Source organism: Netta rufina, assembly GCF_964035555.1.
Source record: "Netta rufina genome assembly, chromosome: 9".
NCBI classification, from domain to species: Eukaryota; Metazoa; Chordata; class Aves; order Anseriformes; family Anatidae; genus Netta; species Netta rufina.
Genome location: NC_140132.1, coordinates 7,858,360 through 7,917,809, shown reverse-complemented (window position 1 = coordinate 7,917,809; position 59,450 = coordinate 7,858,360). Strand labels below are relative to the sequence as shown.

The following is a 59,450-nucleotide window of genomic DNA, read 5'->3' as shown; positions in this document are numbered from 1 at the left end:
AGGGCCGGCTGAGGGCTCAAAACAGGCCAGTTAGGTGGAATCTTGCATTAAGAAGCTGTGGTTAACACCGTTCGTAATAAATGCTGCATCACAACACAGTGCATGCTCTCAGTTAATTTAAACACTGGAACACAGATTCACTTCTTATTTGCCTTTTTCAGCCAAATTTAGTTCCCTAATGTCACTGTTGTGTATGTTGTGTAAGCTGTGTATGCCCATGTTTCCACCCTCCCCCAGTACAGCACTATACTACGTGAGCGGAGTTCTTTATTTCAAAGGGATAACATCCAAACAATTCTAATGCACTAGACCAAAGGTCCTTGCAGTTCCAATCCCTGATTCTGGCAGTGCAAAAGAATAACTCTCCTACATTTTAGTAATTTGTAGAGCAGGAACCTTCCGAGTCAAACGTGTGCTTTTATGTCAAAAAATAATTTGCATGTTAGTGCCACTACAGTAAGTGTCAAATGCTAGCAATCACTCAGTGACAAGACGTAACGGTAATTTGCTTTCAGACAAGCCAGTAGCTAGTTTTCAACATAAAGTCCGTTGCAGTAGTGCGTATTCTACTACACCATGGTTTTATGCAGATCTGTTTAAGAAGTAAAAAAGGAACTACACCTTTCTAAAGCCTCAAGTCAGGTTTTTGGCTGTTTTCCTTCCTCTTCCTTGAGTACAGGAAAATCAAAGATACCGCAGTGCTTTTATAGCAACCTTCACATGCTCGTTGTTGCTCACAGAATAGCTATCCCCCTGATATTCTTTGAAGGTCTCTTCTGTTAAAAGTGAGCTAGATTGGATCAGAAAAATAGGCAATCAACATAAAAAGAATAGATTTGTCAAGCTAGCCTTAGTGCTCAAATACTGAGAAAGCCTCTTAGCTATTTTAATACATTTTCCCTCATGTCTTTTCAAATGGTACAGTTTAAACTCCATGCTGTTATCATCACAGTACTTCTCTATTTTGGCACAAAACCAGTATCTTTTCCATTTTATTTGTTCATCAATACAGAGGACTATGCTGAATTAATGGTTTTCTTTACAAACAGATGCACCTAGTCTAAGTAACAGTTCTGAAAAGAACAACTTATTGAAACTTTAGTGTGTTATATTCAAACTGCAATGAAGAGTGTTTGTTTTTTTTTCCTTCCTTGCTTATATGATACCACCTTTTCCTATCACTTACAAGTAAATACACCTGTAAAAAAAAAAGACAACATAACTTACATTTTTTATACAACAAAAATTTGAGCTCAACTCTCTGGCCTAGTAAAGATTGGACATGTTTTAGTATTACTCATGAAAAAAGTTTTTTTTTAGGGTTCTCTGAAAAACAAAAATACATTTTTTTCCTTTTACATTGCTACCATGACAAAGGAACAAGAAAATACAAGATTAATTAAGAAAATAAATTCACCCATGGAGAATATCAACTACATTTTGATTCGCTTTATGATATGACTGACAACATTAACTCACTTTTTCAACAGCAAAAAAGCTGCTAATGACCCAGTTCTTTTGGATATGTTATCTATTCCACAGCTTGGGCAATTACTTACTCTTGGAATTACTTATTCTGGATCACAGAGGCAAAGAAACACTTTACATTTGATGATAAGGACTGTCTTTCATTTGTAAATCAGGAGATTTACAACTGACATGAATTGTGCATGCATTTTTAAGCACTTGCATTAAAAAAGGCTCTACTCTATCTCTTGTCCTAACTGCCAAAACACCACTTGTACCCATCAGAAGCAAAAATTATTCAGGGGTCCAGAAAGTCATAAGCTTAGGAGTGTTTTTTTATATATATACACAAACATTTTACTATATATACACATCTTTATATGTAAAAAGATATATATATAAGTAAGAAAAAGTAATGGCTCATTTAGTTTTGCTGTGTCAGAAATGTAAGGCATCTTCATTCTAAACTGCCTGTAGGATTAAAGAATTACAGTTCAGAAAAGTACAATATTTGACCTTTAAGTATTACTGGAGATTATTATTTATTGCTAAGATTTTATTTCTTCTATTTTTAATGTATTCAACCGAGTGTGCTGATTGGATAAAGCACTGCCACAAATGAAAACATCAATTTAAAACACCACATGAATTCAAGAAAGTTTGGGCTGATGTATTTTCCCCTTATTAGGGGAAACATCTTTCCAAAACTTCACATGGAAAAAAAAAAAGCAATGTCTGTCCTCTCCACACACTACCGGCATCAGTCATTTAGTGGGCTTACTGTTGTGTTATGCAACCGAAGAGGCTGAAGCAAGTCACCTTCATTCTTCCGCTCACTTTCTTCTGTGTAGATATTATGGTGTGCAATGTAGGATATGACAGAATCTGGGACGAGATATTTTACACTTAATCCTCTGCACAAAGCATAACGTATCTGTGTTGCACTTATTTCATTCTGAATCCATTCTTTCACCAGAAAGATATTGTGCTGAAATTTAGTTAAAAGTTCTGATTCACTGATATACCGAGCAGGATCAGAGCCAGCACGGCTTATACAGACCAACCCAAACTTCTCCACGATTTCTTTGACATGCTCTTTCTTCCACAGATTGGGTGTCTGAAACGTCTGTAGAAAATCAGCCCCACAAAGCAGCTTTAATTCTGGTAGAACTGTAAAGAGAAAAATAAATGAGAGATTCATTAAAAAAATCCATCTCCACACATCCCCAGATCTGCGCCAATAAGATGCATGTGTCTTTGGCCCTTCAAGGACACTTTGCTAAGTAGTGATCTGCAGCTTCCACTAACTGTAATGGTATAATATCCAAATAATTAAAATAATCCAAACGTTACAGTGCTCCATTTTCTGATAAGTGCAATAACCCTTATTTCAGGCTATGGCATGTCTGAAGCAGGGAAATTGTTGCTTGTTTCTGATCAGCATAGCTCAATCAATAATCGGGCAAACAAATTCTAGTTTTTTGCAGTGTTGTGCAGAGAGAAAGGAGAGGGTAAGCTAAGGAGAAGTAATACAAAGGAAGTAGCTGGATTTAAGAATTAGCAAGGCCTACTGAAGGATGGCTGTTGTTGGATTACTCCAGGAAAAAAACACATTTTAAAGGTGACAGCAAAGCCGTTTGCGTAAGGCAACTAAGAGACCTGAAGTGCAGGGAATTCAATTCAAAGCGAAATGAAGACAATCAACTATCACTTGTAAGCAGGAAAAGAAACAGTGCATGTGAAGCCATACTTGGTGAATAACGGAAGGGACAGTAAATCCTAGCAGAACAGTATATGAGGGACTGAGAGGAGCTTTTAAGAAACATTAGATGTTAATGATTCTGGAAGTCCTTTCAAAGCCATCTGTAATACACTAGTTTTATCTGACTTGCTCTATTTTACACTGATCAGGATGCTACTTTTGAATAAAAATGTTGAACTCAGGTGTTAGGGCAGCTCCAGATTTTCATCTAACTTTTTCAATAAGACTACCTACAATTTATGCTACCATAATGACAAAATTTTCAGAACACAGGCAAAGAAGTATGAGCTATCCTGAGACTTTTCCAAGGTATTGTAAGCATTACAAGCTACCAAGTACAGAAAAATAACGAGTCTCCGAGAATAAGCTTGTTTTAGCTGTTTCTGATGCTTACAGTTTGAACACTAAAAACCAAATAAAAGGACCCACTAGTCTTTTCTTTTACATCCTAAATGGATAGCACAAATAAGTTATTCTAAGTTTAATAAAACCACAATCATTTGTCAATACCTTTCCTTAATGAACCTTATGAACCTTTTTATTTGCAATGCATACTACAATGACCTGATTTTCGTATTTGAAACAACTTTATGACAGTCAGCAACAAAGCAATCTTACAGTTTAGTAGACATACATCTAATAGAAAAATAGTATGGAATTTTGTACCATTAAATCCAACTCGAACTTTGTGAAAGTTTCCATTATATGGAAGAGCCTTCCTTTAAACTTCACAGAAAATCCTGACTCAATAGTTTTAATCGGTTTCTCATTGGTTTTGTTGAAAGGCTGATGTGTTGGGAGGGAAAACTAAGTGTCAGTTGCCTCCTGTTAGAGAGTTTGTACTGACCAACACGAATTTTTCAGAGAGGGAAGGAACTATATTCTGATCTGGCGTTCTCAGTGGCACTCGATCTTTTCCCTGTGCTCCATTCCATTGCATACTAGCGAACAAATGAAGGGGAAAAGCTGTTCAGTTCCTTCCTGGTGGGCCATGTGCATATTTTTGCCCTGTCTGACAAAGTGCTCAAGGCTGAAAAAGTAAGTAGCAACAGGTTGCTAGACTTCTTCCTGTCCACACCAACAGGAAGTTCTTTGGGATTAGCTGTCCAATAGAATATGAATAGTAAAAATGCAGCCACCATGTCCTAGACAAGGAGTTCTGTTTCTTGCCAGTCCTTCTTTTCACCCACTTTTTGCTGTAGTTTGTTTTTGATTTTAGGGGAAACCTGTGCTGGTGACTGATTGATTCTATACTAAGAAACTTTAACAGGAAAGAAAGACTAGATCAAAAATTTGCTTTTTTTTTTTTTTTTTTTTTTTTTTAAAGAAAATGCCATAAAGCTTGAAAAAGCTAAAGAAAATAATACCCAAAGGAGAAATTTTACATCAAGGAAAGCTGAAATAGTCTCACCTGCTTTTCCACTCATTTTCCTCAATGTGGTAATGAGAAAAACGTGACTTCTCACTTGTCAACAATGATAAACCCCATCAGACAAGATTCAACTGCAGTCCAAATACCAGATAATTTTATTCCTTTAGCTTATTCCTCTACCATTTCTAATGATAGAACAGCCCATACTTCGGAAGTCTTTGTGTAGCTATGAATAACTTACATGGATCGTTCATGTCCAAGCAGTGCTGCAACACCATAGGAAAAATGTAAAGTATCAGAAATCCACCAGTACCCTAGCAAAACACAGAGCTAGAGAATATGATAAAATAGGAAACCAAAAGCTGACAGTGTTTCCAGAATCTGTCATACTTCTAATGCCAGTAGAGACTTTTCTATCCAGAAATGCAGTGAAACAAACCAACAGAACAATGCCTTAGCATTGTTTTAGTATATGGATTTGCCATCCATATACTTTGTTCATTGTATAACATAAGAATTACAATTATAGATAATCTCCATATTTATTGATATTCTTTCATAATATACTTTATACTTAGCAGAACCAGCAAGGCCACAGCATACATCTCTGACACAGCTAAACCGATGCTTATAAAACCAAAAATTAATACAATCCCGGAATAAGTCTCCTTATTGTAGAAGAGTTGTGGAAATCTCCTTATTGCGTGGAAATTACTACAAAGTAACTGCACCAGTAGTCACGCTGGCATTTGGCATGGCTTGTTTTTGGCAGGTAGCTCCAACCTGCAAAACTTAGCAGCTACTGTGTTCAACTTCATCAATTTGTTCAATCTGGTGAAGTTGTATGGTTTTTAATGCTGTTTTTATTGTTTTAATGAACAAAGTCACGCTGAGAGTTACGAACCAACCTGTGTAGTGGGAAGAAAGGGAATTCTCTGTAGATCCTTCTAAGGGCTGTTTGTTCTTTATGAATTCCTTCTTGTACTGCAGCAGTCTGAGCGATTCATTGTAATGGTGCCTGCATTTAAAAAATAAAGGCTTCTGTGTGAGATAATCCTCTCAGAGATGCACAAAGCGATTACCCGGTGCTTTCAGATTCAGGAACACAGTCTACTTTTATGCACTTTGGATTTGAATATAATTTGTTAAAAAAAAAAAAAAACAAAAAACAAAAAACAAAAACAAACAAACAAAAAAACCCACTATATTCCTTCTACCCCAAAATTAGCAGAAATGTAGTTAAATTTTGCACAACTGCAAGCAATCCGTGTAATGACATTTTGTTTTTCAATTCCTTTTTGAAATTCTACTATTAGGGAGAATTTTGTAGCAACATTAAATTTAAAACTTTATGGAGGTTTTTGCTAGGAAAAAAAAAAAAAGCACACTTCAATCACACTTCAATCAGTATATTTAATTTCTTCATTAAATAGAATCCCTCAGACACAACGATGTTTCTATAATGCCTGCTTTTTAAAAGTTTTCACGAGCTTCCTCTCATCCTGTTCTCCACAAAAGCATGTTCCCTGAGCATTCACCTTGTGCTTTTCATTTTAATTAAACTGATCACAATCCCAAGAAATTCAAGATACACATTTCTCGTATGATTTTGCACACCTGCTATGCCTCTAACTTTACTGATTTCAGATCCATGAGGACATGCAAGAATTATTTTGTCATTTTCTGGATTTTCAATTACTTTATTCTTTTGCTGCTCTGCATCACTGGTGCCCCACTGCACGCTGGTACTGCCTCCTCATGGTGGTGGCTCCTTCTTTGACTCTGAGGGCAAGTGGCAACATTAGATCCATACACCTCAGCTTTCTTCCTTCAAGCACAGCCTTGCCTGTTTCGAACAGCCCCAGTCTTGCACCACCCTGAGCCATGATTATGCAATGCTTGTATTAATTGGCACAAGCCAACATCACGTCAGGAAGCAAGCATATTGCTAAACAGTGCGGTCACAGCTGAATACGAAAGCCAGCACCTTATGTCTGTCCAGCAAATATATAAGCAAAATGACTGCGGGGTCTTATACAACTGTGTCAGAACAAAGATTATGGGTTACAAGGTAGTTTTACCCTTAAGTCTGTCCAAATTCAGAATTTATACAAAGCCATAGATAACCTTTTGAACATCTGCCTAAGGAATGAATTTATAGTTTAGTGACTTAAATATACACTTTTCAAATCACGCTCAGTACTTCAAGCCACAGTAATAAGTTGCACAAGTGCCAAGAATATACACCTAGCCGGGCTGCATAATTATCTCCAGTCATTTTTGGTGCTCAGCCACTGTCTAAAGGAACTGTATAGACAAGGGGTGCGGGACATATGGCAGGAGAGAGTAGGTAGCAATAGCTTGGCCTGTGCCTTCCTACATTTCTATTTTTGATCCTGCCTTCTTGTAAACAGGCTGATGCTATGTATAGTCAAGTACACTAACTTCACATCATGGATTGACATTCTTGGGCCTCGATTCAAAAATAAGCTCTTTTGGCAAAGAACTCACTGCAGGACTAACAGCACAAGTAATGCAAAGTCTTAGCTGCCAAAAGGTCTGTTCAGCAGACGTTTCAGATGCTGGGGTAGGGAGGATTATGTTACTTTAAAGAGACACCAAAAAGGACAGATTGGCTTGTCAGTTTATCAAGCATTTTCTGAACTCTGTATGAAGCTTCAAGTATCTATATAATTAAAATCACAAGCAGAATTCAGAAAATCTTGTTGGGTAAGACATAACGTGATTTAATTTAGAATTGGTAAATTTCTACCTGCACTACAATTAAATCTACATTACAAGAGGAATGATGTAGTTCGTTGATTAGTAGTTCTTCTGACAATATTGTAAGAAAATAAACCACTCCAGCAAGCACTGGGACAGTCTTCAAAACTTCCATGCTCAATGTAAGAGGCAACTAATGGCATCACCACAAGTGGGATATCACCTCTGCTGCTCGAAGTTCTTTTATGCCGTAACTATTTGGAATCCTCTGCAAAATCCACAGCTTCTGATAAAATATAACAACATCAGCACACACAGGTAAAAGAAATACTGGAGGACAAGGCCATTCACGCCTCCCCTTCAAGGCACAATGTCCTATTACAGTTAAGCTTACAACTCAAAACACAGGAAGGAAGAGGTACATCTAGGTACAACAGGTTTTGTCTTTGCCTTGCAGTAACAAAATCTCTTCCTACTGCTACTAACATTTCCTGCCTGAGGGGGCTTACACTGCAGGTGGCAACGAGTTTAAGTTCTAACTAGGGGAGAACCTTAGTAAGGATCTAGCCCTAAAACCACCTCTTCTTTTTAAGACAGTTACTTTTTTAGACAGTGACAGTTACTGTGTAAAAACCAAAGCACTAACCTGTGCCATTTCATGAAGATGCTGCTTCCCCTTTCAAGGGACAGGGTTCAGCATTAAGTTATGGCATTGGTTCAAATCATTAATATAGGTCATTGTTTGGAAAAAAAACGCTTCAAAGTAATTTCTCTCCTTCATAGGCATACATTTCAACATTTTGTCAATTTTTTTATGAAGCTAGTGGCTTACTTTCTAGGCAGAAAGGCAATTTGGCTGCTCATGCCACGTCGATACTTATATTTCCTAAGGAAAACGTTATGCATAGAGGTTTTATTTACAGTACCTCTTATCCTAATTTTTATATGCAGTACATTTTATCCTAACTTTACAATCTACAAACCCAATCTTGCAAGTAGTATTCAATTCAGTTGGAGCTGTGCAAGATCAAAGTCTTTGTAAGTAGGATCACCTGATCAGTAGGATTTGTGGCTCCTTCTCTGCAAGGATTTAGTTTTACAAAGCTAAAGTTTGGAGGAGAAATCCCATACCCAGCTAACGTTGCAGGACAGAACTGTTGGTGATTTCCTTCACTGGTGCATACCATTTACCAATGTGATTAGACAAAACAGCATAAGACATGCTAGCAGGGTGTCCTGAGTCCCCTCACCACACTTTACTCCTATTCTGCTGGCTAGAGGGAAGGGAAAGAAGCAACTGGATGTTTATGTCCACCCAGTGAACCAAGAAAAAGCTGAACTAAAAGGCTGCACTAGCTGTTTTGTGCACTGCATGTGTTTTGCAAGTACACAAGGTGTTCTTATGCATGCTTCTGTGAAATAACACGTCTTTTTTTTTTTTTTTTTAAATAATGGCTTTCACCTAAAGCCGTAAGAGCTTTCTGGGCAGTTGTTGGAAGGCACATGCTAAAGCCTTCAGCTATACAAACAACTGCTTTCAGTTAGAAAGTTAGAAAATCTGAGCAGGAATAAGAAATAATTAATACTTCTTACAGCACACTTTCTTTTTTGAAAGACATCCAAAAAGTCTTTCACTTTAACGGTGCCTGTAGACTTTTGTAGTCCCTATGTTTCCAGAAGGTGCTCAGCACAAGAAGTTTGTGTTTTTATACCTTGCACTGTACTGCATTTGTTATCAACGGCAAGCATATGAGGAAAAGTTGCATTTCTAGGCAGGCTTTAGACATTGTTTTATTTTTCCTTCTAGCACAATAACAGCAAACTCGGTGATTTTGTGGAGAACCTCAGCAATTATAGGCTTGGGTTTAACTTGCCATTAGAGTTAATACAAAAAAAGCTTTTCAAGGAAGTGCGAATAGATAAACCTGCAGGTATAATACTGCCAACATAGCTGATCTAGAATAAGTGTGCTCCTGACAAATAGAGCTGTTTTGAACTCTGTTAGTTTCTGATTGAGATCTATTACCTGCTTAGTGACTTAAAAACTAGAGAAATAACAAGAGAGCCAAGACCTTTGCTGCCCAACTCTTTCAATGACTATGGCTTTCCAGGGCGCATTGTTGTCAAAGAGGCTTTCCACATGGCACCTAGTGACTTACATGGCACAAGCACATCACTATGCAGCGCGGTACCAATACACAGGTTTGGGGGAAGCCTTTCTGCTTTGCACTGGGAAATGAAAGACTCCAGATATGGAAATGCTGATTACATAACATTTCTCAGAGGACAGCGACATGAATTTCTATCGTCACAGATATAATACTTTATCTCGTAGGAGAAGATGCCATAAACAGACATGCTTTGCTTGGGTGTTTTACCAGAGTGAGTTCTGCGCACTGATCCATCAGCCTAACAAATTTCTGGCAGTCAGTAACTTCATAAAGAAAGAAAAAGCAATGTAATTACCTTAACACTTTTACTGTCTCTGTCCACGTCTCCTGCTCGCTCTCCCATGGATCAACTCGAATCCAGTCAGATGTCTCCAGTGCTAGTTTTGCCATTGCTACCCGGTGCCTTGCTGGAACCAAGCCTTTCTTTCTGTAGTCATCATTGACAGGAGACATTATGCCTTCTATCACTTGGTATCTTCCTTTCAGAAGGAAAAAGAAAATAGTCATATTCATAGGATCTTCAAAATTTAAGGTAGATAGAATACTGGGAGCTATCTAGTCCAGCCTCCTGCTAAAAGTACAGTAAACTTCAAAGTTATGGAAAGCCACAATCCACTTAGTAACACTTTCATCTAGGTAATATTTTTAACAATAATAATTTAAAAGAATTGAAAAGCAACCTTCCTGTTACTCTGAACCACTCATGAATACTATCAATATGTTTGTATCATTAGATGATTCAAAAAACAAGATCTGGATAAACATGCAATTTTCAAGATATTTATAATTTATGACGCAAGCTATCAAAATTGCTAGATATAATGAAATTTTATATTCCAATAATTGTATCAGTACAGCTTTTAGACAGCCAGAATAATGGATGACTTAACTGACCACTGGGTTGTTCTCAAGTGTCTCATGCTTGTTATTTATCAGAATCAGTGTGCTTCTTATTGTGCTAAAGCAAGAAATATAGCATGTTATTGTGGCTGTGATTAATGCAAGTCTGACAAATTAAGATGATTCAAGAACAAAGATGGGTAATGGAGTCTAAAATTAGACTTACGAAACTATGGTCAAAACATCAGCTGAGCTGCCATTAAGCACCCCTTCTATCTGCCTGATCACGTTAATTAAATTTGAAAAATATGCCCATATCTTTCTACTCTTGTAATGTTGACATTACATATGAGCTATTTTTGTTAGAATTAGCAGTTTTGGTTTCATATCAGGAAACAGAACTAGATAAAAATGTAATACTCATTTTAATAAGTCTGAGAAATAAAGCACTGATATGAGTTGCATCCCTCAAACTGAGTGCAAAGGTGTTTCAAATAAACAAAAATGAAAAAAAAAATCTAGTCTAACACATGCATTTTAAATAACTATGATAAATATGATACTGATGACTAAAAAAAATATATATTTTTTTAAATTCAATTGTTTCAACAAAAAAACTCACAGAATGCAGCAAGTTCCCTCCAGAGCTTTGTAATGAAAATTGAACTTGGACTCATAATTTCATAATTGGACAACTGGCCTTGGACTCATAATTTCTGATATTAGCACATGACAGTTTAATAATTTAAAATAGCAATTTAGTAATGTAACAATTATTTTGATATAACAGAAGTAAATTTTCAAAATTATGTCAGGGAGGTGAAGTTTAAAAAAACAGCATTAAATTTCAATGCTATTTACAGGCCTATCTCCCGTGCAAATGTCAACCCAACCTATCCTCTGTTTTTAAAACATTCTCAGCATAGGCAAAATGGTCAATAGCGCAAGATATGATTTCCCAGGAACATGCAAAGACGTGTATATAATTAAATCCATCTGTTGACCTGGAATTGGAAATATTTCCTCTTGACATATGAACAACCACCATTCTCTGACACTTTGATAAGATACAATGATATTGTAAATTCTCAGTTGACGGGGAAAGCAATTACACTATGAATTCATTAGTTACCCTCATTAATGTTTTTTTCTTATACAACAACTTTCTCTTCTACATTTCAGTTCCTTACTGGTCAGTTTGTACATAGAAAAATTGTTCCCTTGTATTTCAAACAGATGTATTAAACGTAAAAACTAAAATTGCATCATCATGCTAGCTAAGAATGAGTAAGTTCTGCCATATTCTTGAGAGCTGTAAACATTTCAGTCTCAAGTTTGGCCTACAGCTGAATAAATTGGATGAGATGAGAGCCTCCAATGTCGTATCTTCCTGTTCTAAAGTAGAAATGAAATCAACTGAAAGAATCATTGCTAACACTGAAGATACGGAAAATCAAATGCCGTAACAGTTTGAGGTGATTCACAACCACTGGGCAACCTAGCACTACACAACCATAATGCACATAAGAAGCTACAACCTAAAAATATGAGTTTATAGCTCAAAATACAAGAGAATATTTTATTACTGGCTCTAAACAACTTCTGTCCTCTTCTGTAATTCAGAAGTTCACATGCTCAAATACATCCTTCAATCCTGGTAGGAAAGCAAAGAGGAAATCATTAAACTCCTTTTTCTTTTTAAATTATTGTTATTATTTAAAATTTATTTTAGATTTCCTCTGGTATTTTCTTTCTTACTCCATAAATTATAGGTAGTTTCAAGCCTTTCTTGCTTCAGAATTGCCTTCCCATTCTGCTTCTTTGGAATGCTGTTTGTTGTCATCATGAAATCTGTTGTTGCTTGTCCTGTTGGGTAATAACTCTAAACTATTTTTGAATTGTATTTTGTTTAAAATGTTGTTTTAACTACAAAAAACAAGCTAGACAAGAAGAATTTGTTTCTTATTCTAGGGTTCAATAACCTTAGTTCTTTGGGCTCTATATATCACTAGATTTTTTCCCCTTTTTTGTTCTTTCAAGGATGAGCTTGTAAAGACTTCAGATATTTTTGTTGTATATGTTTGTATTTCTTCTAATCCTTAAAGTACTTTTGGTCCTTTTTATCCTATTATCAGAGTTGAGCACATTTGTTATTTGCTTCCCATACATTTTTATTTGTTATTCTCTTTTTCAGAAGAGGTCATTTATGGATGTTTCTTTGCTAAATGGATATAGGTAAACATTTTTTTGAGGATGGACTACAAAACTGTATCATTATCCATCTTTCAGTGTCACAGGAAAATCCATGACAGACAGGGAATCTCTGCAGATGTAGCGTTATCCTACTCAGTGAGCAGGAATGACCCCAACACTGTTCTCCCTTCTGTCATCTCCAGAGCAGGTTGCAATAGGACTTCGTGCTTGAGTATTGTTTTAATTTATTCCTTCTTCCAGAATCCTATTTAATAAGTACTATGAGGCAGTACTATTTTAACAGTTTCCAGAAACTTTTACTCCCTGCTGAATACTGACTGAAAAACATTAGGCCTCTTTTGCATAAGCATTAGACCAATTTATTTATCTGCCTGATTTGTTACACCAAATTAACTACCCCAAGTTTTCTAGTTAAGAGTTTAGATTTACAGTATGACACTATAAACAGGCAGTACCAACATGTAACAATTGTAAGGAACAACACCAACAAAAGATGCATGTTCCATGCAAAGTTTATTACACGTTAAGACTTTATGCTTCCACATGAGTGAAAAGAACAGATGAACCAACACTCTTATTTTAATGTTCTTGTTAAAACTATAAAGCTTTAGAAGTTTTGCTGATGTAGGCTTACATAAAATTATTTCAACTAATGCCAATCTCATCTGTAGGTTACAATTAAATTCCTTATCGTTCAGTATTTGCCCCTCCCAGTTTACACTTTATAGTAAGTTGGTTTTTTTGTTTGTTTTTTAAAAAAAGACTTGCTGGTAGCTTCTATGACACTTTTAAAACACAATCACAAATTAAAGCCTAGAAACACATGCATTTTCCCTTCCTGTAAATAACAGATATTAAGGACCATATAGCTCTAAGTACAGGAAGAAAAAATAGTCTTAAGATAACAGCTTTTAATTCAGCTATCCAAGGCTTCTGTCCTGTATTCAAAGTCTGCAAGCATAAGCCAAACCAAATTCCCTGGGCTTTAACTTTTTATTTTCTTACCCCCACATTCCTTGGAAACTGCCCCAGTTTTCTCTTCAACACTGAAGAGACTGATCTGACTGGTGTTGTCCACCGGTGCAAAGGGCAGGACTCAGCCTGGGTGGGTGACAGAACCAATGCTCCTTGGTCACAGATCGTTACAGATACATCTGGAAAGGTGAGCAGCTGCATGGAGCTGACAAGCTCAGAAGAACCTGAGCATTCCCAGGCTCTACCAATTTCAAAATGCCTTGCCTGATGGAACAATGCAGTATTCTCTACCTCCTACCATTATTTAACAGCACATGTCGTGAAAGATGGTTTAGAACTGCCTGTATAAGGTTAGTAATGTGATTATTTGTACTGTAAATTCCCTTGGAATGAGGCCAACCATTCCCAGTTTTCACTAGAAAGTGGGTTTAGCCAATTCACTATGGAATCAATGGAGACTGATATTCAGAGAGATTGTGAACAATTGCAGGACACAGGGTTGCAAATCTTTGGACTGGGTTTTAGAAGGTTTGTCCAGGAACAAGCATTTTATCTGCTTCATTAATCCTATTCTAAGGGCTTAAGGTTACCCACGTATCTAAGAACAAAATGAGTCTGATAAGCAGTTCGAATTTTACTGCACAGTACATACACAACATTAAATACATAAACAAAGAAAATCACTGATTACTAAATCAGTCCTGCTTTGTGACAAGAAGTGGCAGCTATTTCAAAACATTGTAAAAGGATGTAAAACTTGCTATCAGAAGTGAAGCATTGAAAATATTTACAGTAGTCTCACATTTTAACTTTCCAAGATGCACCAATAGTTTACATTAAAATAAGCTTACATTTCTTTAATGAAAAAAAAAAACAAAAACTCTCACACTTGTATTTCAAAATATGGTCCATTGGATTATTTCTTTAATCTGCCCTCTGTGACTACACATAAATTAAAATCACATAAAAAAATCTGAATGAAAGTAACAGGAATGGTTTCCCCTGAACCCACAAGAGATCAGCAGTTATCCTCCCAGAACTCTCAGCCTGTTAATGTTAGGAAAACAGATACAAGACTTTTTTATTGTTCCATTTAAATCAAGATATTAACTTTATTTATAGATAACTGTTTTGAAGCCGTGAAGGGTAGGAAAACAAAAAGAAAGCACCATATGCCTAGATACAAGAAATCCCAAATACCTGAATTGTTCAAAACTGCTTACAAATAAGACATGGAAAGGATACCATCCTATGCTTACCTTCCCATGATATGTATGCAGAGATTGTCAAGCATGAAAAAAGAAAAGAAAATGGGCAAGACTTTTTACTTTATGTTCAGTCACCTCCTGTGAGGATTCAGCAGAAGGAAAACCAAAGGGTAAACAATTTAGCTGCCATTGCATTGAAAGTCAAAGCAAACAACAAATATATCAGAACAGTAATGGACAATCTTTTGCAATAGCTCTTCATAGGATGGATGGCTTTACCTTCACCACTTCAGAGTACTTGAAAGATGCATTCACTGAAATAGATGAGGTGTGCAAAGATTGTAGTGACAGATGCCATATAAGTACCTAGACAAACATAAATCATATCCACCTGGCTGAGCAAACTACAGGGCCTGAAGATGCAGATTTACCTCTGCAGTCAGACAGCCACCAGCCACTCTCAAATAAGTTGTGGCTTCAGTTACTCCTCTGCTGGAGAAGAGGTCCTGGGGATGCACAACGATCAGTCCTCAAACACTGTATGATCTCCACATATCACATCTAGAATAAACATTTCTTACTAAGACCTCAAAATATCACTTCTCTTAGAGTTCATTGGATTTGTCAAAAAAAAAAAAACAACAACAAAAAAAAACACCGACCCTATCTTGACAGCTATGCAAATGAGCATTTCCTACAGAAGGGAAGAAGAAAGCCAGCATCGTGAGAGTAACAGGATGAATATTAACATGTTACAGTACTCTGCTCACAGGACACCCTATCCTGAATTTCCTAAACTCAGTAAAAGATTAGGAGCTAACTGTGTTCACTAATAAGGACTGAGAAAATTGAGTTTTATGTAATGGAAGCTTCTTACGTAGAGATGCAGTTTATCTTGAGATGTCTTAAGATTTATACTTTGATTTGCATCTCTGCAAAGTAGTTTTAATTCCTTCTGGATGCTAAGCCACGCGCACATCTCCCCATGTATCTTTCAAGGATACAGCCTAGTATAATTAAAGTACTGCTCTATTTAAGCAAGTACTGCTGTAAGCCTTTAAATGAAAACACAGAAAATTAAAGATTTGTTTCCTTTAATTCACATTCAGTTAATCCTAACTAATGTCTGCATGTACAATAAATATTGACAATGGGTAACTATTGCAGATCTGATCCTAGACCAATCATAACTGTGTTGCTATACACACTACACAAGCAGCAGAATCAAAGCCTTCTTTTGTGTTGCGTTAAAATTCTGGTTATCAGAATTGTTGCAAGAAAATAGCATGAACACATTGACTTCCAGTTGACATGCTGCAGTTATAATCTGATCTCATTCTTTTTTTGACAGTATCGGGTTGAACATAAGCTTCTGAATTCCCAGGACTTGCTGGTGACTCCTTGGATTTCTCAGTTGCATTGCCCAGAACTGCATCTGACAACCAATGTCTCACATTTTTTCCCCACCTTCTCATAAGATAGTAACTGATTTTCTTTCTCCTCCTCCTTGAATCTGTTTTGTCACAGCCAGAAACATCTTGTCTTTCACACCCTCTCCCTTACCCTGCATCCCTTCTGGTCTTATCTTGGTGATGTAAGCATCCTCCGCTGGCAATATTTGGCAAACAACATTCTGAACATCTTACACAGGCTGATTCTATCACTTTGGACTTAATGGTCACATTTAAGAAACACCACCAAAGAAAAAAACCATCTGACATTAGGTATCATGAATGAAAAGGTATTTGGCAAAATCATTTCAAATTTCAAGAATATCTTAGAACAAGGAATCAAATCTGAGGAAGTTCTAGTTACGTGTGAGGACTCAAATTGATAGGACTTGAAACAAAATTCAGATAAACTAAGTTGTTCTGTCACGTGTAGACATGTCTGTTGTATTTAGAAGGTGGCATTACAAGATTTGGTGACTGATATTAACAAAAGAAGGTTGAATTACTTGACTTGTGGCAATGAAACTGCAGATGGTGCTTGAAGTATCAAACTCCATAAAAGAAGATTAGACAGCATTTGAAAATGAAATGATGGGCAAAAAGCTGGCAGAGAGAATGACTGGAGTTGTCAGTCAGGATGCACACTGGGGCAGTCATGTCATTTGTAACAGTAAAACTTGACTGGGAAGTCAAGTCCAGCCAAGCTATTGAAAAACTCATCAATTCTGCCTGATTAACAGTGCGATAGAAACACGGAACTAGGACCAGCAGGAAGTAATTTCTCCAGCCTTGGCAACATTGCTTCTCATGCTAGATTATTTTGCACTCATGCTAGCTACTTTTTCAAGCATTCAGTATTTGTTGTGACTGAAGGGAGTCAACACAAACATGGCAGACCACTGCCTCACTTCTACAAGCAAGCTCTAGAGGTATATAACCACTGCCTCCCAGCCCCACTATCAGCTTCCAGCCTGCAACTAGGGCTCCTTCTGAGCAAAAGCCTCCAGTTTCTTCTCTTCTTCCCTGGGTCACTACTGGCACAGAAACAAGACAGGAACCATGAGAGAATGATCAATGAAGTTTCTGGGCAGAAATGGTTCTACCATAACACAGGTATTTTTATAACACGTTGCAAACCTTTTCTGTTTGAAAAATTGCCCTCACCATAGCTAGCAAGACCACATGCATACACATATACCCACGTTTATAGTTACTTTATATGAAGTTACCTCTGCTTGAGATAACTAAAGCTCCCACAAGCTAATTGAGGATTCTTACTTTGCATACCTACTGGGTTAAACATTCAAAAGGTGCAAGGATTACACTGTAGGCAACCCAGATGTAATTAAATTTCACTTTCTTCACTGTAAGAAGTACTTATACCAGGAAATCCCTGTACATTGAACTAAGAAGTCAAAATGCAAGTCGTACCCTATCCAGAACAAAGGACTGACGTTAGTCACGATGTAAGGCACAAATTTCATTTCAGCCATTCAAAATTTTATTTTTAATATGATTTTCACTAGACCTGTTTAAATAAATTGCTCTGAGTAAAGGTTGGAGCCTTGTTACAGAGACCCTGGCACAGATCAGGGCATAATTGCAATTTAGGCAGAATCATAATTCATTTCCCAAATCAACCCTTCTTTCAAGGTAAAGAAATAAGTTACTTGATCGTAACACATGATGTAAGAAAATTACCAGTTGGTCTCACATTGCCTTTCTACTCTTTGTACACCTGGGAACCCAAAGGAGTTAAAAATTACAATAAGAAAAGCTCATGCAAGTCCCTTAACCCTTTATTTCTAGTCCTCCAGGAGAAACAGTATCATTTTACTATGTCAGCAAAACACAAAACCATAAAAGCAGCTCTCAGAGCCAGTTGTACAATTCTTCTCATGAAAAAGCAAACAACTCTCACACTATATGGTGAGTACGTAGCTGCAGCTCTTACCGCACAGCTATACCAGACGGTTTACCAGATTCCCTCCTGCACCCACCCCATCCACATTTAAGAACCAAATAAATTTTTATGCTTGTTCCTATTGCACAACCCCCCTAGCAACATCCCCGTCAAGTTCCAGTAAGCTGTGATTCCCTTCCAACCTCTTCCAGAGGTATGTGTACATTTTAGCAGCCAGAAGGAAGATAAAAGCCTCAGCAACTAAGCAGTTATCAAGCTTAGAGCACAATGCTCCTCCAAAGCTTTTCTCAGTCTTGCTTAAGTTTTTGGTATTACCCAGCTTTCTCCTTTGTTGCTGAAACTTTCTAGCCTGCTGACATCTAGCTTTTATGATCACTTTTCTGAAGAAGTTATTTTGCTGGGGGAGATAAGTTGTACCTCTTACTGAAGATGGATAATGAATAATTAACATTTCATCTTTTCTCCAGTTGTCAAAGCTGCTAGCTGTAACACTTCTTCATATTAAAATACAACATATCATAAAGAATGAAATCTGAACATAAATGTTTCTTTTCAGTTTGAAAACTATTGAAGGTCTCTCACAAGATTCAGTCTATTCCGTGCATAGGATTCTAAAACTGCTGATAAAGTTCTCAGTTCAGTTGCACAGACACTCGTGATACCTTTTTTAATGCAGTAAGTCAAAGGAAGAGGTAATGCTAGAATTTCTATATTGAACATTCCACAAAAGCTTCATATCAAGTCATCAAATAAAAAATAATAAAGTTAAGCCAACTGTGAAGTGACAGCTTAGCTATAACAAGTGTTAGAAGTGTCTTCCTTTTCCCAGGAAAACACCACGTATGTGTGGTCCTAACAAACCCTTACTGACCTGTTTGGTGCAGATGATCTCTAGCCAGCTCAAATAAACGCATATGCATATTTGTGATGGGGTTAAAGGAGCCACAAGCTAGAAGAATGAGAGGTATCCTGCTCTTCATTGACATCAAAACTACAATTCCAGCCTAAAGGAAAAAAAAAAAAAAAAAAAAGATGAAAAAAGACAAACTTGACAAAAGAGCAGTCTTCCCATTGTCCCTCAAAATGAAAGCGGTGCTGTTCTCAGAACCATGTATTCTTGAGGCATTGGGAAAGTATCAAAAGTTCAGGTTTGCTGCATCATTACAACACACAAAGTATTAGCTCGGAAGCACACATTCTTTTATACTAGTTAGGAGATCATCAACAGGTTTTTTCCCTATATACATAAATAGCTAGAAACCGTTTCTAGAAATTCATGTAGTCATTTATACAAAACTGTCAGAGTTTTGAGTTTTTATTTTTAATCTGCTCTTACCAGAAAACATCTTCATGCTGTCTTTCTGTCAGCCCCCTATTAATAACTTTAGAACCTGCAGGCCTGTCAAAAGCACTTTTTTTTTTCCTTTAATTAAGTTCTTAAATGGGACCTGTGCAGCATATGGCGAAAACCCACATGTAACACCAAAACCTACAGGTCTGGCTTCCTCAGAGGCAGGCAGGCAGTGGCTGGTGGCCAGGCAGCCAGTCTGCACATACTTTGAACACTGTCAGCAACTGCCTCCTCAGTTTCTTCATTGGATGGCAGAGCAAGTGATGGTGGATAGGGAACAGCAGGGAAGAGAAACTATGGCTGTTACAAGAAAACACAGGGGACATTAAAAAGCTATGGATATAGGAATAACAGGTGGGGAGCGATGCTGTTAGGAGCCTTGCTGCAGTAGGAACTGGGTTGAGTTAGTTACTGTGCTTGGTGCTCCTTATTGGCATAACTCTTTTACCATTGGTCCAAAATATACCAGGCATGATTCAAACAGTTGTGTCCTACATATGTCTGTGATCAGGGTTTTTAGATGGGCTGTCTTCTTGGCACTTGAAATTATCCCGACAATGCTCACACCCATGTACAGCACAGAAAACTACTGCATGCCAAACATCAGAACCCAGCCCTGGCCCGAAACAGACCAAACCTGGTACGGACTCTGTGCCCTGCGCAGCACAGTTCTGTTCCAGAGCTGCAGCCTACCAAAGCACCGGAGCTCAGAGCCCACCACTCACTGGTCTGAGTCCTTATGTTCCCCCCTACGTATTTTTTCCCTTTACTTCCTTAGAACAATTTCACAATAATGGTTAAAATAAAGCCCAGTTTATGTTTCATATTTGCAAATTCCATCAGTTCATTTATAGAATTTACTGTAGGATTTAACTGTGAAGACTTGGACTGCACCATTCAACAGCATTTGGTGCACCCAGCAACAAGTTCTAATATTTCCACTTTTGAAATGTTGGCAGTTTGCAAACTTTTAATAGATAAAATTATTTGAAGCATACGTACTATGAGTTTGTTGTCTAGCATTGAATACACATAGTAAGATCCCCCCTCTAGCCTAAGGGAAATATACAGGGGTGTGAGAAGACTCACTGGCTGGAGATAACAATCGAAGTCAGCAGCAATTTTATGGTCTACAATTGCAGTAGCTGTGGAAAGCGCATTTCACAGCAATCTGTCCCTCCGTTTTGGTTCACTAACCCTGCAGAGACACTAACAAGCTCATACATGAGGGCTGTATACAAGCTTTACAGCTGCTTTATTCAGAACAAAAGCAAACTCAAGAATTTTCTTCAGTATCACGAAATCTGTAAGCAGATCTTCATTTTATTAGGAAACATCCTTCTGCCTTGAAAAAGGTAAAAAAAATTGCTATCTGATGAACTGAAACCCAGGTTGTTACCATACTATTTAAGTGTTCTCCTACAGTTCCAGCTTTTTGCTGGGTGAATTCTGTTGCCTCAGATTAGTCAATGTTGAACTCTCACTAAGAAATTAATTAGTTCTAGACTAAATTTCCTGGAAGTAGAAACTTTTTACAGTAATAACTATAATGATGTTGCTCAGCATCCAGCCCTGCAGGTAGGCTTGGACAGTATTACATGAGAAGTTAAAATCTGTAGTATTCATACAGCTCCATCCAGATTGTAGGCAGCACTCCTCTTACTCTCTTGTTCAGGGGGCCAATACATACTCAGTCTTCCCAGTTACATCTATCAACAGCAGCTCCAGCAAGGCCTCTGGCATCCTCTCTTCTGTTCTATTGAAATGTAGCTTATGCTTCCTTTGCTGTGCTTTCCTTTGCCATGTTGAAAGTTATAATTTATTTATTTTTTAAAGAAACTTTTAACTCTATACACGTTTAATTCTTCTTTATTTCTCACCTGAAAAAGATGCCTTGGATGGTTTGATTGCAGTTCTGACTCACTTATACCTCTAGGGAAGGACTTCAACCTGTAATTCCCAATGATAAGCAGAGCATACAGCTAATGGAAATTAAAAATAAGAAAAAAAAAGGAAAAAGAAAGATCAAATAAAAATACACTAATGGCAAACAGGTAGTAAAGAGGCATTCTAGAATATATTTATTTATATGTACACATCATATATATAAATATATAAAGAAAAATCAAAACAGCAGTACTTTTATTCCTCGTATCCCTATGTACTGTAACCTAAAGTTACTCAGCAGGTACAGTAAAGCTTTCAAGGTTCCAAAGAAAGCTTTCAAGAGAGAGTGCTCTCTCTTTCCTATTCAAAATAGGTAAATCTTTCTCTGCCACTTGGAAGTCCATCAGTTTGGGACCACCTTAAGCTGGGAAGGGTGGAAAGCTGCATCCCCAGGGAAGTGTTTTGTGTGTGCCTCTCTTTTGGATTGAGAAGGAAGACTTCCGGTAAAGGACTCCAGCTGGAGTGAATGCTATTTAGATTCTGCATACTCCCTGAGTATATTTTAAGATACCAATTCCCCAAGCAAAATTAAGTATAGCATATTGTTAAAGAAGTGAAGAAAAGTTATTTCATTTCACACTTCCTCCATTTATTCTATTAGTATCTATTAGTATTAGAGGATTCTATTAGTAGAATCCTCAGTACGTTTTCTGGCTTCCTTATAGCTAGCAATGAGTGCTTCACACCAACTGATTTTTCAGCTAAGCTCCCTTGAGAAATCAATCAGAGAAGAAAACTCCAAACACCATAACGTTCTCCTGACCTGTTCATCTCATGAGATGTAGTGGCAGTTGCACTAAGTGCTGCAGCACCACTGTGCTCCTACAGTTACAAATGCCTCCAACCATTCAAATCAAAGTCACATGCATTTTACCTACACATGAAGCAACATGCCCTTAACTAATTTCACCATCTGAATACAAGCAACTACCAAGGAAGTAGGTGACTGTGCTGTTAACAGGCATTTAAGGAGTGTGCACATCGTGCTAGGGGAATATATTTGTTCCATGTGTTCCATAAAAGTAAGCCATTAAACCAGCCCCGAATACTTTGATAAGTTGTCTTCCCTTGCCAAATGGCCTTCAGACCAAGAAAGCAGTAGTTAGTAAAAGCCTGCATCAATTTCAATATGCTAATCCCAATTTGCACCTATTAGTTGCTATATGTGTTTGCACAAAGTCACCCAGGTGTAACATCAATAACGTACTTAGTTAAATAAATAATCTCGGATGAATTTGTTCCCTAGCAATTGTCCCTGCATAATGCATCTTCCATTAATGGTGCCCCATAAAATTGAAGTGTTTCCTCCTGTTGCTGCTCCCAAGTCTAGCTGAAATACAAAGTACTTTTGAGGAAGGTGTATATGGGTAAATCAACTGCTTCATTTTCACGGCAAGGCTGTAAAAAGAAATTCCAATTAAGTCAAAATATGTACCTTGACCTCAAAAGGAGTAGGAGAATTATGGAAAACGCACAACACCCTTAGATTGGGAGGGGAAGAAAGGACAGAGCACACCATCTGAAACAGGGCTGCAACATAGAAAGTAAGCTCTCTAGTACCTCCTAGGTAACCAAATTTTAGGAGTGCTGCAACATAGCAATGATATTAATCATTATTAAGCATGTTTTAGAAGTCAGGTCCTTATCTCTGTGCTTCCACTTCCACAACTGTGAAACAGGAAATAACATTCAACTATTTCTGTGGCTGGACTTGGCTTCATATATACCGAAACTGAAGTGACCTGATTTGTAGAGATCTACTGCACATCTTCTCCCTCATAGAGATTACTACTTCTGTGACAAACTACTGCTTTTGTTTACAAGCTACATACAGTTAAACATCTTCCACAAATCCGCATTTTAGAATTCTAAAAGAAAGTACTTAAAGTGCATTAGGAGATAAAGAGAAAAAAAAAAAAAAAAAGCTTTTACATCTCAGCCTTTCATCTGTATCTCTTGCTTTAACAAACTTTTCATTTTTTTTTTTCTTTTTGCTGATATGCCATTTTTTTATTGCCTATGCCATTCCTACAGTAAGACCTCACCTATTTTCAAATCATTTTGAAGCATTCGATAGAAACCTTGGGGGCAAGTCATTTAACATTTCTGCCTCGTCACTCTTATCAGTTAGTATACTAATTTGTATATTTGAGTTTAGTAATTCACTTCTTTTTAAAGCTTTTTTTTAGAAGAAACAACCACATTTGATTTTTGCATAAAATCAGTACATTTTATCAATACATCTTGTGACAATGCATGTTCCCTCCTGACATGAGGGCAAAATATAACACCTTTTCTCATCTTTGCTGTCTGTCCTCAAAATTCACAAATAACGACAACAAGTAAAAGCACACCTCTGAGCAGAGAGCATGAAGATACGCCACCTCAGAGCATTACAGCTTTTGTTTTTGATGACGAAATGGATGAGTTAAAGACTAGGGCTCGCAGGAGATAAATTGTAGCAGCAGGTTCACGTTTCATGCAACAAGTGCGCATGGCTCCCTCTGGTGAGCACTTCTGCACAAGGGCTGGGCACGCTCGCTCCTGACAAGGTGCACCGGTAGCCTTGGCCAAGCAGCTGTCTTCTGGCTCAAAGCCAGTTACCTGATGTGCTTGGGGTACTGCCTGCAGCTCAGAAAGGCTCCATGCAGCCATACTTAAAAGGACAGATACCTTTAAATGAGGAAGCCATACTTAAGCAATATGATACAGGTTATGATGATGGAAAAAAAAACACACATAGTTTTCATTAGAAAATTAATGCAAGTTCTTTTCCTGCTGCTTACGTTCCTACAATACATCAATAATAGATGACATTACAGATGACCACAGTTAAGTTCTGCTGAAAGTCAGTAATTAGAGCCATATCTGATTAATTATCAGGAGCACAACGGAGTGCTGAGCAGTGCAGTCTGATTCATGAGCTGTTAAATTAGTAAACTGGAGGACAAGACACTCATACGTGCACACTGCGATGCAGACTCACCCTTGAGTACGATTTCTGAAAAGCGCAGAAAGAAATCAAATTCTAGCACAGGATAAAAATGTTATCTCCTCCCACGAGGGTAAATCTAGACTAGTTTATATGAAATTTAGATTCAAACAAGTTAAAGCTGCACAAATCCATTCTTTCACTAGGCCACCTCATTGCCTCATAGAAATTTATTTAGCTGAGCCCAGTGAGTTCCACGAGGTGATGTCAAGGGTATTATGGTTGTAAGACACATTCTCAAGGTCAGAAAATAACAGCATATTTTACTAGCTGACCCAAATCATAGCAAACCACAGCACACAAATATCCCTTAAAAATATGACCAGATACCAGAGATTCTCATGCTGTTACTAAAAGAAGCTGTTGCTCTAACAGAAGTTACTCCAGTCACTACATTCCCAATGTGTGCTTTTACTAAAAGCAATCCTCCACAGCAGTGACATATTTATGTTACGTTCATTATTCAAGTGGGAGGTGGGGATATACAGGTAAATATCTGGGTAAAAGAAAAGATGAAAAATGCACAACATAGGGTGATATTTTATTTACTTATCAAAAAGTTACTCACTCAAGCCATGAAGAATTTCATAAGGTGGCTATAAATATTCTGCATAGCCTAATATGACACTCTAATCCTCTAAAATGGCTTTTTCAGGGCCACATGATGGATCATATTATTGTTATTTCCAATGACTCAGGTGCACTTGGTTTCTTCCTTCATTTCATGAAATCTTTCATAACTTGCATTGTAGAGCCATTAACAAAGTACATGATAGAACACATGATTTTCTATCATATTCAGCACATCAGAAGGATGAAGGTGCCTCTGTTTTTTTTTTTTTTTTTTAAAGCCCGACTTTCAGTTAGAAAATGCAAGTCTCACCACAGTTTCTAAATCAGATTAAAAAAATAAGCAACCCTAACCAACTTCAAGCCTGTTGCAGGCTCCACCAAAGCAACAGATTATACAGCCACATAGAAATCAGCTTTTTCCCCTACACATACCTGTGAAAAGTGGCCCTAAGCATTTCAAATACTGTCTTTAGTAGTGCATTGAGCTCTTTTGCTTTAGATAGGCTTAATTTTGGGGTACTCGCCATTTTTCCTTCTGTTTTGTCCATGCAGTAATTTCTCCAGCAAATGGTAGTGACCAAAAAGCTATCCATGCACAGGAAACCTCACAGAAAACTGCAGGGAGTCCGTGTCCTGAATCCCAAATGCCTGGGGGGCTAATAGAGAAAGCAGCCACTGCCAAATTGTCTCTTCCTTTCCTGAGATTAGAATCCTCCACATCACAGTATGAGGCCTTCTTCTTGCAATCGCTTTATTTCAGGCTGTATCAGTGGGGAAATGCCCATTCACAGAAAAGCCAACAAAACTTTTTAATACTGCCTTTTCTTTTTCTTTTTAAAACAAGTTTCTAAGTATAGATCTATACCTTTCTTAGCTCAGATTTTAGCTAGTAGCTCAGTTTGAAAGAGCAAATCATTAGGTTTTTTTGGTGCAGTTACATCTCTGAAATCACCTTAAATATGATTTACCCTCATTCTGCCCTTTTAATATTTTTTTCCAAAGAAAAAATTAGTTCTGTATTTAACTTCCATTCCCAATTTCCACTCCACTGATAAGAAGAAACTGGAACTGAATGGCACTAAAATTCAGTGAAAAGCACACGTGGACAAAACATGAAAAATAATCAAATGATCACAGGAATCACCCAGTTTAAAATATGTGCTAAAATTGAATCTGGTGACTGCTTAAATGGCTTTGAAGTGCAAAGAACTGGGGCAGCAGAATTCCTTAGTATAGCCTTAAGAAAACAAACATTAATCTCAACACCCACAAGATGGTGCCAGGGAATTCAAATCAACCACAACATTAAAAAGTAAATACGCTTATCCAGGCAGTAATTTCCCCAGCAAATGGTAGTAACCCAAGAGCTAACCATGGACAAAAAAATAAAAGAAAACTGCAGTGTGTCTGTGACCCAAATTTAGAGAATAGAGAATAACTGAGAAGTTGTCCTTTTTTTTTTTTTTTTTTTTTCCTAAAAAAACAAAAAGGCCTGTGAATTCTTGCAGGTTTATAACCATGAATACACTCAGGGATATGCAGCATTTGGTCCTCAGAATTTAGCCATTAAGATGTCTGTAAACGTGCTCCCACAATAGGATTCTGTAGGACACTTTCTTCTCTGTATTCTTAATTCAGACCCTCATACTGCACAGTTCATATTCATAGGTGCCCTATTTCCCAAACAGGAATATGGCCATAAAAAAGACCACTCACACACATCAACAGCAAGCTCATGTATTGTTACAAGGCACATACAGTGCATTTTACCAAGTATTTTTTCGTAGTTAGATTTATCTACTCTTCTTTAAGCAGAAGAAAAAAAAAGTTTGTAAGGACAAACCACTGCATATTGCTATTACACTCTTTCTCTATATTCTCAGGGAACACTGCCCATTTGTTAAAGTTTGTTTTTTTTAAAAAAAGCATTTAATTGTAACTGCCCATACAATACACAACAATGCTTACACACGTAGCTCTGCAGTTGTTGCACCTGGTTGTACAATCACTTGACAAACCCGGTAGTACTACGCTAGCCCAGAACTACACAGAACAGAAGTAAAAAGAGAGCAGCTTTACCCACGACATCCACTCAGCCCTTGCTGGGTACTGCAGGATGCACTCATCTCAGCATGCACTGCACAGCAGCAGCACATCCTTTAAGCAGTGTTTCAACAAGCTCAAGAGACTGTGACTGAATCCAGGTGTCTTCCTGTACTCAGTACAGTGTGGGCTTTATAGTTACTTATCCAACAATCCCTAATGATCTCTCAACACCTAACATTCAACTGCTTTTCCATTCCTTGTCCTTACCACATTAGCCTATAAGTTTTGATTTTCCTCTTCTACAGCTGTTTTATGCAACCAACAGTCACCCTTCCATTTACATGTATGATTCAATTATCCACAAGAAACAATATATTAATTTCCAAAAAAGAGAATATATGCAGAACTGTGACCTGGAATGACTAATTTTAAGTGCATAAATTGCTGATTTAGATGAAGCACTGGCTTGTTTGTCACAACAAACTCTTATACGACTTCAACAATTCCCTTTGCAAAGCCAATGATTTCTTTCCTATCAACTCATTCTGGAGTTCTCTTACAGTTAGCAAAATACATTCATCAGGACCTAAGGCAAATTTAGTAACAAAAATACAAGCTGCACACAAATGGTAGACATTTAAGTGGCAAAGAAAGCATGTTCAATCACCAAAAGTGGGCTTTAAAAGGCAGGAAATAAATGGAGCCCCTAAATCCACTACTGTAAAACACTCAGCCATGAAATAATTGCTTATTGCGATTACAAGGTAATGCAGGATTTCCAGAACATCCAGCAAGACCAAAATTAAAACAACATCTATAATTGCACTGCTCACTTTCTTGTTCCAAAAAGGGATAACTATTTGCTGTCTAGTACATCAGAAGAAAGTAACTCACAGCACAGTTTGGGGAGTTATGAAAGAGCATTTCAGTGGCTCTACAGTTACGTGGAAGATATCTTCTATCAAAGTAAAGAATTAGAATAAAATGAAGAACTAAACTGAAGGCTCTCTACCTATACTTCGAAGTTTACCTTACCACCTGCGGGCAGCAAGAAGGAATCTTCCTGCACCACACAGAACTACTCGCTTTGTTAACAGCATGATACATTTTCTCATTTTGCAGTTAATACCAAGTACAGAAAGCTGCTGTTTGAAATGAAACGCTCCCATCCCACCCCACCTCCAATTCAGTAGCATTCAGGTGTCCCTAAGTGGAGCACAGCTGACAGTATGAAGGCGATCTGCAATCAACACTTAAGCCATCAAAATGAAACGCATTCCATGCATTTCTTATGCTACCTTAGGAATTTGACTAGTAACATTGAGGATTTTGCATAGCAATAAGGCTGCTTAAGTAAATGGTTTCTAGGCACAGGAGATCACATAGCTTGTTGTCTTTGTATTAGGTAATCAACTTAGAATTTCTACTTGTTCTATCCTATACAATCAAAAATTCAAACAAATTAAACAAATATGTATGTGGCTTGCCTATTATCCAAAATGCTTTGCTTGCCCTTAAGAATATTTCATCTATACAGGGATTTCTATCTAGACAAAGAACAAAGTAAGATTCTGAAACAGCTTTATAGAAATGAGTTACCTACTTACTACTGATTTTCAAAATCCCCTTGCATAATAGCAATTATCACCCTATGTGTAAATTTTTAGAATCATTGAAGTCAGCGTTAATAACCATGCAGTTATATCCTCCTGAAAACATCCTGACCACATCTCTGTTTTTTAGTGGCAGCCAAAAAGCCAACAAATGCTGGGCATCATGAGGAAAGGTACTGAGACCATCACAGGGCATTGTTTTAGCACTAGGAAAACCTGGCCAGGCCCACATCTTGATTGCTAGGAGTGTTCTGGTCTCAGCTCACGAAGGGCAATTCAGATCAAGTGAGCGCGGCTACAGCTGCTCCAGGGAGGCAAACTGATGCCTGCAGCTGCTTGGCTTGGAGAGGAGCTTGAGGGAGGACACAGTTGAGCATTACAAAGTTGAAAGCAGAACTTTTTCCTGCAATACTAGATCTAGGAAGCAGTCGGTGAAAGCAACAAAAAACTTTAAGCCAGACAAAAGCACAGAGGATACCTGCATGTATGGCTTCCCTCATGAAATGGGGCTGGCAGCTGAGAACACAAGTGGAAACAAGCAGCTGGGCCAGTTTCCCTAAATAGTCTCTGCTCTCTGACATCCAAGACAAACCACAGGCTGGACAGACAGTCTGACACTGCTTATGGTTTTTGAGCTCTCCATAATATTTGTAAGCTTAAAGGCTAATTTCTTAGTTTATTTCTTTGAAAAACCTGGAATGTTTGATGAACAGAGAGACTTCTACAGCGTTTTGCAGAGTGGTGCACTATACTAAACAACAGCATTAAAAAGGCAGAGCCTGCTATAGTTCAAACTCCCCTTTGACAGGACCCACCTCTTGTGTCCCCAGCACCCCTCGCACACCCCTGTGCCTTTCACAAACACTCACAGATGAGCTGAGCGCTAACGAGTTTACTGAACCTAAGCTCAATTCTACAGCCTGCATTTCTGCAGTTACAGGCATACAGCTAATCCACTGCCAGAGTGGAGCTCTGTAACTAGGCTTAAACAGCAAACTAACGCCTGAGGAATGAGCAAAGCACGGCCTGCACTGCTACTGCGCGTAAAGGAACAAACACAGCTGGGACACAGCCCTGCGCCTGCAGAAACCCCGGAATAACCCTGCACCAGGGATCATTATAAAACCAAACACCAGCTGCTGCACGAGAGGGGAAAACGACCTCTGAAACTGACGTGGAGGAGACAGATGAGCGGTTACACAGCAAAGCCAAAGCCTAAATATACACACACACATATATGGCACCACGGCCGGCCTCTTGTCCTAACGCTGACATTCTAGCAAGTGTTAAAAAAAAAAAAAAAAAAAAAAGGAAAAGAAAAGAAAGAGAAAAGCCCAAACTCCCTGATTAGCTTGAAATAGCTCTATACATACAGAAACACAGACACGTGCGGTCCCGGTCCCGGGTACCTGCTTCCCCCGCAGCACCCGCGGGCAGCGCGCCCGCCTTCCCGGCCCCGCCTGCGGGGCCCCACAGCGGCGGCGTCCGGAGACTGCCCCCACCCGGCCCCGGACACAGCCCCAGCCCCAGCCCCAGCCCCTGCCCCTGCCCCAGTCCCAGCCCCAGCCCCTGCCCCTGCCCCCTTAGCGCAGCGCGGCCAGGCGGGCTGGCGGAGGGGCGCGGGGCGCCCCGGGGGTGCCCCTGCTCCTCAGGCCGGGCCGGGCCGGGCTTCGGAGCTGTGGCGGCTTCTGAGTAACCGGGCTCGGCTTTCTCGGGTCGGGGGGGGGGCACCATACGGCCTCCTTCCTCGGCAGCGCCTGCTGAATGACTGCAAAGTGCCCCGGCGGTGTAAAGCAGGCATTAACGGGATCCTAGAGGAGAGGGGAGTCCGGAGAGTTTCAGGTCATTTGGATATTACATTTAATTCTCAGCAATGTGAAATCCAGCACCTCAAAGTGTCAGAATTACACCGGTCAGTTCTGTCATCTACCCCAAATCTCCTAGTTATCATAATGTTGAAACACAAGTATTCCTCTTACTTGACATTATACTCAATATATATATAGAGAGAGAATAGGATTGTGAATTTTAAGCTTTGCTGTGCGAAATGCACGTGTAAAAGATGCTGTTCGCTGTTGCAGCGAGGACAGGAGCTGTCCTTCAGACCTTTGGTTGGCCAAGGGATGGTTTCAGCATTTGGATCTTTGGCTTGTGACGGGAAGCAGGGTGTATTCGCTAGGCACAACTTGAGGAAGTCTGAAATCATAAATTAAATTCCCCAGGCAAGGCACAAGTTTAAAAAATGCAGATAAGTGCATAAAGTGTTTTGTCTTTTGCTTTAGAGCGTATATAAATATTAGTGTTTCCAGGCCTTTCTTCCTAATGCTAAATCTACAACGTTATAGGAACATTAATTCTCCCAACTTCCTTTGAGGGAGAAAAGACCATTTTTAAAAACTTCATAAAGCTGACATCCCAGACCAAAATGGATCATTTATTTTGTGCTGAGCAGGCTTACTAAGCATATAAAGCTTATTCTAAATAGCTAGAATTAAAACCTCTGCTTTATATATTTTAAATTACTGTCATGTGTTTTGGGAATAAATAAAATTTCCTATAAAAGGAAATATTGTGCTTTGTTTACAAAAGAAATAGAAAGAAAATAAATGGGGAAAAAAAAAAAAAAGAAAAGAGAAAGGAATAAAGATTAAATCCTGTGCATTAAGCTTGAACACTAAGGGCAAGCACCAGAGCTGACACAGTGCAGTTCCAGTGACTGCAGGGGGAACTACACTAGCTGAGGATCTGGCCTTCACCAGTTATGTTGTAAGCTGAATCATAACTGTTGAAATACACATTTCTTGATTGTGGCCTTTAAATATAAGCTTTCCATTTCTAATTAAAATTTTAGAGACTGTTTAATAAATAAATGCTTTCAGAACTGAGTTGTATCTAGAATAATTTGCTGATGGTAAACACACTGAGCAGTAGATCTGATCCAAATCGTGTTCTCCATTCCCCTCTCCTGAAGTCAATGGAATCACAAGTTGTGCTGAAGCTCAGCCATGTAAAAGAGTTGATATGGGAAGGGGTGAGTATCAGGCAGAAAATGTGCATGACTGGAAGCGTTAAGATGCCACGTTGTAAGGGATGTACAAATGACCACAGAAAGTTCCAAGTCAATTATGAAAGATGAACCAATTACAACCTGTCTTCCAGCAATTAAATGAAGACAAAGTTACCAGTACGGAATCACGTAGTGTTCTTACAATTGCTCAAAGAGAATGGTATTCACCAGACCAGGTCCTGCTCTTTATTTTGCTGGTGTGTTTCCATGGGTTTCAACTCTGGGCCAGTTCCAGTGGGAGCTTGGAGCAACAATACCATTCTGTTACTATTCTGTGACTTTAAGTGAAACACAATTTAGAATACCCACATCAGGGTATAAAACTGCAAGTATGAAATCCCAAGCCAAAGGTGCCCCAGATGCTCTGAATCAGCGGCTGTACCAAAATTCGTCATTAGCTGCAGCTCTTGAAATGCAAAGCTCCCAGGGTCTTACATGAGTTGTGCACGCATCAAGGCTGTAGGATTGGGCCTTGTAATTGTAAAATCTGCCAAAAGAACCACACGACAAGTCAGCATAATCTGTTAGTTCTTGGCACCTGACCTTTACGGTTGCATATTTCAGGTCTGAAAAAAAAAATCAGTTGGGAAAAGATAGAGAAGAGAAACATGAGAGAAATGTTCATTAACCTTTGCCCTCCATAACAGAATTGGAAAGCATTAGCTTGTATTCTTGGCTCGGGCAACAAGGCAATCATTCACTCAGCTTAGTCTATGAAGTAAATACTCGAGCTTTTATTTTTAAATTACTTAAATGCTGCAGTTACAGCTAGCTTGACCATTACATCAAATATTACAAACTGGGTGGATAAGAAAATGTTAACTTCCTCTAAATGAAAATCATTCAGTTACTTGATTGCTATTAGAATTAAAGGCAAACATTAGCAAATCCATTATTACTGAGGCAAACAGTAGAAATCAAAAGGCTAAAATGCAGTATAGAAACAAAGCAATGCAAACTCCCATGTACTATATTCCTCTGAAGCTGCAGAAGATAAATGAGCTGCAGTAGAGAACAGCACACAGTGCTTTATTTGAAAGCTAAGAAAAAAAAAAAAAAAAAAAAAAGGAAAAAAAACACTTAAAAGGGCTTGAAGAACAATCGTAAAATTTTTACTTGGTTGCATGGAAGACTTATCTGAAAGACAAAATACAAATGCTGAAAAGCAGATAAATAAAAATTTCTCACTTGTTTTAGGCTCTATGACCATCAAAGTGTTCTTTTTTGTCACAGGTGAACTGAACAGAAAATTAATGTTTCGGTAATTTATTTCTTTCTTTTATTAGAGAATGCCATGCATTTTTTAATTGTTTTTCTCTCTCCCCCTAATCCTTCACTGTTTGTAAAATTCTGTCAGTATTCATCAGTATATCTTGATAGGGCATTGTCTTCCATTCGCTCTGTCTTTTGCTTTTGATCATTGATTTTGCATCCTTGTATTTTGAATTCTAGGGAAGTTGTAATAGCTCTTTGTGTTTTCATAATGCTTCAGATATCACTCCGAATTATCTTTCCAGCACACTGGTATTATTTGTTGATATAATCTCAGCATTGGGATTATGTTTGATAATATAATGACTCTTAAAAAAACCTGTGCAGGATCATGTGTGGAAATAACACCATATATGCAGTCCAAGAGAATTAGTGTCAGTTTTTCAATGTAAGTAACCTAGTGTTTCTTTGAAGTGGATTTTATAAAGGTACTGGGGACCTTTGCTTTAATTTTACACATTGAAATATTGATGCTGAGCATTAACATGCTACTGTTTACTTCCTCTGTAATCTACAGAGTTTTTCCAGCAGGTATTTTTAATTATTGTATTGGAAACCACAGCATCATTTTGTCAAATGTTGGCTTTTCAGTACATAAAGTTTCTGCATCATTGGAAGTTTGATATGTAATAGCTGTAATGTATCCACTGTGGTACAAGGGCAAACCAGCAGAGGAAAAGCTTCTCACCATGAAGTGGCCCATCTCTGGGACGTGGTGCATGCATCTCTGCGTGCTGGTGTGGCCCGGCAGATGGCCCTGTGCTGAGAGGCGGCAGCCTCCGAGAAAGAGGAGGTGGGAGACTGCTGTGAGAATAACAGTAAATGGGGAGGTCTAAGTCATCCCAGTAGAGCGGGAACTCCAATAGTAAAAAAAGGTTGTAAGGAGAATACAGCACAAACTTTAGGTCTGTTTATCAAGAATGAAATTGGATCCAAAAGAAGCATTCATTTCTATACTCATCAATGAGAGTAACTTGCATCTTTGCCTTCTTGAGCAGAACCCTTCTAACTTTACACTGGTATATCTGGGAGGAATTACCAGGCTTTGGACATTAAGATTGTTTAAAGTGCAGGGAACAGTCCTGTAATGAATGGAGTAATTTTAATTTAGTTACTCTAAGTTAAAATACATCATCAGTCAAAATGGAATTCTATCATGGTGGCATATTTGTTCTGATAAAGTTTTGACTGTACAGTGCTCACTTGCACAGATAGGGCAGGGAGAAAAGAAAACAAGTCTATTACTAGAAAGCATGGGTTTTTATAAAATTGGAACTCTGATGCAATTCCCTTTTACAATGATACCAAGAGGACTTTGTGTTCTTTCAATGCGGAACAAAGAATAATTTCAAAACCTGAAGATTTGTTGTGAGACAGAGCTGTCATCTTTTTGGGAGCTCTGTAATTTTTAGAATAGCTTTTCCATAACGCAGAGTCTTGTAACACAGAAAAATGGGTATAATATGTGGGTTTCACTATGGCTTATCTGAGAGGACTTGCTATGAAGGCTCATCATTTTCCCATTCTAAGTAATGGAGGTAATGCAGACTTTGGTTCCTGCTGCCATAGCCACACAGGTTTGCTGAAGCGCTCAAGTTCATTGCCATTTTCTGGGAGAAAACTCTAGAAAGTTTTTTTTTTTTTTCCCCAGGTGACCTCCCTTTGTTCTTCTCTCCTGTTCGTTACTGAACTTACAGTTAGTACTCCGGGATTTTTGTGGACAAACAAGGGGGAAACTTACAAAAGTGATCAGCAGTGTGTTTTTTTGTTTTGTTTTGTTTTTGTTTTGCATTTTGAGTATGCGTTACAGTATCATTCTTCTTGCAAGAACATCCTCTCTGTGCCTGCAGTGATGGCACCCATGCTGTTACAAAGTCATACGGTTTCATCAGAAGCAGAAATCAGAAGCAGAAAGTGTTATGCAGGTGTTGGTCAGCTGCAACACCTTAATGCCAAACAGATGCCTTTCCTCTGTAGCTAATATTGCCATCCCTCTCATAGTCCCAATAGTCAGTGATACATAATATTGCTTAAATTAAAAAAAAAAAATAATAAAAAAAATTTTATACTTTTTAAAAACACAGTGATGTGCCTTAAAGCATAAACATTAAATGCAATACGAACATCACATTTTACCCATTTTTAAGCAAAGTTCTTTCTTTGTTTCTATTATCATTTTGCCAGCTAAGGGATTTCTCTCTCAGCCCTCACCAGTCTAGTTTTTAATGACTTGGCTAGAGGATTATTTAATCTGTTTTATACAAACTTAAAAATGATATGATGAGGCATAAATATAATGCTCAAAATCTTGATTTCAGAATAATTTAATATAAAAGATCTTCTAAAAAGCAGCACTGTGCAGTGCAAAGCATCAAGGCTTTCATCTATCTTTATTGTTTCTCATTTAAGCCCAGATCCACACTTATATGCCAGATGGCAACTGCAGAGGAGTTTCAAGTTATAGCTGCAATAGACGAGAAGATAACTGCCTCTTGAGAAAGGGAAAGCCAGATTGCATATTCCTTTCAATTGCACCTGATGACTTATTGCTAGTCACTAATTGGCTTGTCCATACACAAGCAATTAAAAATCTGATGGCAGTGCCTAACTTCATCTGTAGCTCTGTTCTTCCTGCAGAGATCACTGGTGAAATAAACCCTTACAGTGAAGAATATTTTATATGAAGCTATGCAAAAAGGAGACCTAATGTTTTTTTGTTTTGTTTTGTTTTGTTTTGTTTTGTTTTTTCCTTTTCAGTACTGCCATGTCCATATTTTTTTCTTCAGGAGAGACATAAAATTTTGTGTTACTGTCATTGTTAGTTATTACTGCAAAATAGAGTAGCTGCCTGTGATCTGCTAACATTGAATTGACAATATATGAATGCTAAGAAAGAGACAAAACTACAATCAATAGATCTTGGTCTAATTTTCTTTAAATATAGGAATGTTTTAATAGCTGCATTCCTTTCCAACAGATTTTATGGGTGTATTTTCATTTTAGTCCTGGGTGGGACATTTGACAAATTATTTAGACTACAGACAAAGAACCAAGAGAGCCAAAAATGAAAAGCATAAAATTATTCAGGAATGAGAAACTGCTGTTTTATTTTCACTACTTAGAAGCCATCAGCAGCTGAAATGTCTCTAGAGCTTTAGAACAGTATTGTTGCTTTTCATTGTTGTTGATGACAGACAAAATCTGGGTAATGGTAGAGTGTATAGCCAACATTGTAATGAGCCCTTTAAAAGGTGAAGTATCCACTTAAAAAACAGCATCCCTCATACAATGAAGTGTCAGTAATTTTCTAGCTAATGCAGAGCCTGCATTATCTCCCAAAGTCTTCAATTCAAAGCATTTTCCCTTGATACATTTGGCTAAATGCAGTGACAGTTATTTGCAAACAGAAGAAAAACAGCTTTCTGTTTTATAAATGACTAACAATTGTTCAGGAGGGAGGGACAAAAAAGAAATCAGACCATGTAGTTAATATCTTAATGTGCAGTATCTTTGTTTCTTATACATATGTAGTCATAGTCCCAACAGCAATGCGAGTACAGGTGTGAAAGAGTGCAACATGTTAGGGCTGTAGTGTCATAGGAGTAGGTAATGAACATCAAGTTTATTGTTAAATAAAGATAAACCACTTGGAATCAATGGTACTTCTTAAAGGTACTCTCATCAAAGGTGGGAAAGAACACAAATATTCTTAAGTACAACTGGACCATATTAAACATTTAGAAAGATGAGTGGAGAGATTCCTGACGCTTTAACTGGAACATGAATCAAGACATGTAACTAACTGTTTGCCAAATCATCTTTCCCTGTTGAAGGCTCCACCAGTAACAGATGGGGCACAATCACAAATAATCAAGAAAGAAGCTGTTTAATGCTGGGATAACTGCATAATCAAACCAGTAGTCCTTAAGGAAATGAAATTTAGGCACCTCAAGTGTATTATAAGTCAGTGAAAGTAGATTCCTAAAAATGCTGACTCAGATCATTCTTCTATATGGGATCCACACTCAAAACATAACATAGAGTACCCCAAGAGTACCCCTAGAGTTAGAGTTAGCCACAGCTAACGTAGCATTTTGGCAGCTGGTAAGACTTTAAATCCTTTGCCCATCAGCAGCCACATGTGGGTGAAATACAACACTGCCACTTTACATTGGTGGCTTAATGGCAGAGTTGAGAAGTCATTGTTCCAACTGAGCAAGTGGGACATCTGTAGGTAGCCCCAAAATGGACTTAAAAAAAAATGCATGAAAGTGTGTATGCCTTAAATTTGTAAGTGTGGACTGTTGCCAGAATAGTGTGCTCCTCTGAGTGTGGTTTCTGAAGAGGTGATCCAGTTGCTCACTCAAGGGCTTTAGAGAGTAGCTACGATAGTGATTTCTGTAATAACCTTGGCAAAACTTTGATCCACCTTAATACAATGCCTCTCAAGATACATCTATAGATTAGTGGATAAAAATGTTCACAACATCCTTTTCATCTTTCAAAAAATCTTTCATCTTCCTAGTCTGTAGCATTCCATAAACCCTCAGAGGGAAAGCAAATAACTGCAGAGTAAGGGAAGAAAGTCTGTTATGTTTTAAGCAAACACCTCACAAGGCTAAAAGTAAAGCATCGGGATGAATGCATGGAGAAACAGCAAGAATTATGGAAAGCTCACCAAGAGGTGTTTGAAATGGTAGTATGCTTTGCAGTTATCCAAGAGTAAATAGCTGCTAATAATAATGATAAAGCAATAGCACATTCTGTAACTGACATTGCATTAAACGTTTTTTTTTTTCTAAATTAACTATTACCATTTGTGTAGTATATAGGATGATATATGTCAGTCTGAATATATTATAAGATAGTGTTCGTGTAACAGATACAATTATTAGATATAAACAGGCTGATGGAATACTGATATACTAATGGAATGAAAACAACAAAGTGTTCACTGATTACTTCTTCATCTTTCTCTACCTAGGGACCAGAGGTGACCCAAGATGAAACTCAAGATGACCAAATGTGAAATAAGTAAGTGAAAGTAGTAAGACTTCCTATAGTCCGCAGTCATCCATAGTATATCACTGGCCTATCACTGTGTTTGAGGGGAGACAGGAAGGTTCTTTTAAGAACTGGGTAATGGGCTGATAGATGTAACATTAGTGATTTTACAGGCCAGGATAAAAGTAACTGTCTTACTTCAGGATGTAATTTCAGTTTGGCCAAGGAATAGTATGAAACTTACTTCCCATTAATTCTGCCCAAGGTTTTACTTTTGAAGCATTTGGTATTGGTTATAGTTGGAGGAAATTCAAAGGCAACAAAGGACCAATAGGTCAGTTATGACAACAAAGTGACGTGAATGGTTTTTATATGAATTTATTGCTTTTAAAGGTGCTGGCTTGACTGACATACTATGGACTAACTTACTTTTAGAAATACAGCTTCCAGAGATGAAAGGGCAGCTTGGTTATGGTATAGCTAAGAGAGAATTTTTCCCAATAGAGAAAAATTACTGTTTTTTCTCCTTAAGATTAAATGTCACTCATTGGAAATTGTAGAGGTTGTTTTATTCAGTCTTATTTTCCTTTCTCATATAACTCTATGACTGAATTCAGTGGGGGTTGTGTGACCTAGATCAGTAACTTTGTGCTGATAACTACCAAGGCTGATTGACCTTGATTGGCAATGGTCAGGGAGAACAGAGGTGATGAAGGATGCTTACTTTTCAGTGAGACAGAACATCCTATATTTGTAAGTAAGCACTTTGTTACAAACCATTTTTTTTTTTTTTGAGTTTGTACCGGTGGGATAACAGGTCTGCAAAGAACAGCGGGGACTTGCTTAATGCTTCCTCTTTCGCAGAGATATTCATATGTATGAGTAATAGCAATTTCCTCTGCACTTTTTTTTTTTAAACTTGATGTTTTGAATACTGTAACTACTGTTTTTATTTGTTGATATGTCATGGCTTACATATCTCAGCAAATACAGCAAAGTGTAATTCCATTTTTCGAGGTCAGGCCTGTTACACGAGGTGCTGTTTTCCAGATAAAGGTTCAAGGTGCTTTTCAATGAATCACTGCTCTAATAAATCATTTTGTATCTATACTAGCATATACAAGCTAGGATATTAATTTCCAAGTGTTGCCTGTCATGAATATGCAGTTTAAAAAACCTGAGATGAATAAAGCATATGGCCTTTATGACATTTCAAGACCATATCTGTAATTCAGTGTACATTCCTGCTGATACACAGACAAAGGTGAATTAGTTCCAGACAAAAACACATCAATGCTCTATTGAATAGTCAATTATTAAACACATAGTGGAATCTGAGGTTATCAAGGCATGCTCAGAATGTACATAGGATGCATAATTTGCACCAGAATGGGACAGAATCAGACTATTAGTTAAAAAAACAGGCAAAATTATACTAATATGGGTTTAGAATGGGTTATTGCTACTGCGTTATAATGGATGGGCTCCCTTTCCTTCATTTACCCTCCCAAGGAGCTAATTTCAGAGTCTTATTATATGTACAAACCTAGAAAAATAGCAGTAAGCAACATTATTTTCTTTCCCTTCAAGAAATAATCTGATTTCCAATGTTCCATTCTGTGGAGAAATAATGTTTTTGAGAACTGCACATGAAGGGAAATGTTACAACATAAGTGTCCTGGCAACTGCTCTGGTAGCAATTTGGTTGAATAAAATTAAGAAATAAGTGAATAAATTCTTGCTGAATGATGAGAAAAATATCTCAAGAATGTCACCTGCGTGAGATTTTAAGTGTTGTTCGTTCACCTAAATCTATAGTAAAGATTTTATTCAGGGAAAGAAAAGTGTATTTAACAGCTGACTGGAAAAGCATTGTCAACAAACTATAAAAATTATTCAAGCTGTGGCTGTTTATTATTTTACTGCAATTATATACCATGTTTAATGCTTTGGATCATTGGTCTAGTGCTTATTTTTGATTAACATTAGGCAAGTTGCAGATTTATTGCTGTATGCTGAAAGGCACTATTTAAATCAACACAGAGATATGTCAGGCTCTCTGTATCACTTCAAGTGGGTTATAATAGAACTTTATTCTCAGTTGCATTACATGTAATTTTATGTATAGTTAATTGAGATGTTACTGTATGTATTTTCAGGGTTTATAAAAAAAATTGCATTTCATTTCCTTATCCATGACTTTCAAAACCACTTCTTACTTCTTAGAACTTAACATTTTTGCAGCATAACTAATTATACTTATTTGCATGTTCCAATAAAAATTGCAAAATCTATCCAACATGATTCCACAGGTTGCTGTTAGTTCATTTTCCTAAAAAGACCTGGGCAGTATGTGAGCCAATATTCACTATTACTGACCTTTTGTGTACATTAAACAGAAAATTTGTGTGATATTAAACAAAAACATGTGTGATGGGGGGCGTTATACGTGTAAATTGGTATATCCAACAGAAACACAAAGTAGAAATTGCTTAACTGTTTGTATGACATTGCAAGAATTTCCTGGCCAATGAGATTACAAATGCTAATTTATGTTTATGAGCATAGATAAATTCAGAGACAGAAGCTCAGAAGTGGAAACTATCTATATATTGCTTTCCTAGATACTTTTTCTTCCAGACATTTCTGCTAGAAATTGAACACAAAAATTTTTGCTTGATTCTGCAATCTGTAATTCATTGGGATATTTTCATAAAGATACCGACTCTCACTGCATGATTGTTGTTCTGTTCAATATGTTTAAAACCACAGTGATTTACACAGTTATGTGCAAAAAAAATGATCTTAGCTGAGTTACTTGAGATGTAAGAATAGAAGCAAAGCTTACAAAAAATGTAGGATAACTTTCCTCCATTTCTGCATAAGGTGTTTAAATGCATCTCCAAGCGAACAGTGCAAGTGTGAGCTTTTACTGCAGTAAAGTACACAGACAACACACCGTAGCCATATAGCAAACTGATATATCATGTTTCTCTGTGCTATAAAATCTCCCACAGTCATCATAATGGATTAAAACTATCTGAAATACCAAATCTTGTGATAACTTCTTGAAGTTAACTCCCGTGGTATAGATTTTAACAAAAGATTTTAACAAAAACTCAGCAAATGAGCATAGTTAAAATTACCAGTCCAAATCCTCAACATATAATGCAGCATTAAATCCTAACCCTCAAAGCATCAATGTTGTGACGAAGCTCTGAGAAGAAATATTTTTGTCACCAACCATTCGTTCCACTGGGGATCCTTTAACTGAGGCCACCAGGCAGGACCCTGCCATTACTATTAATGAACTTCAAGCACCTTTAGTCAAGGCATTTGCTCTAGCTGTCAGTCAGCTTGGCCTTCACTGAGAAACTCATTTATCCTTCTGCTCCAGTCATTGATCAAGCAACTTCTGATGCCATTTTTTGAGTACCTTCTTGATACCACAGCAGATATAATTGCCTGCTATTATTATTCATGCTGTTATTTCTATTGAACTTTCATTATTGTTTTGTTCTTCCCAAAGAGGAGGCTATTTTGTTGGCCATGGGGCCTTTATGATTAATGATGTGATCAGAGTATGGTGAGAACTGTATGGAATAGAAAACTATCCTGGTGTGAGGGTAGGGTTCCTTTATGTGAATGGGATTTTTGCTCATAATTTTGTAGCTGCTGGTGTAAACCTCAGAATGTGTCTGTATCTACCTAGCAGAACTTCAGGCAGTAATTATATCTTGTATTAAAAGACATTCAGAAGGGGAATACTGTTCCAAAAGCTTTCTCAACAGATAATTCTATCATGTCCTCTGAAAGAAAAGATTCATTTTCACTCAGAAATACCTGAAGTCCTGGAGATAGGTCAGATGTTTGGAGGCAGTGTGTCCTCATGTTAGCTATAGCTCCGTCACCCCTATTTAGAGAGGAGAGGAAGAAGTAATGAGCTACTTCCCTCCACCTTCACGTGAACTCTGTGTGTTTGATGATGACTGATTTGAGTCTTGGGGAAGTTTGATATTTGAGATACAACAGTTCTGCCCCTCAGCAAAATTTTGTTCCAGGGGAACAAGAGAGTCTAAAAAGATACTGCGGTATCTCCTGCTTAAGCAGCACAATATTGCACGTGGTGGCTCCAGTTACTAAGTACTACTCTTATTCCTCAGCTTGACAGTCATTTTGTTTGCAACTTGACCAAGTGTGTTCGCTTAGCTTTATACTTTTGCCTGTCTACTTTAGAATCATTACCTTACCTACATACCTGTTCTTTGCAGGTTCACTTTCTTCCTTCTTTACTGAGGAACGTTTCCTCAGGTGACTGCTTGTGCTAATCTATAAGGTGTTTGTAAGAACAGTCCTTCAACCGTAAAATCTTAATGATGTGATTTGTTTAATGTATCAAAAGAGACAAAAAAATAAAAATCAGGGTTTGCATACTTTGTCAAAATTCTAAGCCAAGCCCTGTGTACTCTAGTAACTGTTTCAGCAGTAAGGGAAGGAAATTCAGCCCATTTCAAAGGATATTTCCCCCGTGCTGTTTAGATTAGAAAAGGAGAGGAGGGTGAAGGAAAACAATCCTGCTGAAAATATTCTTAATGATGTGCAGAACAGACTAGTTAACTTGCTTGATTTCGCCCCTCTGGACATCAGGAATACAAACAAAGAAACAAAAATCCCAGACCAGTAATTCTATTTGGGCCAGCATCCCTTCAGCTTTTTTAGGCTGCAGTATCTTTACCTTAGCAGAGCTTAAATCCTGTTGCTGGTCCCATGTGGTCCCTTTTACAAATGCAAGGGCCACATGTGTCTCTGGGTTGCCTGCATGGTCAAAGATTAATACTATAAAATGTAGAGCAATGTAACATTACCAGAGTGGCATTTAATGGCCTTTTCTTCATGCTGCCTGTGTTATGGAAAAAGAGGAGAAAATAATGTATTAAAATAGTTCCCCTCATGTATCACCAAAATTTGGCATTTCAGTCTTTCCTGTGTTCAGTTTCTCTGCATGCATCCCAGAACAGTATTTGTTGGTAGCAGAATATGATGCCAGCCCAGAGCCCTAACAATTGTGTAAGTGACCAACTTCAATGCCGGCTGCAGGACTATTGGTCTTTTGGAATCTAGTACTTTAAACCCCAGTGGAAACAAGGACAGATTTCTACGTAGGATAGAAGTTATGAAGCTTCAAGATAAAGTATGACATTGAATAAAGAACTAGTTAAAAATAGATCTGTGATTATGCATGAGATGAGCAGCGTCTCTTTAGAGGAAATATTATTTGCATACGCAAAAAGGTTAAAAACATTTGTGTCTTTACACTCTAATTTTTGTTTATGCGTATTATATAGACAGCCAAACAACTACAGCAGTGGCAGGCCTCCACAGAAGAAAATAACAGTAAAGAGAAGGGAAAAGAAACCCCTGAACTTTAATGTATGTCAAAATCGAAATGCAGTGAGTTGAGGAGTGCTATATTTAGAACACCATTTCTTTGCAATTTGCAAGGAATGGCACAGTGAGGTGAACTGCATTAAAGAAGAAAAGGTATGCCTGATGTTCTTACAAAAATAGTGGAATTTCCTTAAGAGAAGTCTAAAATTCCAACAAAACTCCTAGAAAAAATAAATAAAGAATGGATGTCTAGGGAATGTAATACGTGATTTAAATCATTTCACATCTAAAATAAAGCATCATAACCCGAGAACAGTTCAGCCATCCACAGATATGATATCCCTAGAAGCTGGTATATTAAAGGAGAGTTAGTTTAAAGGGAACACAATTAATGTTTAATTTATTCCCCTCCGGAGTTTCTTGAGCCCATACATAGTAACTCTGAATTGTAAGCTAGGCAATAAAGGGCTCCTCTTATAAAAATCTTCTGCAGTGAGGATGCAGGTGCTCATTATCTCTGAAGTTGCTTTATGGGACTGAATTCACATTTCCTACTAATTTGGCTTTCTTTAAATATGAATAATTTGAATTAAAGCAGTAGTAGGAAAGGTGTTTTCTTGCCAGGACTTGCAGTTCAGTGAGGTTAATAACAGTGGTACTGCTTTATTCAAGAAATGAATTTGCCCTTAAGTTAGAATAAGAATTCTTCAAATGAGGTGCTTAAAAAACCTAGGTAACTTTTCCTCCTATCAATCATTGGGACTTTTTACAGAGGAACTGATGATCCTTAAAACATTTATTATCTTAACAGCCATATCTGGCAAGGGTGTATGCTGTCTACATTTTAAAGGTAAAACATGGCTACACATTCCTAAAACTGCTTAGGTAGATAACCCCAAATTTATCTATAGGATCTAGATAACCTTTGAAGGCTTGGGTTTGTGTGACTTGGCCAAAGTTAAAATAGAAGATCTGTGAGATAGTGGAAATCCAAATCTGAGTCTCTGGCCAACACTGAGCAATGGACTTTGGGCATCCTTGCACTGCAGAACTCAACTCCTACAGCTATCCAGTAACAGATGTCTCTGAGACTCACTAAGAAATATTTTTTTTTCACACTTTGCTCTGAAGTATTTATTTAGTAAACAATGTGAATATAGCCAGAATTTCTTACCGTAGTTGTGATTTTTAATTCCATCTGTATAAGAAGCTGTGTTGGTATGGGCTTAGAAACAAGAATGAATCTAAGAAAATCTAATGTAAATATTTTAAACCATGGCTGCAGCCTGGCATGCCAAAGGAAGGGTTAAAATAGTTCTTGACTAACAGATACAGAGGCTAAGTATGTAACACAGTAAAGAAGAACCTAGTCACTCAGTACTTTTTAGCAGTAGTAACAGGCAACAAAATCTTGATCTATACCATTCGGTGTTTATCCCTGAGCTCTGGAGTGTGCAACACCTAAAATTAATACCAAAAAAGAAGATAAGCTCTGACAGGTTAAAACAATTGGTATAAAAATTGGTAGGAAATTGTACCAAACAGTTGCAGGATGAAGTTTGTAAGTAGTCACTTTCTACAAAGGTACCCCCTCGGCTTTATGTACTGCCTACCAGACTGAATTGTTGAAACAAACATAATTTGGTTCATGCATCTGAAAGGGAGAATGAAAACCACCCAAAAAATCAGAATATTACGAACGTCTCTTTTTAGAGTCTGAAATGAAATGCATGTCTAATTTTGTTAAAATTACATAAAAAGCAATATATTTTTCTGCATTGAAATGGCACTAGCAGCACAGCTTCCACAGAAGGTACCATGAGTGACCATTTCCTCCTCAGATACACTTACTGGATTGGCATGGAAAGTGCTGTATCATTTGATTTTGATACATCTAGAGTAAAATTCTCTTTAGCAATATTTCAAATGAAACATTGGCACCACTGATAGGAAATAGATACGATTATTACAAAACCAAAACAAAACAAACAAAAAAACACACATAACTTAAAGAAAATATGAGGTGTGGAAAAGCTAGATTTCACGCACTGGTGGACAGAACAATAATAAGCTGCTTCAGAGAGAAGACTGAATTAATGAGAAAACCAGCTCTGAAAATTGCCTTTACTTTGTCTGGAGGTGATTTCTGCAGATAATATTTAGCCTCCAGTTCAGCACAAATTGTGAAAGCACACAGCTAACTTCCCCGTTGTGGGCAGTTGTGTTAGCTGGTGTGGATGTTATGGATGTGCTTTGTATTCCAGAATGAAGTCCCACGTGGGACATTTGTGCACTGTTCCCTGATACAGTTATAGTGCATGCACGTGGAAGAATATAATATTAAAGGATGGGTAAAACTATTGCTGCCTAAATAAGTAGGACAAACATAGTCGTCCCATTTTTCTATTTGTCATAGGTTTGCATTTCACGTAGAACTGGTGGAGTTGGCAGTGGCAGAGGTGACCTCATTGGATATCCAATGGTAGCGGCACGAAAAAATAAAGTGAGAGGACTTTAATCTGCAACTTTAATCTACACTAAAGATACAGAAAGTTCCTAGACACCACCAAGTTTATACTGTATGTTTTCTTTGTTTTATAGTCTTTCACCTTTTCTCCCCAGCTGTGCAGTTACCAGCAGTGTTTTCCTTCACTACAGGGGTCAATGTCCTTCTCACATATCCATTAATTCCAACAGGCAAATGGCACCTTGTGTTTCCTACTAATAAACATCCCTGAATGTTCTTCATATTTCAGACACATTTGACACTGAAAAGTCGGTATTCGCAACCAAAGAGTTGGCATGAGTGGCATGGTCCCATCTTAAAGTATGTAGGATAGGTTTGTCTCTTCCCTTTTGACCTCATTAACCCCTTCTTCCTGTCTGAGCCTGGTGAGCTAGAACATGCTCATTGTGTCATTGTCTGCTTTATTCATTCAGATTCTCGCTGACATTTGCAAATACAGATATCCAAAGCAGTTTAACAAGCATTATTATTTAGTGAGGACAAATAGTTTCCACCTCTTTCCCATCTGTCCAGTCATTTTGTCTGGAAATACTCTCCCTTTACCACTTGTGCTTTACCATTGCATTTTGCTGGATGCTTGGCTCTTAGGAAAACTGCATGAAAATAACAAGCGCAACAAGCTGGGATCAGCTGGTGAATTAAGGAAAACATGCACAGCAGAGTTCCTTGTGCTGTACTGGCATTTTGTCTGACCTTAGATCCAACTGGAGATCTTGTGCTTTAGTCTTAAAGCTTCTGGAACTTTTCAAAGCTTAAAGCTTCTGGAATTTTTCAAAGGTATATAGAGCTGCTGCAACAGCTGTGATAAACACTGACAAGGAGCACTGACATTTGAGCAAATTTGCCGACGACACCAAACTTGGAGGAGTTGTGGACTCTGATGAGGGTGGAAAGGCCTTGCAGAGAGATCTGGACAGATTGGAGAGCTGGGCGATCACCAACCACATGAAGTTTAACGAAAGCAACTGCTGGGTCCTGCACCTGGAATTGGGCAACGCTGGCTGCACGTACAGACTGGGCGATGAGACACTAGAGAGCAGCCCCACAGAAAGGGATCTGGGGGTTGTGGTTGACAGCAAGTTGAATATGAGCCAGCAGTGTGCCCTTGCAGCCAGGAAGGCCAACCATACCCTGGGGTGCATCAAGCACGGCATCGCTAGTAGGTCAAGGGAGGTGATTGTCCCGCTCTGCTCTGCGCTGGTGCAGTACTTGAGTACTTGCAGTACCTCAAGTACTGTGTGCAGTTCTGGGCACCACAGTACAAAAAGGACGTGAAACTGTTGTAGAGTGTCCAGAGGAGGGCGACGAAGGTGGTGAAGGTCCTAGAGGGGAAGACGTATGAGGAGCGGCTGAGGTCACTGGGCCTGGAGAAGATGAGACTGAGGGGGGACCTCATCATGGTCTACAACTTCCTCGCAAGGGGGAGTGGAGAGGCAGGTGACCTATTCACTGTAAACACCAGTGACAGGACCCGTGGGAGTGGTGTTAAGCTGAAGCAGGGGAAGTTTAGGCTGGACATCAGGCAGAGGTTCTTCACTGAGAGGGTGGTCGCACACTGGAACAGGCTCCCCAGGGATGTAGTCACTGCACCGAGCCTGTCTGAATTTAAGAAGCGATTGGACTGTGCTCTTAGTCATATGGTCTAAACTTTTGGGCAGACCTGTGTAGTGCCTGGAGTTGGTCTTCATGATCCTTATGAGTCCCTTCCAACTCGGGATATTCTATGGTTCTCAGGACCTTGTCTGTAAGAAGTACTATGAAAGATGGAGAGGCAAAGTCCATCTATGGACTATGCTAAAAAAGCCCTATGCTTAAAGTATTGCAGGATTTTTAAGTCAGAATTTCTTCACAGCATAATGGTTTTTATTCCCAGGTTATTTCTTACTGAAAACATTGAGACTAATCCTAACTGAGAAATTACCCAAAATATAGGGAAGGCTTAGGCTCTATATGATGACCTGTGCTTTTTAATATTATCTTTGTGAAATAAAATACTGAGAATATCTAAAGCTATTAGATTCCTACAAAAATAGGTATTTTTACATGCAAAAATCTCTTTTCTAGTTCTGGGAAAATTACCAGATCTGGTTACATTTACCTATTCTAAATATCTGATATACTATTAGAACCAGTTCATTTTCTGAAGTGGGAAGTTGTCTCTGTTCTGATCCATAGAAATGGATATTACTGCTCATTGTACATAAGAAGGAAGGACGTCACGTCTATGAAGCGTTAAATCCTCTGCGCATAGGAGTTTAAGATTAATCTTGGCTTTTGGGACTTCTGTTAAGATATTTCCCATGCTCATATTTTGAAAATCTGTATTTTTCTCAATTTCTCTCATATATCACTGTGCCTACCTGAGAGTTGTGCACTGAGACTAAATTCCTCCTGACACAGAAGAAATACAGAAGAAGCAAACAAAACAATTGCACATAATGAGACAACCTACAAGAGTAAACAGCCCAAACTGGAAAATAGAAGAAATGTTCCAGCTATACTCCAAATAAATAAATAAATAAATAAAATGGTGGTTAGAAAAGGTCTCACTGCACCTTGTGTTCACTTCCGTAATATAGCTGAGGAAATTCATTATCTCAGAGGCAGCAGTACCTGCTTGCAGCTTTTCTCCTCTTTGAAATGGAGGAGCCAGAATCCTTGCTACTCAGCGGGTCGGGGCTTGTGGCAGCTCTGTGTTGCCAGAGGCTCAGACCGTTGCAATATGTGAGCAGATCCAGTCCTCTGTGTCTCTTCTGTTAGAAGGAAGCTGGCATAAACACACCTGTATTGAGTTATCCTGGTACAACTGAAGTGAGAAGCAGTTGTTTGGATATTGATTGGATTTTGTTGGCATTGCTGTACAGAACTATCTGTACAGTTTCTGCTTTTATAGGGGAATAATGAATATTAAAAGTAACAATAAGCTCTACACATGTACACATCACAGATATTAAAATAATGCTGATAAACAAAAAACTACAGCATTTAGATTTTAAAAGATTAAATGAATTTCAAACAGGTTACATTTGCAGCAGTGAAACTTGCTTCTGAATTGGAGCCTGGGTGCTGTTTACTGCCTGCATTGCTGCTGCAGCACATCCTGCTGCACACACGTGCTCTGTGGCCCATCCCTTGTCTCTTCTCCCATCCCATCCCATCCCAACCCATCCCTCATGTGTACAGGTCCGGTGCACAGATCACTAGGCCAGCACAATGACTCTGTCTTCCACCCGTGCTGCGTGGAAACCCCAGCTTTAATTTGCACTTTGTATGTGCCACCTGTGCCATGCCAGGAAGAATTCTTCCCTCTGAGCAGCTGGTGGTAGAGAACAGAATTCTGCTTAATGTGAAATCGGGCATTCGTTTGCTGCTCCTCACTGTGTTGTGTCAAAATGCTTTGAATGAAACAGGTCCCTAGAAATAGGGTATTATTGAAACAGGCCTTCTGGTTAGCTTGGATGACTAAATGCTGGAAGAGGGAAATGCTACATGCAGAAACAAGAGCTGGATAAAATCCTGGCAGGTCGAATGAGAGATTTTTAATTTTCTTTTCCTGTGATGGAAGATTGGTGTTCAGATTCATATCTGCTTTTAGGTTTTGTTAGGGAATTATCTTTGCATCCTATATTTCACCTACATTACGATATCCTGCACTGCTCGCTATCTTTCCTTCAAGCCATCATTTATGCAAGTCTTTCTCTTGCTACTATGTTTCTCTTTAATTCTAACATTAAAACTTGATTTTTATGTGATATCATTCATTATTCAATGCTATTACATAATGATGAGATAGGAAACATCTTTCCAGAGAGATTGGGATGCTGAGCTCTAACAGTTGCTCATATAATTAACCTAGGGCTGGGTGGGATGGCAGAGGGCTTGAGAGCTTCAGCCCAGGGAGGCTGCAGTCAGCTATTGGAGTCTTCCTGCCCACTAGATCTGAGGGACTGCAGTGGATTTGACTATGAAATTCTCATTTCTTATGTCAGGGAAATGGATCCCTGTTGCTGATTCTACAGGAGCCAAAACACCTACAGAACACGATGGAAATTTCCTGCCTTTGAGAACTGGGGCAGAAAAATTCTTATGCTCTGAGTCGATGCAAAAGTTAAGTTTGACACAGAAAACATACACAAGTTAGAAATGGAAATGAAGGTCCTTAGCCATGAAATAGTGTCTGGAGCTATAACAAACCCAGAAATAGATATCTTTATTTTTATATCACTAAGTAACTCATGCCTCATGTTCCTTTTGATAATTGTCGAGGATTTCTGTAACTCTTGGTTCCTCTGACAGAAAAAGTTGAAGACCAGATGGGACTGATGGATGCCATCCTCCAACTTGCACAGGATGATTTAGCGATAGGAGCTAAGTAATGATAGCCCATAAGTAGGTGGTTTATGTCAGATGGAAATCAGCAATTTCACAATACCCAGCTTTACTGGACAGCACTTGAAAATTAATCCATTTACACTCTCGATTTTTTGTTTTTATTTTGAAAGTGAAGGAAGTTAATATAAAAAGATGGCAGAACAGACCACTGAATTTCATACAGCTACATTTAATATCTGAGTGAGAGGTGCTTTGAGTCACCATTCTGATTACTGCTGTCACCTCTGTTCCCTGCATGTGGGATACAGCAGGTTCAGTCCTGCCCCAAGTCCTGGTGCCTCTAAGGATCCTAAGAGGATGCTTCCACCATGCAGCAGTATATATTTCAGTCTTTCATGCTGGCCTGACCTGTGTTCTCCCTGCACTGAGTACAGAATTTCAGCTCAGTTTTGCCACACTGGCCTTTCCCTTTACATCTGTGGAACTCCCAGTTCTTTCCTATGTGAAGAAATCTTTAAAAAGGCACAAACTGAACACAGCTAGACATCCACGATGATAAAGATGTCTGGAAGAAACTCTCCCACAAACACCATCTTTTGAGTAATAAATCATTTATTAATTAAAAAAAGGAGAAAATATTTTATGACTATGCTTAAATTTATCTGACTTATGACATAAGGTGATTTCAGAGTGAAGGAATTTGGATTTCACGTGAAGGAGGGAATGAAAGAGTTGCAGAAATGCAGCTTGAAGTCAACTTCCTTATGAAGTGTTGAAACTACCTTGTATCCGCCAGGAGAGGGAGCCTGGCAAGAAGAGCCGAAGCTAACCTGTCTCACATCAGGTGTTAGATGTTACAGCGGTAGAAATTCGAATTTCCACCCGTCTCAGTAGTTTTATGGCATGAAACAGGTAGCAAAATATTTCTTTTTGAAGATCTATAAGAATTTACGTTGGTAAACTGATCATAAAGTTGTTTTTTGTTGTTGTTGTTGTTGTTTTTTTCTTTAATCCTATGTAGACCTGAGACAGGAGTTAATGAAAAGGCAACTCGTTTTAACACTATGGAGGCTTTACAAAAGAAGGGCTCTCTCTGCCTGGAAGTGTGGGCATTCCCCTGGCACAGCAACGTTAGGTGGGTTTGATCAAGTCTCCACAAGTTACATGCTTTTCTAAGTAGAAGTATGGCAGGCAGGACTAAAGAATCTGTGATTGGTGTGTTCATAAATGTCAAATTGCTCTCATTAGAGTGCAGATGAGAATGTTCAAAACTTCTCATTATCTTGCTGGAACGGTTTGCTTATTTCCTTTGCTGCTGGAGCAGCCCTGGTCCCAGCTGATGGATACAAATATGCTTCCTAGGAGGAATACTGGCTTCTGCCCACTCTGCTCCATACAATCAATCAATTAAGTTTGAATTTGGAAATGTTCTTAGATTTAAAATTTTGCCAGTTTTGTACTAGAGGAATTTATCTAAACCAATATGGAAAATGCAGGATACACTGGAAAAACCTTCACAGGTTTTTTGATATTTCCATATATATAATTTAATTATATATATATTTTAAATAGGACACAGCAGCATGAAAGCATGTCTTGTGCTCATAAGGTACTCTCTCAAATTCTTAAATTGCTGGTGGATTCATGTTATTAACTTCCAGATAAATAAATAAATAAATAAAATGGGCCAGCACTTGCACCATAAATCATTAGGTTTGTAGAAGGCTTTCTTTAAAGTTTCTTCTGTTTGAGCCCGTGAGACAGATAGCTTCTGTTAGGTTCAGATGCAGCCATAGAAAAGGTTTGTTCCTATAATAACAACAGCCTGAATAGATTATTGCTATGGAGTAAGCCTTATTATTTAGGCACTGAATAGTGAGTGGAAGGGCTGCAAAATTTATGGTGAAGACAAAACCACTGCAAAATCTTTGAAATGATGCAGCATATTTAACATTATCTGTTTGTGTGCATCATTTATTTGAGGTGTTTAATTTATAAAGGAACTAGTGTCCTTGTGCCTTATAGCTGTGTTTGTGTTGTATAGCTATACTTTGTGTTGTCTCATACGACATGTGCTAAGGGCACATGAGCGTCACATGAATGTCTGTGTTAGTTGAGGCTGTTTGTTAAATCTATCAGCATCCAGGTAGTTTTTTATATGGGAACAATGGAGTAACTGCAAACTAGATCTAATTTTTATCTTCCTTTTGGACAACTACTATTTTAAGGAAAGTAATTTGTTTGGAGGCAGAACAAAAAGCATTGGATGTTAATATAGGGAATTGAAAATGAGGAGGTATGAAGGTCACCACGTACAGTCTCACATTATGCTTCAAATGGCTATTGAAGGGGGGGAGGTCTGTTCCCCCTCGGGTCTAGTGATTGCATGGTCACTCAGTGAGGCGGATCACTTAGTTGTTCCTAAGGAAAAACAGCCTAGGAAAAAGAGTGAAGTGATTTCCATCAGATCAATGACATGACCTCACTGACCAAACACCAACTGCCCACTTGTGAGACCAGTGCAAGGAAGGAAATGGGAAGCTGCATGCATATGTCCGTGGAAGGATTGGGGGGTGGAAAGGGACAGACCTCTTGGCAACTGGCTGGCAACATGAAGCTATGCCTTCAGTGGATGAATTCTCAAAGGAAAGGAAGCTGTGGGATTTGGGTTCTTTGAATTCAGATGAGGTAGAAAAAAATGGTTGGAGAAGAGAGAGAGAAAATACAGGGATTCTGTGGTTTTCTTTTTTTCTTTTTTTTTTTTTTTTTTTTTTTTTTTTTTTGAAGAATCCTTATATAGAACAGTAGGTGATTTTTTTTTCTAGAAGATAAGGCTTTTGTAGAAGAAGTGGTAATCAGGTTGCTGCCCCTGTGTTTGCTCTGCCTAGATGACTGATACATTTCCAGTCACATGATGCAGCTGCAACTGCCCAGTATCTGCATCTAGAGTGCAAGCATATTTGGTCTAAACCCAATTGAGAGTATTGAGAAAACTGAGGTTAAGCAATGTGTATAGTTCTGGTGCTTTTCTGGCATGTGCATACCCCTCTTTAATGAAGATGGGATCAGCTGTTGACCTCATAAAAGAAAAGTCTGTTTCTACTATTTCATGTCTCAAAAACGCGAATACAAAGAATGTGGGACTGGTAGGTGCAAGCCTCAGGAATGGGAGTGCCTGTGTCCTCCCTGAGGCTAGCCTATGAGGGCTTTTTTCTGTGACAGTGTAACTGAAAAAAGCTTATGCCAAGAAAACGTTAGAGAGGATAGCAAAAGAAACAAATCTGTAGTCAATCCGATCTAAATTAAGCTGACAATCTAAGAATCCACCTTGTAATTCTTGTAACATGAGAATTTTGCAGGTCCAGCAGGAGGGAGCTTAATCGGTCTTGTGACCATATCCCATACCTTATCAAACCTTTGATAAGCACAGACAGGGGGATAGATAGGGGAAGGACTGATCTCACCTTAGCACTGTTTTTCTAAGAGTTTTTCTTTGCTACTCATCTGACTGTGGCATCAATAGGATACCACTGTGTCAATCTGTATTTCCTCCATTCCCTCCTCCTGGGGTCAATTCATCTACAAACACTGGGACAAGGATATACTAGGTACAAAGAAAGGAACATCTTTGCAGGTTTTTAGTTGTCCATCTTGTATCTGCTGTGCAAGGATATGAAATAACGTCACAAGGTTATTCAGAGAGGATTTTACCACCTTGTTTTGTAGTACTCAAAAAGTTCAGATACTCAAAGCAAGTTTATGACATGCTCTTGGCTAAGTCTCAGTGACTGTTCCCTGTGTCCGTCTTTGACTTGAGTCATATCTTACTGCAAACAAATCATGTCAGTGTCAAAAATTTTAGGCAGAGATTGCATTTGAATAGATGGGGAGAACTAGACAGTATGATGACACAACTAGACAAGGCTGATGCAGCATTGAAAGGTGCATCATGGAGACAAAGGAGATATTTGTTCCTGAATGGACTTGAATGAAAAGCAAAAATAATATGTTTTGGATGGGACTAGAATAGTAACTGATATCCACCTCTGACTTGCCTGTGGCAGGGGCTTTCTGCTGGGATGAACAGATCCTACGCTAACTCTAGTTCTGTACACTGGGTGCTCAGCAGTAGTTCATTTAGCATTCATGGGCCCCACTGCACTGCTCTGAGGTTCAAGAATCAGGGATTTTGTACCTTTCCTGTCAAAACAGGTATCTTCCTTTTCCTTCATTGTGCAATATATCGTCACCACCTCTGGCCTGAGTTTTTTGATGTCTGACAGTGGCTAAATTCTATTCCTAAAGAGTATTCTCTTGTATTTTCATTGTATACAATAATTGAAAGTTAAGGTTTCCTTTGAAATTAAAATATTAGTTGTATTCTACAGTTGGCATCGTATGCATGTTGATTTCTACCCTTGTCAAGTATTACAGAAGAGATCTGTATTTAACCTGTTTTATATGGTATCTCACTACATCTATTTAAGGACAAAGGAAAGAAAAAAAGCAGAAGTTGTTTGTAACGTTTTAAGGGCTATTGCTCATCTTCTGAGCACAATGTTAGTCATCATTTTATACACATCAATTACAACCATCATATATGTAACTGAGGCAAGACATCTTGAAATACTTTGCAGAAAACATGGAGTTTTTGTTTTGTTTTGTTAGGGTACTTCTGATGCATGCTTAAAAATATAAGTAATGAAAAACTGGAAGAAAATATAGATAGAAGGGGAAGAAGGGGAGGTGGGCCTTATTAAGGTATGATATCTCTGATCGCTTTTACTACATGTGGGAATATAGATGAATTAATCATGTCATCATTAGAATTAATTCATTCTCTTGGGTCTACTTTTTGTTTTCTAATCTTTTCTCAAATGATTGTGGGCTAGGATACTACCATTACAAATCCACTTAAGCTTTGAGTTGATCATTGGTTCGATTTGACTTTTAAAGTATATTAAAGGCCAATTAATAATGAATGGGCTGATGTCAAGAAGTAACTCTAGTTTTTCCATCTGTTAAAAATCTCTCTCCCCCTCAGTTATCCAGCTGTATGCTTAATGCTTCAAGCTGACAATGACAGGAATTGTAATATCTCGAACTCTGCCATCATTATACCATTCAAAACCTGACTTAAATGGTGCTACTGTATTTCTTGCTGAGTTAGGTCCTTTTGAAAGAGCTCGGGTACTGCTCTTTTGAATGCCAAATCAATATCAATAACCTGTTGAGCTCTAGAGCTCATGCAGGCTAAATCCATTTTATTCTTGGTGACTTGTTCTTAACAAACTGTAGTTCATAAAAAATCCTGGCTTGAGCTTGTAGAATTTTTCCCAAATAGAGACCACTCATTATATGGTTTATAGTGGTTAGACTTCCCCATGCAGCTCTGGATATTGCAGTGCCTACAGTGATTGCATGTTATGTTTAGCAGAGGAAGAGGTGGTGGTTGTTTCTCTGAACTCACTTTAATACAGTACATTTCCTACAGCAATGTCATACTTCTGTTGCTGAGAAAACAGTTTTGTCTATGTATATGTCATAACATTTGTTATGTATAATGTCAGTTAAATATGCCTTAAGAAAGGCAACAAGATATACTGAAAGAAAAAAAAATGAAGTAAATGGGACCCTGTTGTTCATTAGAAAAGAATTGGGATAATAAAACTTCACCACAATAAGTATGATTGCATTAAAATAAATTGCAACAAAGCATATTTGAGTGATCTTACAAATATCTTCATGGTCTTTATGAAATTTCTAGAACGTCAGCAGGCAAATATTTGTGGTGGTGAATGCAGCACTGGATGAGACCCTTCGTGTTGGTCATGACATGCTGCACACATCCTGCCTGTTGGGAGGTTCACCACACTCACTGTTCCTCATGACTTTATACAATTCTTCCAAGGGAACAAAGCTACCAGTCTTTGACCTTTGCAATGCTGAACTTTCTGGTACACCAAGGTTCATTGAGAGCATTAAGCTCTTACACATCTCCATAGGAACAAGCCCTTACAAGCAGCACATGTACATACAGGTGCTGTTGTTAAAGGCAGAGCATACTAATATCACGGTTATGTAGCAATCACTCCTGCTAAGGTGCAGGTCTCTACAATAAACAACCATGGTTAAGCTCTGCCTATGTTCAGCTTGAAACCACTGTTTACTTGTTATAATGTCTTCCACAGTGGCCCACTACATATATTGATATAAAAATATGGAGGATGACAAAGATAATACATTCACAAAAGCAAAAATGATCTAAGAAATGCATAAGCACTGAGTTTGAACTCAGTGACATGCGAAAGTCTTCAGATTTTGAATGAAAGAGTAATCAAGGTTTCAGGGTAAATAGACATGGAATAATGTGCAATGTAGTTTCATCGAGTAGGGGTTGTATCAGGCTAATTTATTATCTTCTTGATAAGCTGACTTCTTAGACAAGGGTAATGCAATGAACCTAATCTGTCTAAATTTAAGCAAAGCAGTTGATATAGTTCCCCAAGGGAAATAATTATTAAGAAAGGAGAACATGGGGATTCATTTGAAGGGTGGAATAAGAGCTTGCTGTAGTAGCAGCTTCAGTGAATTACACTGAAGGGAAAGTTACCAGACTGAAGAAAAGTTACTAATGCCATTTCTCAGGGTTGGGTCTGGAGAACAGTCCTGTCTAACATTTCAATTAGTGGCCTTGTTACAAGAGCGAGGTGGGTGCAATTATAAAATCTGTGGCTGACACGAAGTCTGAAAGTATTACCCCTTTTGGAGGAAGACTGGGTCATAATTTAGAAAGGATTAGATGAATTTAGGATAAAAAATCTTTCTGAATTATGACCCAGTCTTCCTCCAATCCTGGCAGTAATTTCTCATTTTGTCATCCACAAATTTTATATGACCTTGTAGGCTTGACTAATGGAAATGGAATGGAGTTTAATTGTACAATGTCAAACACTTAGAGAGTAATTACAATAACTTTTGCTGTGAGAGGGAACCTTATCATTTGAAGTGAGCTATTTAATTGGTTGTGATATATTGGAGACAGATAATGAGACTAGATGTCTGTTTTTGTGTATGATGCTAAGGCCCTATAGCTGGTGAAGTGATCTTCCTTCTAATCCTATAGATTGCCACAAGTGAGAAATAATCAAGTAAAAATGGACTAAAAAGCCTATTCTGGGATAGGTGATGATTACAAAAATGAAAACTCTGGCTACTTTGGCAGGACTGTAACTGGAGAAGGTCAATTCAAAGAGGACCTTGTTCTGAATATTCTAACCCTGACAGTGGGACTGAAAGCAGCACAAGCTTATCACAAATACTTTTGGTTTTGGAGGGGCTTTTTGAAAAAGCACAAGTAAGCTACAGCTCATTTAAGCTGTTACTCAACCTCATAACGACTGTTACCATCATCAGACTGAAGGTTTGGATTTTACTTTTTTATTTTTAAATAAGGGTGGCCAGACACCGGGACAGGCTTCCCAGAGAGGTGCTTGGTGCCCCGGGCCTGTCGGTGTTGGAGAGGCGCTGGGACGGTGCCGCACTGACAGGCATCAGCTTCTGGGGAGCCCTGAGATGGTCAGGCAGGTGGCTGGAGGGCTGGGTGGGTTCTTTGCACTGAACTATTCTGTCATAAATTGTTTTGATTTTCTTTTCTGTGTCTTACATAGTTAGAGTCTTTCATAATGTATGTATCCTTTTTTTTTTTCTTTTTCTTTTTTCTTTCTTTCATAGCCTTTTGAGAGGTTACCTTCACAATCCTGAAGACTTAGCTGAGAAAAAAAAAGTTCATGCTTTTTCAAATAAGAAAATCCATATTAACAACAGATTGTCATAGTTGCTGACCTCGATGGGTGACCTGTTTTTACCCATTAGGGAAAAATGCAGCTTTTGAGAAATAAAATTTCATTTCAGTAATGATTTTGTGGTATTATTTCTATCTGGTTAGATTTTCTTAAACAAGTGCCAGTATGAAGGTTACATTACATTATTACAAAAAAGCAAATGAACAGCAACAACAACAAAAAAAACAACCACCATATGTTGCCAGGAATTAATGTTAGAAAATGCATCACACTTTCCCTTTCAGACTCGTGGTAAGACATGGTATTTGGGTGAGGGCAATATAATAATATGCAATACAATTGCAATACGTTTATCAGTAAATGGTCTACCTAACAAACACTGAGGAATTAAATAATGCCACAACTACCCTAAGTGAAACCTGAGAGTGTATAAACTGAGATGTTTCTATAAGTCATAATTTGATCAAGTGTCTACAGTTTTCCATGGGACTAGGCTAACTCTTGGTGCCAGAACTACTGATTTGCTGAATTTCAGTTCCCTGCTCCAAATAATGGCATTGCTTGGGATCCTCCACATGAATTATTAAAGGCAAATAACAATTCTGTAGATTTTCCTGAACATGTTCACAGAAATGGTAAGACCATGTTTTATTTGACCTTTGAGTTTTCAGAGGTTTACATTTGAAGAAAATTTCAGATATGGAAAACTTCACTCTACATGCTTAGCCTTTCAGACTGTACTGGTAGACCGAATATGATAATGAAAAGGACTAAGTAATCTCTGACAAAGTTATCTCAAACATCTATAATGATATAGCACAGGCCATTACCACTGTTAGCAATGTATTGGACACTACTATAAATGCTAACTGGTTATATAAAAGTTTTTATAAGGTTTGAATTAGACCATTACCAGAATATACATATTAAGAAGTAGGTATTGGACAGGGTGTATTGCATTTCTGCATCATAATTTTTTAGCTATTGTGTATTCATGTATTATATTAACAAATTTATTGCTTCTCAAAGCTTTTTTGAGATATTTAGTCAGATTATAGTCTGGTAAATCATTCACACAAGCTTTTCTACTGACCTGAACAGAACTATTTCAGTGAGTAACTGCTTGTCAGGGTCAATAATGCGATCACAATATAGTTCCTATATTACAAGGATTTTGATATTGCTGGGGTAGTTAATTAAGATGAGAACCGCGAATTTTAAAAGAGAGCATTACTGAAACTGTGCAGTAGTAGAGTACATCTTGGATTTGTGTTTAGTCTCTTTCATCAGAAGAACAGCGTAGTAGATTGATACCTTCTAGAAAGTATTTTGGAATACTGGTGATGTTGAACAATTGTGTTGGACAACAGCCAAGGAATTTCTGAGACTTTGAGAAGCTGAAATGTAACTCTTATAAAATAGGAC

At 38.1% G+C, this 59,450-nt stretch overlaps 1 protein-coding gene across 2 annotated transcripts; it reads right to left on the bottom strand.

The window, feature by feature from the left end:
- Positions 1 to 1,960: 1,960 nt before the first annotated feature.
- NMNAT3 (nicotinamide nucleotide adenylyltransferase 3) lies at positions 1,961 to 30,075 on the bottom strand. 2 transcript variants are annotated; one of them, XM_084291842.1, is made up of 6 exons: positions 30,004 to 30,075; positions 21,340 to 21,441; positions 18,980 to 19,112; positions 9,792 to 9,975; positions 5,510 to 5,619; positions 1,961 to 2,637 (listed from the first exon to the last, which is right to left on the bottom strand). In XM_084291842.1, exons 3-6 carry the CDS (start codon positions 19,092 to 19,094, stop codon positions 2,228 to 2,230), a joined length of 819 nt encoding a protein of 272 aa, XP_084147968.1. In that variant the 5' UTR covers positions 19,095 to 19,112; positions 21,340 to 21,441; positions 30,004 to 30,075; the 3' UTR covers positions 1,961 to 2,227. The 2 variants fall into 2 exon arrangements, with proteins under 2 accessions (XP_084147968.1, XP_084147969.1); XM_084291843.1 differs by lacking the exons at positions 21,340 to 21,441; positions 30,004 to 30,075 and having other exon boundaries at positions 9,792 to 9,971; positions 18,980 to 19,055.
- Positions 30,076 to 59,450: the final 29,375 nt, after the last annotated feature.

What these genes read in the sequence shown, in the direction of transcription:
- NMNAT3 (XM_084291842.1), bottom strand. Translation starts at nt 19,094, where the DNA reads ATGTCAATGAAGAGCAGGATACCTCTCATTCTTCTAGCTTGTGGCTCC. An exon ending in GAGACAGTAAAAGTGTTAAG is followed by an intron (nt 5,620 to 9,791) that starts GTAATTACATTG and finishes TTTTAAATGCAG; the next exon opens with GCACCATTACAATGAATCGC. An exon ending in CCTTTCTTCCCACTACACAG is followed by an intron (nt 2,638 to 5,509) that starts GTTGGTTCGTAA and finishes TTCTCTTTACAG; the next exon opens with TTCTACCAGAATTAAAGCTG.